The sequence below is a fragment of the Rana temporaria genome, chromosome 1 (assembly GCF_905171775.1).
Source record: "Rana temporaria chromosome 1, aRanTem1.1, whole genome shotgun sequence".
Classification (NCBI taxonomy): Eukaryota; Metazoa; Chordata; class Amphibia; order Anura; family Ranidae; genus Rana; species Rana temporaria.
In genome coordinates, this window is record NC_053489.1 from 283,672,963 (window position 1) to 283,724,818 (window position 51,856).

Here is a 51,856-nt window from a genome sequence, read left to right on the forward strand (position 1 = left end):
GTCTCTGATCATCTCCTGTAGCATGTCCGCAGTCTCTGATCATCTCCTGTAGCATGTCCGCAGTCTCTGATCATCTCCTGTACTATGTCTGCAGTCTCTGATCATCTCCTGTACTATGTCTGCAGTCTCTGATCATCTCCTTTAGTATTATGGGGGAGAGCCTGGAGCTCCTTTTAAGTTGTCTGCTGTGTTTAGACTTTGCTACATGCAGGAAGTGTTTTTTTTTTTTATTTTTTTTTTTTTAAAGAATAGATAGAATAAAAAAATGGAGTACTTTAATTTTTTTGCTAAAAGCCATGCACACTTGCGCTGTAATCGTGATGCATCGCGGATTAGAATCGAATCGTTGACATAATCGTGAACAAATCGTGAGGCCAGTGAAGATGCGCACCCCTAGTATATACGGTATATATATATATATATATATATATATATATATATATATATATATACACACACACATATATATATATATATATATATATATAACATTTTGGGAGTTACCCTTTAAGTCCCAGTTACAGTTTTAAAATGGTGTTGGTATTAATGAATACTAACCCAGCTCCAGGCCTGCAGCTGCAGCAAATGCAGTAAGGAATTGGGGGGGGGGGGGGGGGGGTGTATTCCTAGATAGCAAGGATAACTTCACACAAATTTGTGGCAGTGTTGAATTGTAAGTCTGTTTACTTGCTGCACATTTTCACTGGCAAGTTTGTACACTTGCAGAGCACTTGAAGCCCAAGTTCTAGTTAACAATGTTCCAATTTGTAGCAAATTTGTGTGGCAAGAGCAAAGTGGCAGTGATGAGTCTACAGCAAGAGCTCTGCAAGTCACAGTGACCCCTGTGGTGGGATGACTATTTCACAACATAACTGAACCAGAACTTGCAGTAGACTTGCAGAATGTTTGTAAAGAAAGTTGATCTGGAGTCATGCAATGTGGACTTGCTGCAATTGTGCAGAAAAATTGTGAAGCCCGGTAGGTCTAGCAATAGCTTAGCTAGTCATTTTCAAACTTGCAGCTCAATTGATTGCTATCTGGGCTACTTTCAGCTTGCTGCGTACATGATTATTCCAAAAACTGAATTAATCTGCTACAGACCTTCTGATCCTGCTACAGATCACTATCTAGGAGCGTTTTAGAACTTTGTAACAACTTGGGAAAATCCTGAAGCCATCGTCTCTATTGTTTTCTGAGCTATAGAGCAATATTATGTGAAAAACATATGTGGATAAATATCTAAATAAAATAAGAGATAATACAATACAATAAATAAAAATTCTCCCTCATTAACCAACAAAAAGACTGAAGTATGCTTGTATGAGCATTGTAAGGAGAGGTGGATCTTTTCTTCTTTGTTCAGTATCCTACTTTACACGTTCAAACAGCACTCGGAACCTTCCCCAGAACTTGATTTAATATGTGAAATGAACTGATTTACTGATTACATTTCTTCTTTAAGACATTGCTCACTTTCTGAGTAATCCCTCCAATTCCCCCTCCTCTACAGACCAGTTGGACAGCAGCCACATCCTGCCTCCTCACCCTTTGCACCAGAGCCCTCTGGAAAATAGTTGCTCATATGTGTAACTTCAGTGTGACTCACTGGATGGGAGTTATTCACATCCTGATGTTGAAACTATAACGTTTTCAAGTAACCACACTTTTGTTAGCTGATATTTACTTTACAAAGACAAGTATCTTCGGCGTTTGGCTGCCTTGAAAAAATAAAGACGAATAGTTTTCATTGTGACAGTTTAAACAGGTTTTACTATCCAGAAAAACAACTAAGGCCTGTCTGAACAACATTCCTTTAGACACACCCAAAACACGTATTAAGGATTCATAACAACCTAACTGCTACCACCCAGTGGTAGAAAATTACACATGCAGGCAGCCTTCTGTTCTTAGCAGAATACAAGTTTCAGGAGGCTAGATAGAAAATATTATCGGCAAAACACACAATTTAGGATTTAACCACTTGCCGACCACGCTATAATCGAATGACGGCTATAATCAGGGCCTTTATCAGTATTTTAGAGTGGTGTACTTCTGCATATGGCTGTATGTATTTCAGTTCTATCACAGCATATAGTATATTGTTATATATGCGTATGTGTGTGTATATATATATATATATTTATATATATATATACAGTGATGAAAATAAGTATTTGAACACCCTGCTATTTTGCAAGTTCTCCCACTTGGAAATAATGAAGGGGTTTGAAATTGTTATCGTAGGTGCATGTCCACTGTGAGAGACATAATCAAAAAAAAAATCCAGAAATCACAATGTATGATTTTTTTAAACTATTTATTTGTATGATACAGCTGCAAATAAGTATTTGAACACCTGAGAAAAACAATGTTAATATTTGGTACAGTAGCCTTTGTTTGCAATTACAGAGGTCAAACGTTTCTTGTAGTTTTTCACCAGGTTTGCACACACTGGAGGAGGGATTTTGGCCCACTCCTCCACACAGATCTTCTCTAGATCAGTCAGGTTTCTGGGCTGTCGCTGAGAAACACGGAGTTTGAGCTCCCTCCAAAGATTCTCTATTGGGTTTAGGTCTGGAGACTGGCTAGGCCACGCCAGAACCTTGATATGCTTCTTACAGAGCCACTCCTTGGTTATCCTGGCTGTGTGCTTCGGGTCATTGTCATGTTGGAAGACCCAGCCTCGACCCATCTTCAAAGCTCTAACTGAGGGAAGGAGGTTGTTGCCCAAAATCTCGCAATACATGGCCCCGGTCATCCTCTCCTTAATACAGTGCAGTCGCCCTGTCCCATGTGCAGAAAAACACCCCCAAAGCATGATGCTACCACCCCCATGCTTCACAGTAGGTGTGGTGTTCTTGGGATGGTACTCATCATTATTCTTCCTCCAAACACGGTTAGTGGAATTATGACCTAAAAGTTCTATTTTGGTCTCATCTGACCACATGACTTTCTCCCATGACTCCTCTGGATCATCCAAATGGGCATTGGCAAACTTAAGACGGGCCTTGACATGTGCTGGTTTAAGCAGGGGAACCTTCCGTGCCATGCATGATTTCAAACCATGACGTCTTAGTGTATTACCAACAGTAACCTTGGAAACGGTGGTCCCAGCTCTTTTTAGGTCATTGACCAGCTCCTCCCGTGTAGTCCTGGGCTGATTTCTCACCTTTCTTAGGATCATTGAGACTAGGGATGAGCTCCGCGTTCGATTCGAACGTATGTTCGAATCGAACATCGGTCGTTCGATCGTTCGTCGAAAATCGAACAAAACGGGTCGTTCGCGCCAAATTCGAATGACACAAAACGTCCCATAATTCACTGGGGCGTTGAGCGCTGATGATTGGCCAAGCATGCTGTATGTCCCGCATGCTTGGCCAATCACAGCGCTCAAAAAACGAAGAGCCATAATTGGCCAAAGCCAGGGTGGCTTTGGCCAATTATGGCTCAGGGGGATTAGTACACGCCCCCCACTATAAAAGGCAGCCTGCACGGCTGCCTAGTGTAGTGTGTTGGCGGTTCTAGAGAAGATCAGTCAGTCAGACAGAGAGAGATAGAGAGATAGAGACACAGTGTCTTAACCAGATAGATAGATAGATAGATAGATAGATAGATATATAGATAGATAGATAGATAGATAGATAGATAGATAGATAGATAGATAGATAGATAGATAGATAGATAGATAGATAGATAGATAGATAGATAGATAGATAGAGTAGTTAAAAGTACAGTTTGTAGAGAATATATTCACATCCTTAGGCGTTGTCAATATATTTATAAACTGTACAGCTCAGCTAGTTTATCTATTAGTATCTGTCAGGCAGGAGATTGTTCTACATGCAGCGCTCTAACGTGTTGTATTGCCTGCATTAGGGATTTACTTTAAATATAATTATTCTGTGTTATTTAACGTGTGCTAGTTAATTGCACACACAGACGCATTACCTGTTACTGCACGTGTGCAATTTATTTGCACAGAAGCGCAGTCGCTGTTAATGCAACTGGGCTATTGAATTGCACAGAAACGCAGTCACTATTACTGCGTGCGTGCTGTTTAATAGCAACTAAAGGCAGTTGGTGTCACTGCGTGCGTGCTGTTAAATCGCATTTGACCGCAGTCGCTATTACTGCGTGCGTGCAGTTTAATAGCAACTAAAGGCAGTTGGTGTCACTGCGTGCGTGCTGTTAAATCGCATTTGACCGCAGTCGCTATTACTGCGTGCGTGCTGTTTAATAGCAACTAAAGGCAGTTGGTGTCACTGCGTGCGTGCTGTTAAATCGCATTTGGCCGCAGTCGCTATTACTGCGTGCGTGCTGTTTAATAGCAACTAAAGGCAGTTGGTGTCACTGCGTGCGTGCTGTTAAATCGCATTTGACCGCAGTCGCTATTACTGCGTGCGTGCTGCTTAATAGCAACTAAAGGCAGTTGGTGTCACTGCGTGCGTGCTGTTAAATCGCATTTGACCGCAGTCGCTATTACTGCGTGCGTGCTGTTTAATAGCAACTAAAGGCAGTTGGTGTCACTGCGTGCGTGCTGTTAAATCGCATTTGACCGCAGTCGCTATTACTGCGTGCGTGCTGTTTAATAGCAACTAAAGGCAGTTGGTGTCACTGCGTGCGTGCTGTTAAATCGCATTTGACCGCAGTCGCTATTACTGCGTGCGTGCTGTTTAATAGCAACTAAAGGCAGTTGGTGTCACTGCGTGCGTGCTGTTAAATCGCATTTGACCGCAGTCGCTATTACTGCGTGCGTGCTGCTTAATAGCAACTAAAGGCAGTTGGTGTCACTGCGTGCGTGCTGTTAAATCGCATTTGACCGCAGTCGCTATTACTGCGTGCGTGCTGTTTAATAGCAACTAAAGGCAGTTGGTGTCACTGCGTGCGTGCTGTTAAATCGCATTTGACCGCAGTCGCTATTACTGCGTGCGTGCTGCTTAATAGCAACTAAAGGCAGTTGGTGTGACTGCGACTATTTTGTTACTTTACACTTGAGCCAAGTCGCTCTTACTGTGTGGTTGCTGTTTAATACCATCTGAACGCAGTTGGTGTGACAGCGACTATTTTGTTACTTTACACTTGAGCCAAGTCGCTCTTACTGTGTGGTTGCTGTTTAATACCATCTGAACGCAGTTGGTGTGACAGCGACTATTTTGTTACTTTACACTTGAGCCAAGTCGCTCTTACTGTGTGGTTGCTGTTTAATACCATCTGAACGCAGTTGGTGTGACAGCGACTATTTTGTTACTTTACACTTGAGCCAAGTCGCTCTTACTGTGTGGTTGCTGTTTAATACCATCTGAACGCAGTTGGTGTGACTGCGACTATTTTGTTACTTTACACTTGAGCCAAGTCGCTCTTACTGTGTGGTTGCTGTTTAATACCATCTGAACGCAGTTGGTGTGACTGCGACTATTTTGTTACTTTACACTTGAGCCAAGTCGCTCTTACTGTGTGGTTGCTGTTTAATACCATCTGAACGCAGTTGGTGTGACAGCGACTATTTTCTTACTTTACACTTGAGCCAAGTCGCTCTTACTGTGTGGTTGCTGTTTAATACCATCTGAACGCAGTTGGTGTGACATCGACTATTTTCTTACTTTACACTTGAGCCAAGTCGCTCTTACTGTGTGGTTGCTGTTTAATACCATCTGAACGCAGTTGGTGTGACATCGACTATTTTGTTACTTTACACTTGAGCCAAGTCGCTCTTACTGTGTGGTTGCTGTTTAATACCATCTGAAAGCAGTTGGTGTGACAGCGACTATTTTGTTACATAACACTTTAGCCAAGTCGCTCTTACTGTGTGGTTGCTGTTTAATACCATCTGAACGCAGTTGGTGTGACTGCGACTATTTTGTTACTTTACACTTGAGCCAAGTCGCTCTTACTGTGTGGTTGCTGTTTAATACCATCTGAGCGCAGTTGGTGTGACAGCGACTATTTTGTTACATAACACCTGAACGCATAACTATGGCTGGAAGGACAAAGAGAGGCAGAGAGTCACGAGGGCAAGCAGGCTCTGCATCTAGAGGTAACGCTGGTGATGGATGTGGTGCATCCTCTTCAGCACGTGGCCGTGGCCGCTCGTCCTTCTTTTCGGGAGCTGGCCGTGTTGAGCCTCAACATGCTGAGAAATTAGTTGAGTGGATGACCAAGCCGTCCTCATCCTCCTCATCCTCTCTCACACAGACTGATTATAGTTTGTCTGGCAAAGCAGCTGCCAAGGCGTCCTCTACCCTCTGCACAATGGGATCACACAATCCTTCCCTAGTCCCACCGTGTCCTCCTGAGGAGTCCCCCGAACTGTTTCAACACAGTGTTGGGTACATGCTAGCTGAAGATGCACAGGGTTTTGAAGACTCCGATGACGGAACACTGATAGAGGAAGGCATTGATGTGAGCCCAGGGAGAGGGGGTGGCCGAGAGGGACAACAATCTGGGAGTGATGTTCCCCCAGCTGGAGCATACTGCCAGGTTGTCGCCAGTGATGATGAGGAGGGAGGGGATGATGAGGTCATTGACTCTACCTGGGTGCCTGGTAGGAGAGAGGAGGAGGAGGAAGAGGACGAGGCACAGGCACATCTTCAAAGAGGCAGGAAGCCCTCCAGGGGTCAGTTTAAGGGCAGTACACCAACTGCATTACGTGGTGCTGCTGTGTCTCAACGGTACAGCAAAAGTTCTTTGGTGTGGGCCTTTTTTGAAACCTGTCCATCAGATGCTACCTTTGCTGTTTGCAACATATGTCTCAAGCGTATCTCGCGTGGCCAAAACATCACCCGCTTCGGCACCACATGCTTGTCCAGACATATGTCGACCTGCCATGCAGCTCGTTTGCAGGCATACCAGAAAGACCCACACCAAAGACCAAAGCGGTCCTCCCCTTGCCCTTCTGTGACCTCAAACCCCACTAGACCCCTAGTCCTCTCTGCAGCCTGCACCGAAGGTGTAGAAATAGGTGTGTCACAACGTAGTAGTGGTAGTACATCCGGCCAATCTACTGATATTACCAGACAAATTTCCCTGCCCCAGCTGCTGCAGCGCCAAAAGAAGTACGCTCCCAGCCATCCTCATGCCCAGCGGTTGAATGCTAGCTTAGCAAAATTGCTAGCACGTCAACTGCTACCTTTTCAGTTGGTAGATTCTGCCCCCTTCCGTGAGTTTGTGGAATGTGCAGTACCTCAGTGGCAAGTACCCAAACGCCACTTTTTTTCACGGAAGGCGATTCCGGCTCTCTACCGGCATGTGGAAGGCAATGTCCATACCTCGCTGGACAGGGCGGTCAGTGGTAAGGTGCATCTTACCGCTGACTCATGGTCCAGCAGGCATGGACAGGGACGTTACCTGTCTTTTACGGCCCATTGGGTGACTCTGCTGGCAGCTGGGAAGGACGCAGGTCAAGGCACAGTAGTTTTGGAGGTTGTTCCACCACCACGCCTCCAAAACACTACAACTGCTTGTGACACACCTCTCTCCTCCACCCCCTCCTCTTCTTCTTCCTCTGTGGCCTCTTCCTGTGGTGATGTTGGCTCAGAACCAGCCGTGCTCCGTAGGCGTACGACGGGCTACGCAGGAATGCAGGCCAAGAGATGCCATGCGGTCCTAGAGCTGGTGTGCTTGGGAGACAGGAGCCACACTGGGGAAGAGGTTCTTTCAGCTCTGCAGGGGTAGGCTCAGAGGTGGTTGACGCCACGCCAGCTGAAGCCTGGAATGGTGGTCAGCGATAATGGCACCAACCTCCTCTCTGCCCTGCGACGTGGAAAACTCACCCATGTGCCCTGTTTTGCGCATGTTCTCAATTTGGTGGTGCAGCGGTTCTTGGGCAGGTACCCTGGCTTACAGGATGTCCTGAGGCAGGCCAGGAAAGTCTGTGTGCATTTCCGGAGGTCATATAATGCCACTGCTCGGCTGACAGACCTCCAGAGGGAATACAACCTGCCCAAGAACCGCCTAATCTGTGACATGCCCACCAGATGGAACTCTACGTTGGCCATGCTGCAGCGGCTGCACACGCAGCAGAGGGCCATCAATGAGTACCTGTGCCAATATGGCAGCAGAACTGGCTCAGGGGAGCTTGTTTTTTTTTCACCACGCCAGTGGGCCTTGATCAGGGATGCATGCACTGTCCTGTCACCATTTGAGGAGGCCACGAGGATGGTGAGCAGTGACAGTGCATGCATCAGTGAGACTGTCCCGCTTATTCACATGTTGGAGCACACCCTACGTGGAATAATGGACAGGGCCCTTGAGGCAGAACAGAGGGAGGAAGAGGAGGACTTCCTTACCTCTCAAGGCCCCCTTTATCCAGACACTGTTCCTGCTTGCCCACCTGGAACACAGGAAGAGGAGGAGGAGGATGAGGAAGAGGAGGAGGAGGAGGATTGTATCAGCAGCATGGAGGTGGAGCCTAGCACTCAGCATCAACAGCAGCAGTCTTCAAGGGATCATTTACAGTCCCAAGGAACACGTGGACTTTTACGTGGCTGGGATGAGGTGGCTGAGGATCCTGTCGTCCTCAGTGACCCAGAGGACTGTGCCCCGAATGCCTCTGCAAACCTACGCTGCATGGCCTCCCTGATTCTGCAAAGCCTGCGTAAGGATCCTCGTGTACGTGCTATCAAGGAGAGGGATCATTACTGGCTGGCAACTCTCCTTGATCCACGTTACAAGAGTAAGGTAACGGATCTTATGTTGCCATCGCAGAGGGAGCAGAAGATGAAACCACTGCGGGAGGCCTTGCAGAAGGGTCTGTGCAATGCGTTCCCAGAATCGGGGGGATTACCAAAACCTGGCCCTGGACAACGTCTTGCTGAGGCTTCGGTGAGTCAGAGAAGGAGCGGTGGAGAAGGTGGCCGTCTGACCGATGCGTTCAGACAATTTTTTAATCCGCAGCCCCAAAGTCTGACCGGTTCCAGCAACCATCGCCAGCGTCTGGTTTACATGGTTCGGGAATACCTAGCGGCAAGATCCGACTTGGACACCTTCCCCACGAAAAATCCTCTGGCTTACTGGGTCTTGAGGATGGATCACTAGCCAGAGCTTGCACAGTACGCAATTGAGCTACTGGCTTGCCCTGCATCCAGTGTTCTTTCAGAACGTACATTCAGTGCTGCTGGAGGCTTTGTGACCGATCACAGGGTACGCCTCTCCACCGACTCTGTTGATCGACTGACCTTCATCAAAATGAATCAGGCTTGGATCAACACCGGCTACCAAGCACCTGATGCTGATGTTACTGAATAAGAATTTTGTGTTGAAATATCAGATCCCTTTGAGACTGCTGATGCTGAGTGACTGTCCTGTTGTGCTGCTGATGGAATATCCTTCTCCTCCTCACTTTTCATGCTGTTAGCTAGTAAGAAATTTTGTTTTTCTGTGCTCCGCCACCAGTGCCTAAGGCCTAATTTTTCTGCCCCTGTTTAACAGGGGCGCCTAATAACAATTTTTGATGCAATACTTTGCACGTGGCTCCTTGTTGCGCTCCAATTACAGATATTGGGAGGGGTTGCAGTGTTATGTTGTGCCTACGGACACATTTTTATGCCCCTGTGTAACAGGGGCGCCTAATAACAATTTTTGATGCAATACTTTGCACGTGGCTCCTTGTTGCGCTCCAATTACAGATATTGGGAGGGGTTGCAGTGTTATGTTGCGGCCTACGGACACATTTTTATGCCCCTGTGTAACAGGGGCACCTAATAACAATTTTTGATGCAATACTTTGCACGTGGCTCCTTGTTGCGCTCCAATTACAGATATTGGGAGGGGTTGCAGTGTTATGTTGCGCCTACGGACACATTTTTATGCCCCTGTGTAACAGGGGCGCCTAATAACAATTTTTGATGCAATACTTTGCACGTGGCTCCTTGTTGCGCTCCAATTACAGATATTGGGAGGGGTTGCAGTGTTATGTTGCGCATACGGACACATTTTTATGCCCCTGTGTAACAAGGGCGCCTAATAACAATTTTTGATGCAATACTTTGCACGTGGCTCTTTGTTGCGCTACAATTACAGTATGTTTGAGGGGTGCCCTTTTTTCTACAATTTTGCTTTCCCAAAAAGATAATGCCACCCCCCCACCACCCCTAAAATAATCGAGATATTGTTCCCACACAGCACGTGCGCAACCAGTATTAAATTACTTTGTTCTTATAATAATTTAATGTTGTGCAGGGACATTTCTAAACATGTGCCACTACTAGAGACACACAGCAGGTGTGATATTTGAAGGAATTTTTCATTTTTTTTTTCACTTTAAACATCATTAAAATCGCTGCTCCGCAAAAACGTCCGTTTTTAAAATATTTTTTTCGATTGATACATGTTCCCTGGGGCAAGACCCGGGTTCTGAAAGACGTTTACCAACATTAAATTGAATATTGGTCTTTAAAATGATCGTTTTTGAATTCGAACGTTCGAGTCCCATAGACTTCAATGGGGTTCTAAATGTTCGCGCGAACCCGCGGTCTGTTCGAACGTTCTGATGCGAACCGAACCCGGGTATGTTCGGCTCATCCCTAATTGAGACCCCACGAGGTGAGATTTTGCATGGAGCCCCAGTCCGAGGGAGATTGACAGTCATGTTTAGCTTCTTCCATTTTCTAATGATTGCTCCAACAGTGGACCTTTTTTCACCAAGCTGCTTGGCAATTTCCCCGTAGCCCTTTCCAGCCTTGTGGAGGTGTACAATTTTGTCTCTAGTGTCTTTGGACAGCTCTTTGGTCTTGGCCATGTTAGTAGTTGGATTCTTACTGATTGTATGGGGTGGACAGGTGTCTTTATGCAGCTAATGACCTCAAACAGGTGCATCTAATTTAGGATAATAAATGGAGTGGAGGTGGACATTTTAAAGGCAGACTAACAGGTCTTTGAGGGTCAGAATTCTAGCTGATAGACAGGTGTTCAAATACTTATTTGCAGCTGTATCATACAAATAAATAGTTAAAAAATCATAAATTGTGATTTCTGGAAAAAAAAAATTTGATTATGTCTCTCACAGTGGACATGCACCTACGATGACAATTTCAGACCCCTCCATGATTTCCAAGTTGGAGAACTTGCAAAATAGCAGGGTGTTCAAATACTTATTTTCCTCACTGTATATATATATATATATATATATATATATATATATATATATATATATATATATATATATATATATATATATATATATATAAGACAATGTGATATGCACAAATATAACAATATCCTTTATGCTGTAATAGAACTGAATTACATACAGCCACATGCAGTAGTACACCACTCCAAAATACTCCCATGTGTTAGAGATCAGTTCAAAAGGGGACTGGTGGACCACAGATACAGGTATAGTGGTGTACTTCTGCATACAGCTGTATGTACAGTATTTTTTTTCTTTAGTAGCGGCTATCATCCTTCTAAATTATTAGGCATAGATTCCTGCGACACATGTTGAGAAATAACAAGTCATCTTTGAAATGGACATCATATCCCCTTAAGAGTTATTGCTCCTATATACTCTAAATCACAGGTGTCAAACACAAGGCCCGCGGGCCGAATCCAGCCCTCCAGGCCATTTCATGTGGCCCTCACACCTCTCCTGCAGCTGCAGGAGACCTCCAGCCCTCCTCTGGTCCTCCTCCAGACCCTTACTTTCTGCTTTCAAGCAATGCATCCAGCTTCTTCCCAGCAGCAGCATAAGGAAAGGGGGTGCACTGTGATGTAAGAGAGGGTGGGGGACTCAACTGCTGATGGTGGTGGGTGGCTCTTGACATCTAATGTAAAGGGGAGGGGATGCTCTGGACATCTAATCTTACAGATACAACCGGCCCTTTTGAGGACAATCATAATGCTGATGCGGCCTACGATAAAATTGAGTTTGACACCCTTGCTCTAAATTATGCAATGCTTGATTATAAGTAATGTGCCACATAGTGGGTTTTGTGACATTGCAAAGTTGTTGTTTTTTGTATTTTAGTTGGACTCATTCTCCCTATTCAATTTTAAACAATGTATTATTTTGTGTGTTGCTCTTTTTGGACATCCTAAAAGTCCATGTGATCTTTTATGTAATCTTTGACTACAGTCGGATGTGGTGCCTAAGTTTTTCATGGTCAAATCCGCCCAATAATTGTATATAGATGCATTAGTATGTAAAGCTCTAAGATAAGCACATGTCATCTAAATTGAAAAATCATGTGTTTTTCTACTAGAATCTTAGTGTGCCTTGTGTATTTCTTCCAGATCTGTGCAACAATCCAGTATAAGGCTGGATTCACACCTACAGTGTATGCATTTTTAGTGCTTTTTGCATTTTGCAGATTTGTACTGTACTACAGTCCATTTACCGTGGTTTCCTATGGAAGCACTAAAAATGCATAGGTGTGAATCCAGTCTTAGGCTCGGTTCACATACGAGCCGCATGCGGCTCACAGCAGGTGTGTGGTGCTTGCTGGTTCGCAGTTTCAGGTCCGATTTCAATCTGAATTTTGTGCTGAATTCGGACCTGAAACAGACCAAATGAGGAACAGTGTTTTTCTACAAATCTCAACCAGGTTGCGCACATATGTGAACCGACTCCATAGAGAGCCGGTCAAAATCTCAGCCAGTCGCGGTGCGCAGCGCGGCTCGTGCATTCGCAGTGTGTGCTGGGCACCCACAGTGAGAGGAGATGAGCAGGGCTTCGTACACCGCATTGCTGGAACCTGGGACAGGTGAGTGTCCCATTAATAAAAGTCAGCAGCTACAATTTTTGTAGCTGCTGACTTTTATATGGGTGGAATTCCGCTTTAACATTGGCTGCTTCATTTCTCACAATAACAGTCTCTTCCCGCAGCTCAGACACAATCTGTTTCCTGCCAGTGCTGCAGACTACATGTAGTTTTGTCACAGGAAGTGTCAGTTCTTAACAATCAATTACTTGTGCTGCTCTTGTCATTTATATTGCTTCATAGGTATACTTACTATTATTAACTTCCATTCTTTCCTAAAACAGAACCCTGGGGAAAAGCTGCAATACCCTCCACTTCACAAACATGCAGGGACTTGTACCGGAGTGTTAATGATCCCAATGAGCCACCAGTGTTGTTCCAGTCTGACTTACCTGGAAGTGTAACTGACTTGTTTGATGAAGCTCATCCATCCTGCATAGTTAAAAGCATTGCCATAGACAATGATTCAATACAAAGTAAGTGGCCTATATTGTTTCATCAGAAAAGCTCAATACAAATGTCCCACGTAACATTTTACTGTTAATTTCTACAGGTCAATATTTGTGGGAACGCACATATGCCAGATCCTAGTATTGTGTAAAGTTTTTAGTCAGGCACACATATGATAATACTTTTTAGAGGCTAATTTAGCATTTATTTACCTGTAAAGTTCATTCTATAAAGAACCACCTAAGCTGTTAGTTTGCTTTTAGTGAACATGTCTGTTCACAGGAGGCATACTAGCTAATTAAACTTGGGACTGAGTCCTCTAATACGGGTTTGCAATATTTTACTGAAAACTGTTGTTATCTCCTTGGGAGTAAACCCCCTTGGTTGATTTTTACCCATAGTGAAGCCTATAACAAGGCTTACCTATAGGTACAGTAAATATCTCCTAAACATTCATTGTTTAGGAGATATTTACTTATGAAGCCACCAGTGATGTCACCAACACATGCACTCTGAGAGAACAGCATACCTGTGCCATTTTTTTTTTTTTATAAAGCTGGCGGTTCACATTTTTCAAGTTTAATGGCATGTACAGTATGCACCAGCTAAAGCCCCTGCAGGAATCTGAGGGGGTGAGGAGAACTCAGGGAACCTTGCAGAAATAGGTGAGGAATGAAAACAGAAAAAAAAAGTATGGAACATATTTTCAAGCGGGTGTAGCGGTGCGCCCGTGGGGTCGCTGAATGTAGTAGTTCCACACATTACCCTGCTTGGCCAGACATTCACTTCAGACACACTTTGACAGTCAATGAACAGTCCTTTAGCTTGTTTTTGTTGTTTTTCATTGGGGGATTAAACTTGGATGGGGGAAAGGGACATGGGATGCCCAAATAATTAATCTTAGTGGTTTGAACAAAGATGGTTGAATCCATATTGACAGTCTCTAAAGCTCCACACTCCTCCAGCACACTACTTGAGATCACTTTGCTTTCTCTACTGCACAATCCTAGATTCGTGTCTTCGTTAGCACATGGTTAGGCCTCACTCTGGGATAAAAGTGTGGTATGAAAAAAAAAACATGGTGTCGCCTCTAAAAATGTGATCTGATATAGTTTTCAAGGAGATACCCAATGCTAAAAAATAAAACAAAATAAAATAGCATGGGGCTCCCTCAAAAACCCATACCAGATCCTGATCCAAGCATGCAGCCTGGCTGTCCAGAAGAGAGGGGGCAGTGCACCCCCCTCCCAACAATACCCTGTCACATGCTCTCAACACGCCCCTATCAGGCAGTTTTATTACATGATGTTTTGTTTTTTAGCATACACTGCCTACACTGTACATTCTTCCCTGACCCACCTTTCACCATGGGGGCACTCATGCAGGCCCGATCCCGAGCCATTCTCTGTGAGTCCCCTGATACACACAGCGCAGCTCGGCCCCACCACCCGCTCTTTTCCCACAGGCTGTGATTGACAGCAGCAGGAACCAATGGCTCTCAATGCTGCCTGGCCAGTGGGAAGAGCGAAATCAAAGCGAGCCACTGCTCTCAGGCACAGAGCTGGATCAAGATTGGGCTCAGGTTAGTATAAGAGGAGGCTGAGGGGGAATCTGAACCCATCCAGAAGTTTTTTTTACCTAGGCAGATAATGTATTAAAGCAGCAAAAAAAAAAATTAAATCAGCAGCTACAGATCCTGTAGCAGCTGACTTTTAATACTAAGACACTTACCAGTCCTGAAATCCAGTGATATCCGCACCCCAGCTGATGTTTCCATCGGCTCTCGGGTGCTATCGCTGCCATTGCCTGTAAGGTAAACCGGCAGTGAAGCCTTACTGCGCATGCGCAAAGTGTGATGCACTTTCTAAATGGACCAGCGGCAGGGGAAGGAGGTGGGGGCCAAATTTCCGAGTGATCTCGCTGTAGCGAGGTCTCCTGAAAGTGGGAATGGGTACAGTACCTGTCAAAAGGTGCTCAATGTGGGACTGGAGGTGGGGGGAGAAAGCAGATAAGTGGACCTTCCACTTTTGGATGGAACTCCACTTTAACAACCACTTTCAAGCAGATCTCCTTCTATCCTGTGCTGCCTGCAACCTCTATCGTTAGATACAGGATGGAATTACGAAATTAAAGAAATGGTCACTGAGCTTTGCAACAGTATTTTTTTTTCTGATTTCTGGGGAATGCTGTTGTACGACAGGCTGATTGGAAGCTTTTACCCCCAGATTTTACCAATCCAACGCCATTTCCTTGAAACAGTTGCACCTAATAATATTTAACATTTTAAAATGGTTCCTTTATATCATGAGATTTGTTTGCTTTGCAGGCCAAGAGAAACAGGGTGAGTCTTGGTTCGACAAAATTGGAATTTCCACACGCAAGTTGGCCTTTCTAAATTGTTGGAAAGGTGTGAAAGAAGATGCAACAGAGCTTGAAAGAGGTGCTGTCACAGATTTTTCGTACATTAGCATCATTTTGTCTTTTATATTACACTTAGGGCTCCTTCATACTCATGCACTGAGATACTGCAAAGCACAACAATGCACATGTAGTACCGTTTACTTTAAAAAACAACACACTAAGGCAACGCATCTGGGTTACAGTGCTCTGCAATGCACTGCAACCCACTACTGTGCATTCTGGTGTGCTGTGTCTGAAAATAAGGTGTTTAGTCCAAGAGCTGCCTTACTGAAAAACATTTTAATATGCTAAATATCGAACTTTAATGAGCATGTGATAGCACACAACAATGCATCGGCACAATCTAAATTGGTCTAAATGTTTGTTTTAGGTCACCACAAAGCAGAATATTTTTTCTATTCAATGCATAATATTATTCTATAATACTCATTACAAACCTTATTACCATAATTTAATGCTACCAACAAACCTTGGACCATGCCCCAGAGATAAAAAGTAGTAAGAGCTGCAGGCAAGAATTTGTATTGTACATATAGATAGTCCTTAGAGCATCTATGTGATTCTTCTATTTAAATGCCACCCAACTGATACTTTAAGGCCTGGTTTATTGTAAATTCTGTGTATTGTAAATTGTTAAATATGCACCTATGATGCAGGTTTTGGACAGGTGTGTTTGGCATTTGGGCTTTTATTTCATTGGCCAGAATTGAATTTTTTTCTGGCCATTCAAACGAATAAACATTCATGTGCTAAACTCACCTAGCACTTAGGCGTGTTTGGCATTTATGCCCAAAAGCTCCTTTCCTGAACATGATTCTTCTGCTTTGACTGCCTATAAATGCTGCTGCTCCTAAACTCCTCTAAAAGTCTATGTGGGCATGGGCACATAGGCTTTTATTGAGGGGAGTTCAGGGGCTTAGGCAAAAAATGCCTAAAGCCCCAAAATGTCACTTTAGGAGCAGCAGTGTGCATGAAACCTAATGCCCTGTACACACAATGGGAAATTCTGACAGCAAAAGTCAGATGTGAGCTTTTGAACCGAAATTCCGACCGTGTGTACAGTATATGCTCCATCGGACTTTTGCTGCCAACAAAAGATTGAGAGCTGGTTCTCAAATTTTCAGATGGAAAAAAATCCTATCAGAAAATCTGATCGTCTGTAGCAATTCCGACGTGCAAAATTCCAACGCATGCTCGGAAAACAATTTGACACATGCGCGGAAGCATTAAACTTAATTTTCTCGGCTTGTCGTAGTGTTGTACGTCACCGCGTTCTTGACGGACGAAAGTTAAGAGAACTTTTGTGTGACCGTGTGTATGCAAGCCAAGCTTGAGCGGAATTTCATCGAAAAAAAATATCCAAGGCAAATCCGATCATGTGTACTGGGCATTAGGATCAAAATAAAATTCTGTCTGTTCAATAAAGACACAGATGGGACTTATATATTTGTGCACTTTATGGCATGATTGATTTGAAGGAATACAAACTTTATGATATGCTTACTCATTAAGGTCCCTTTCACACAGGCGGACAAATAAAATGTCAGTTTTTTAGACGGACCCAATCGGGCCCTCCATTATTCTCTATGGAGTGTCTGTTTACACCCATCAACATCCAATCCAATCCGGTCTGCTAAATTCAGACGGATGGGGATCCGTTCTCCATCCGTCTAGCAGACCAGATCTGACGGCAGTCAGTTGTAAATGGACAGGCAGTCCAGTTACATTTGACAGCCCATAAAGGACATCGGGCTGTGTCTGTGTCTGCTCTGCATAAGGGGAGCAGCCGCGGACTATTCATCTGCCTGCTCAGCAGGGATCAGTAGACAGATTCCCCGCTAAGCAGGCTGACTCCTGGCGCAGTCCACCCCGTGTGAAAGGGGCCTAGGAGTAGATAACTTCAGTATTTTGTGAGAAAATCCTACAACTAATAGAAAAAATTAATTTCTATTGATGTCTAATAACTGATATCTAAATACTGATTTTGCAGACATTCATGAACTTCAAAATACTTGTTTAAATGAAAGTTGTGGTCCAAATGATCTAGCCGAATGTGAGGAGAATGATGGACAGCCTTATATACCATATCAGCTGGCAAAAATGTACATAACCAAGGTTTGTATAGAAGAAAGATATCACACTGTCTAACTACTAGTGGAAGATGAAGTATATTGTAAACAGGTCAAGCAATATAGGACTCATAAAATTAGATTCTCAAATGCTCATATATAGTAACCCAAGTACTTACCAGATTTTAGTGTTTACCAGTTTTAAATGGGAGTGGCTAATGTAAACTGATTTCTTAAAGGTATTGTACACTTTCAAATGTTTTCATTGTATGAGGTAATAATGTAGTTGTACTCCCTGCGTCATTTGTTTACCATACTTTGTAATGATGTAGCTGCAGTTTGTAGTGTCATGGCTAATCATTTCCCATATCTCCATGTATTCATTCACCTAGCTTGTTCCTCGGAACAGGCAACTTCTTTTTCTGGGTCACACAGCATCCAGTGCACACCTTGTCATTGTTGCATCACAAATGTGGGAGCACACCCCTCTCATTTTTGTAAATATTTTATTCTATCTTTTCATGTGACAAAACTGAAGAAACTACACTTTGCTACAATGTAAAGTAGTGAGTGTACAGTTTGTATAACAGTGTAAATTTGCTTTCCTCTCAAAATAACTCAACAAACAGCCCTTAATGTCTAAACCGTTGACAACAAAAGTGAGTACATTCCTCAGTGAAAATGTCCAAATTGGGCCCAAAGTGTCAATATTTTGTGTGGCCACCATTATTTTCCAGAACTGCCTTAACCCTCTTGGGCATGGAGCTCACCAGAGATTCATAGGTTGCCACTGGAGTCCTCTTCCACTCCTCCATGATGACATCACAGAGCTGGTGGATGTTAGAGACCTTGCACTCCTCCACATTCGTTTAAGAATTCCCCACAGATGCTCAATAGGGTTTAGGTGTGGAGACATCTATTTCCCAAAGACAACCTCTGAATATGACGTGGAGCATGTGCACTCAACCTCTTTGGTTGACCATGGCGAGACCTGTTCTGAGTGGAACCTGTCCTGTTAAACTAATGTATGGTCTTGGCCACCATGCTGCAGCTCAGTTTCAGGGTCTTGGCAATCTTCTTATAGCCTAGGCCATCTTTATGTAGAGCAACAATTCTTTTTTTCAGATCCTCAGAGAGTTCTTTGCCATGAGGTGCCATGTTAAACTTTCAGTGACCAGTATGAGAGAGTGAGAGCGATAACACCAAATTTAACACACCTGCTCCCCATTCACACGTGAGACCTTGTAACACTAGTAACTCACATGATGACATTTTTACTTAGCGGTGTATTCACTTTTGTTGCCAGCGTATTAGACATTAATGGCTGTGTGTTAAGTTATTTTGAGAGGACAACAAATTTAAACTGTTATACAAGCTGCACACTCACTACTTTACATTGTAGCAAAGTGTATTTTCTTCACTGTTGTCACATTAAAGATATAATAAAATATTTACAAAAATGTGAGGGGTGTACTCACTTTTGTGAGATACTGTATATGAAACACATCCAGCTTCCACATCCACTTTGAGCACAGTGATCTCTCTGTAAATGCTCTGTCTGTTTCAGATCCCGTTTTTGCACCTGCATCAGTGCTAGACCAAGAGACCTATGTAGTTTCTTCACAGGAAGTGTCAGTTTTTAGACTACAGACAGATGTCATGCATTACTTGTGAAATGTCGTGCCGCATGGCCTCATGCTTGAACATAAACAGAAACTTCTGATGGGGGTGTGTGAATATTTAATCTACTATAGGCTGTGTATACAAAGCAATAAATCACAACATGTAACTTCATGATCAATTTAGATATTTTGCAATGTGCTGGTAGGAAGTTTTATTATGCCGTTAATTATTTGGGTTACTATGCTGCCTGCTCCATTTGCTATCCACTGTTTAGTGCGGTCTATGAAAAGCTGGACAAACTTCTGTGCCAGTAAAGGCTTCCCACTGTTTTTTCCATTCATTATATGGTTTACTCCTTTTTTGTTACCTTTCAAAATGATTGGGAGGGACTCAAACTTCTACTTCAATCTTCTACTTTGCCTAAATGACAGGGTAATGACAGCTCGCTAAACCTGTCAGAGTGGACATCAGATACACACAAAGCTCTTGCTGGGACACAATAATAATTGGGTTATATACTGTGTTTTTTTTTTTGCATTAAAATTCAAAAAAGTGTATATTTACCCAAAACTTGTGTTTGAAAAACCGCTGCGCAAATACTGTGTGACATAAAAATATGCAATACCCACCAATTTTATTCTCCAGGGCCTCTGCTTTAAAATATATATATATAGGCCCGGATTCACAAAGCACTTACGTCGCCGTATCTCGAGATACGCCGTCGTAAGTACAAATGTGCGCCGTCGTGTCTATACGCTGAACCAGAAACCAAGATACGCCTGAAAATAGGCTGCATCCGACCGACGTAACTTTCCTACGCCGGCGTATCGTGAGTGCATATTTACGCTGGCGCTCCCATTGATTTTCGATTCAAATATGCAAATGAGTGAAATACAGCGATTCACGAACGTAGTTGCGCCTGGCGCATAATATACGCGGTTTGCGTAAGACTTACGTCCGGCGTAAATTTATTCCCCATATTGGAGGCACAACTCATGCAAAGGTATGGACCAGGGAACACAGCCGTCGTATTTTACGTCGTTTACGTAGTTCGTGAATATGGCTAGACGTAGGTTACGTTCACGTCGTAGGCAGTGATTCGACGTATCTTAGGCAGTTGTTTCGACGTGATTCTGAGCATGTGCACTGGGATGCGTCCACAGGACGGCGCATGCACCGTAGGTTATTTGTATCTTTATGACGCTCAATCCATCATTTACATGGGGTCACGCCTCATTTGCATGGCTCACGCCCACTTCCACTTACGACGAGTTACGACTAAGAAACCCAGCGTAGATTTGGAGGCAAGTGCTTTGTGAATCCAGTGCTTGCCTCTGTGCGCTGCGTCGGCGTAGCGTAAATTAGATACGCTACGCCCGCATAAATATGTGCCGATGTATGTGAATCCGGGCCATAATGTTTGGAGGTTCTAAGTAATTTTCTAGTAAAAAGACCTGCTCTTCAAGTGGTTAAACTGAAATATTATCCTTAAGGCCCCGTACAGACGACCAAACATGTCTGCTGAAACTGGTCTGCGGGCCAGTTTCAGCAGACATGTTCGGTTGTGTGTAGGCCCGAGCGTGCAGGATTCCAGCAAACATTTGCCCGCCGGGCCTTTTCCCAGCGGACAAATATTCCTGGACTTGTTTTAAAACAGTCCGCTGGAATCCTGCCCGCTCGGACATGTTCGGTCGTCTGTACAGACCTACCGTACATGTCCGAGCGCCCGCCATCCCTCGCATGAGTCGAATGACATTGACGCATCCATGGAAGCATTTAACTGGCAGGCCCGCCCACGTCGCCGCGTCATTGTCGCGGCGACACCGCGTCATCGTCGCGGCGACACCGCGGACACGCCCCGCGTATTGTTTACGCGCGGCTTTCTGTACGATGGTTAGTACAGCCATCGTACAGAAAGCCCCGGGCAGACATGTACGGTGAAAACGGTCCGGCGGACCGGTTTCATCGTACATGTTTGCCCGTGTGTACACGGCCTAAGTATTTGTAAACTAAAGACATCTAGTGGCAAATATAGGTATTGAATTATTGTTTAATCATTTATTATTTATTATATTATTATTGTTCTTATTTACAAGACAACACTGAACCTCAGTCCCTGCCTTGAAGGTCGCTATCATAGTTATTAAATAAAATACAATTTTGGGATAGAAACTAATGATGACATCAACATCTAACTTACTTTAACAGTTCAGCGTATTACACCTGTCCTTCAATATGCCAAATTCTTTGCCTTGCTCAATTTATATGATTTTTTTTTTTTTTTTTATTGTTTTTTTGTTATTTTTAATGTACATGCACTGTATTTCCTTTTATTTCAGGTAGCCAACGATATGCAAAAAATGAAAATAAAACACATGCAAATCATTAGTGAAATAGATGATAATTCAAAGAGGAATCGGGTAAGGTAAAAATTGTCAATTCACTCCTACATACTAACAAGTATCATATTTTTTTTCTTGATTATATAGCATATATAAATATAGATAGAAAGGTAAAGAGCTAACCGATTGATCACAGCAAAAATCAATGTGGAGCCGAAAAATAAATTAAGCGTCTAAATAAATAAACCTTGTCTAAATAGAACTTTCAGGAAACTAAATATACTAAAGCCCCATACACACTATAAGGTTTTCTGCAGATTTTTGTCTTCAGATTTACCAAAACCATGTAGTGCAAGGGCCTGTCTAATTGCATACAAATTGAAACTCTTAAGATTTGACCTCATATTATATGGTTTGGTAAATCTGAAGACAAAAATCAATTCAGAAAACACGTTTTTTTTTTTCTTATGTAAATTGGCTCACAAACCAAATGGCCCATGCCTCAAGATTATTGCTTCAATTTGAAAATTAAAATGGCATAAAATAATACCTACAAGGTTCCTGCATAAGCTTTTTTATTTGAAAATACATTTCCTTTGCTCCTCCAGAGCCCCCAGAACTCAGGCATGCTTTGTAAGCAAATTCCTTGATTGCTTTCTCCATAGGCTGCATAGATGAAAATGTTGTATTAAGGGATAAAGCAGAGGCACCAGAGAGATTGATATAGGCTCAAAGGGCCAGATCCACAAAAGGGATACGACGGCGTAACTGCTGTTACGCCGTCGTATCCCTGTTCCTAACTATGGAACTGATCCACAGAATCAGTTTTCCATAGTTAGGCAGAAGATCCGGCATGTGTAAGGGACTTACACTGCCGGATCTTAGGATGCAGTACCGCATCCGCCGCTGGGGGCATTTCGTGTCGAAATGCCGCCTCGGGTATGGAAATTAGCACTTACGGAGATCCACGAAGCTTTTCAGCTTCGTTTTTTCTCCGTAAGTTTTAGTTTGCAAACGCAAAATTAGGGCTGCTTTTACAAAGTGTAAACTGTTTACACCTTGTAAAAACAGACCTTTCTGTCCAGCGACGCAATTTTTTTTTAATTTTGATTTTTTTTTTCGTGCCGCATCTTTTTATTGACCCGTCGCAATCCACAAAGCTCGGCGTAACGTAATTTCGCGCTATGCACGTCGGGAAAATTACGTCACAAGCATGCGCAGTACAGCCGGCACGGGAGCGCGCCTCATTTAAATGGGAATCGCCCCCATGAAAATAGGAACGCCTTGCGCCGGCGGAATTTAAGTTACACAGCCCAAAATTTCTAGGTAAGTGCTTTGTGGATCGGGCACTTAGGTAGAAATTTTAAGGCAGTGTAACTTAAATGGAAAAAATTAAGTTACGCCGGATCTTTGTGGATTACCCCCAAAGTAATTATCTTTGTAAAATGCATGCCTAGGTTATCCACATTATTTGTCTAATGCAATTGTGGTCAACTTACTGATATAGAGGGGCCTCAAGTGCAGCCCCTGACATCACAGAGTATTCCATAAATGTAATGTTAAATAAAGCTGTCAGACTGTAGGAAATGAACAAGAGATACACACAAATCCACTCTTCTGTTCTCAAGTGTGCTAAAGTGGAGCTTCACCCAAAAGGGGGAGCCTTCTCCCCCATACCCTTAGGAAATGGCACTTTTTTTGGAGGGGGGAAGCAGGTAACTGGTTTTGACAGGTACCCACTCTCACTTCCACTCAGATCGCCTAGGTCTAGGAACTGAGTAGAAGTTCTCCTCCCCCTCCCTCCCTGCAGTCTTCTGGGACACTTAACAGATCCCAAAAGACTGTAGGATCATTCACAACGCATGATGGACAACCGGCTTTGAAACTGCAAGCTGTCACAGCCAGTTGCCCACAGTTGAGATTCCGTTGTCTGGGACAGAATGGAAAGAACGGTGGAATGATGGAAAGAATGGCTTGGGAGAGAGAGCATATCCATGGATCCTGGGTCAGATGAGTGTCTGTTTATTAAAAGTTAGCAACTCCAGTTTTTGTAGCTGCTGACTTTTAATAAACACAAATAAGAGTGGAGCTCCTGTGTAAGTGCATGTCAAGCCAGTCGCAACACAGGCCTTGCTGCCTTCTTTGGATTGTGTGTGTGTGTGGGGGGGGGGGGGGGGTTGTTCCTGGAACACAGGCCTCGCTGTCCTCTTTGGATATGGGACAAGAACAAATGAAAGGGTGCACCAACCTCAGGCATTATCTAAGCTAGCATTTGTTTGAATATATGAAAATTGGCAGATTCAGCACGAGTCGCCCCAAAATTTGAATGGTGTATAGCCAAATTGACAACTCTCTGTGAGCCCATCTATGCCTAATGCTCAGTAGAAACCAATGACACAAGCTGTCACAGGACGGGTAGAATTGTCTCAATGCTCTGCTGACTTGTATCTAAATAAATTGTTTTTATTTAGTAGTGGGTTCTGTAAACATTAGAAAAAAGAGTTGTTTTAATTATTGAATTTTATAGAAAATGAAAAAGAGGGAGGCACTCATAATGCCACATCCGTAAATTGGAGAGCAAACATAGAAAGTTACTTCTTACTATTGAATTTTATAAACAAAATCTATTTAATGGACTCTTAAAGGGTTAATCCATCTTTCCTGAACATTAACAACAACCCCCCCCCCCTCCCCATTTTTTTGACAGGGTATAAAAGAGAAGAGAGGCGCCTCCTAAGTGTAGCAATGAGTTGCTAAATGTTGTACCTTCATTAAATGTAACCATATTGCTACACTTAGAGGCTCCTCTCTTTTTTTATACTCAGTTGTGACATGACACTACTCTTATATCAAGACATCGCTTGTATATCAAGGCAAAATGTATTAAAACGCTCTCAAACCAAGTTACTCTCAAACCAAGGTTTTACTGTAGGTGTTTCGTTTCTATTATATATCTACAGGTCATGCTTGGCCTGTGTGCAAAAACTCCTAGATAGCTGATCCCCTTTGTCCTGCCTAAAAGTCAGTTAATGCTGGTGGTTAGAAATGTACCCCCACTGAGCGCTCTCACTTGTTCAAATTGCACAAATACACAGTGCAGTCTTTTTTCCTCTACCGAACAACACTGAGCTCGGCCACTGCTGCTGTTTGTACAAGTCAGAGCATCCTCGGGGGGTACACTTCTAACCTCCAGCCTGTCCAGGCTTTAGGCAGGACAGAGGGGGTTGGCTATCAGGGTTTTTCCAGACAGTTCACACACACCTACAGAAATGGAGTAAAAAAGAAGCAACTTATTTAAAAAAAAATGACCGGTGATTTGTAATATGTTGGGGATGCTGGAATGCATGTGGGGGGTTTGTGGGGAATGTGACGAAAGGGTGACCCAACCGTTTGATTTTTTTTTTAACTATAGCTTTAATCCTTTTAATGAACATTGTGATTTTTACATTCATGTTGTTGACAATTTACATTTTATTATGTCTAGGAGCAAGAGATTCTAATCCTGAAAAACCATTACCGGGATAAAATGAAGATCCTAAAGTCTAGGTTAGAGACCTACCATGACCTTTTGGAACAAAAAACAGAATGCTTGCAAGAAAAAATAAAGGTGAAATGCTTTAAATAATACAACCCTTTTTTCCCAGAGGCGATTAAGTTTGCATGTGCTGCGCTATATAAGTTTTCATTCATTCATTCCTATTTCACTTATATTTTCTGATATGATCATTTGCAGATTAATGTGTATCATTATGAAGTAAACATGGAGCGTCTATATAGGGTTGGTGCAGTGTTAACCGGGCCTACTGTGCAACTGGAGGAAGTAAATACTGCACTGTCTCTATACAAGCCAGCAATTGGAAGAGCTTTTTCTGCTTCAAAAAGTAGGAGAAATATGGATTGGAAGGGGGCAATATTTTGGCACATATAGTAGCCCCTGTAGCAGAAGCAGAGTGATGGGTGCATAGCTAGGTGAAAAAAGAAGAGTGGTAGTTGTTTTTTTGATTCTCCAACAGGCAAACATTCTTGTTAATTGTAATTGTATTTTTTTAATAACAAGCATGTCATACCTACCTGCTCTGTGCATTGGTTTTGCACAGAGTGGCCCTGAACCTCTGCTTCTGGGGGTTCCCCGCTGGCGCTCTGGGCTTCTCCTCTTCTGTGTGGGACACCAGAGGAAGCCGCTTCCTATGGTGGCACACATGCAGGCTTGATGCTGAGCTACCGAGCTGTATATGTCTATTGACATACACACCCGACCTTGGCCCCACCCCCTACACTCTCCTCACAGGCTTCTGCTGCTGCCTTCATGAGGAGAGAGCCGCTGCTTCTGGGCACAGCGTTGGACTGAAATCGGACTCAGGTTAGTGTTTGGGTGGGGTTGAGGAGGAGATGACCATGTTTTTTAATGCAGAGAATGCATTAAAAAAAAACGTAAGCATTTACAACCACTTTATCGGCTACCCAACCAATGCATCCTTGATGAGCTAGGGGCTGCAATCGTTTTTGCTGTAGTGTTCTGTCATCTGGGGTGCTGATCCACTCAATTCAATTTCACCACTAGATATCCCCCATTGTATTCATGTGGGGCAAAGTTCTGAAAGGTTTCCCATTATACACACCTTACTATATCAGATTCCTGTTCAACTGTGGAGAGCTTATGTATGAACCCAAAGACCTTTTTTATGAATAAGTGCAAAAAATAGTATTTTATGTGACTAAAGTATGCAGATGATGTATGACACTCCAACCATCAGGTGACTTCCTTACTGCATATGGAATTGGTTCTGTGAAGAGCGTTATATAATATGTAGTTTTTACCCATATATGCTGTATAAAGTTACACATTTTATATATGTTGCAAAAAATTTAGGCAAAAAGTAAACTTAGTTAATATATTTGCAGGTTTTGGAAGAGGAGAAAGATCAGTGGATACAGGAAAAATCATCCCTTCTCAATGAAATTAAAGAATTAAAAGAGAAACTGGGGCAGGAAAAGGTACTTAACCACTTGCTTGCTTGGCACGTATACCCCCTTCCTGCCCAGGCGAAATTTCAGCTTCCGGCACTGCGTCGCTTTAACTGACAATTGCACGTGCACGTGCGACGTGGCTCCCAAACAAAGTTGACGTCCTTTTTTCCCACAAATAGAGCTTTCTTTTGGTGGTATTTGATCACCTCTGCGGTTTTTATTTTTTGTGCTATAAACAAAAAAAGAGCGACACTTTTTTTTAAAAAAAAAAAACACAATTCTTTTTACTTTTTGCTATAATAAATAAATATCCCATTACAAAAAAAAAAAAAATTCTCAGTTTAGGCCGATACGTATTCTTCTACCTATTTTTTCGCTTAAAAAAAATCGCAATAAGCGTATAGTGACTGCTTTGCGCAAAAGTTATAGCGCCTACATAATAGGGGACATAATTATGATTTTTTTTATTATTATTTTTTTACTAGTAATGGCAGCTATCTGCGATTTTTATTGGGACTGCGACATTATGGCGGACGCATCGGACATTTTTGACACATTTTTGGGACCATTCACATTTATACAGCATACAGTGCTATAAATATGCGCTGATTACTGTATAAATGTGACTGGCAGTGAAGGGGTTAACACTAGGGGGGCGAGGAAGGGGTTAAATGTGTAACCTGGGAGTGATTATTACTGTGTGTGGAGAGGGACTGACTGGGGGAGGTGACCGATCTGTGTCCCTATGTACAAGGAACACAGCATCGGTCTCCTCTCCCTGACAGGACGTGGAGCTCTGTGTTTACACACAGGGCTCCACGTCCCTGCTCAGTTACTGGGCAATCGCGGGTGCCGGCGGCCATCGCGGCCGCCGGGCACGCGCATCGTGTTCCCAGTAACACGACGGGTGCGGGCACGAGCGCCCCCTAGCAGCTGTGAAAGACAAGGATGTCATATGACGTCCTGTCAGAACAATAGGACTATCGTGCCGCCGTCAATTGACGGCGGCCGGTAGTGTAGTGGTTAAAGGATATCTAATGTCAAAGCATACACTTTCATTTTATAACATCAGCACTCTAATATAGCAGACAATATTTATATTTAACAATCCAATATAAGCTTACTTTAAAAAAAATCTCCTTTCATGTTGTGAAATCTGTTTGTTTTCTGGTCATCTCTTTCCACATCTTCCTGAACTCCCTTCATGCCTTTCAGTTTCTCCTCTGTTGTTTTACTTTCAATTTCTAAGGACTACATATTCCATGGTACCCTGCTGCCTGCAAGTAGTGATGATACCTCCTCCTCAATCGCCTCCTTTTTAACACTTCTGTCATTCAAAAAGCAGTCTCTGTGAAATGTGTGACAGCAGTGTATAACGACATACTGGATACATGTCAAATTTAAAGAAGTAAATGCGTGGGATTCTTTAAAAAGTACTGTACAATGCATTGAAATTGTTCATATTAATAGGAGTGAGCTGGAAATAATTGAAATTCAATGTAGAGAAGAATATGTATGATTTTTAACTTTTGACAATAGATACAATTATTATAAATAAATAATATCCTCTAAATATTTCTCTTGCCCGTACATGTGACTTCTTCTCAAATCAAACATGATTTCCTAATGTTTATCTTATATTATTTTAATCACAATGGTTTATAGAAAGTATCTATAAAAAGTTAACATCATCTATGTCAGTAAATCAACCCAATAGACCTGCATTGTGAGAAATGATTATTAAAGCAACAGCGTTGCTGCCAAAGTATGTGTCTGGTTTTACGCAAAAAATTTACACATCTATTTAAATTTAAAATTATTTAAAAAGAGTGCACATTCATTTTAACACTAAAAAATAAATATATTGTGATTATGAAGAGATAAAAACAAAAATGTAAGGTTATAGCTGTCCCTTCAATGTTATTTTTTTTAGAAAATGATAATATGTATAACAGATGTCTGATGATAATAATTTTAGATTTTTGTGATCATCTCTTATGTTCTTATTTCAGATTTAACACTGTATGGCTTGAGCTGCATTTTCAAGGGAAATGGTTTCAGTTGCTCAGCTCCTTCATTGAAAGATGTCACTATAGTTTGGATGTCAGAAACATAAAAAAGTGATGCCAAGATATATGCAAGATATAGCACCCAGCCTATCAAGTTGGTATCAGAATTTCTATCTGCATCAAAGAACATCTAAGGAATAACATGGTTAGCATCTCTCCAAGCAGTTGTAAAAAGGAAATACCGTATATACTCGAGTATAAGCCGACCCAAGTATAAGCCGAGGACCTAATTTTACCACAAAAAAGCTGGGAAAACGTATTGACTCGAGTATAAGCAGAGGGTGAGAATGCAGCAGCTACTGTAAGGCCGTGTACACACGGGCAAACATGTACGATAAAACCGGTCCGCCGGACCGTTTTCACCATACATGTCTGCCCGGGGATTTCTGTACGATGGCTGTACTAACCATCGTACAGAAATCCGCGCGTAAACAATACGCGGGGCGTGTCCGTGGCGTCGCCGCAACGATGACGCGGCGACGTGGGCGGGCCTGCCAGTTAAATGCTTCCACGCATGCGTCGAAGTCATTCGACGCATGCGAGGGATGGCGGGCGCTCGGACATGTGCGGTAGGTCTGTACAGACGACCGAACATGTCCGAGCGGGCAGGATTCCAGCGGACTGTTTTAAAACAAGTCCAGGAATATTTGTCCGCTGGGAAAAGGCCCGGCGGGCAAATGTTTGCTGGAATTCTGTCCGCTCAGTCCTACACATGACCGAACATGTCTGCTGAAACTGGCCCGCGGACCAGTTTCAGCAGACATGTTTGGTCGTGTGTACGAGGCCTCAGTGGAAATAAGGGTCAACAATGCCCATTTGCAGCCTGACCTCACTGTGCCCATTTGCAGCCTGACCTCACTGTGCCCATTTGCAGCCTGACCTCACTGTGCCCATTTGCAGCCTGACCTCACTGTGCCCATTTGCAGCCTGACCTCACTGTGCCCATTTGCAGCCTGACCTCACTGTGCCCATTTGCAGCCTGACCTCACTGTGCCCATTGCAGCCTGACCTCACTGTGCCCATTGCAGCCTGACCTCACCATGCCCATTTCAGAATCCGATCTGTGTACCCGAGTCTGTGACATAGACGGCAGCCATGCAGTTTTAAAAAATTGCGCTGCTTCTTGTGCTGTTCCGTGATAGGCGGAACACTTGGTTTCACAGAAAACACTGTATTCAGTGTTCCGCCTATCAAGATCGCCCTCTCGTTCGTGATAGATGAGAGGACGAGAGGGCGATCTTGATAGGCGGAATACTGAACACAGTGTTTTCTGGGAAACCGAGTGTTCCACCTATCACGGAACAGCACAAGGAGGAGTGCGATTTTTTTAAACTGCACGGCTGCCGTCTATGTCACAGACTCGGGTACACAGATCGGATTCTGCAATGGGCAAGGTACTGACTCGAGTATAAGCCGAGGGGTCATTTTCAGCCCCAAAAAAAGGGCTGAAAAACTTGGCTTATACTCGAGTATATACGGTAAACATATTTGCATAGAATAAAATGGTACCTTATATAGTGAATCATTATTTGAGTATATTTTGCAGTTAGGTAGAAAGATTAATATGAGTGCTATCAGTGTTACACTTTTTTTCTTGTAAATGAAATAAAATTGATTGAAGATAAAAGATAAACATAAATGAGGTAATGAAATCCAATGAATCTGAACTATGCAGATATGGTTATTTTCACTCTAGTAAATTAGGAGAGGTATAGACTTTTTGCCACTGGGAGCAAAGAGAAATACGTAGTATATGCATGAAGGAAGCTCTAGTACTTGAATGTGGTATTCATCAAAAATACAACAAATAAATGAGGTTGGATGCGTATCTGTTGGGTATGTGAGCATTTTAACTACGGCTCAGAATTGACTATACTGATAAAATACAATAAGTTCCCTACATAAGAATGTTCAACTTGCGAACTTTCAAAGATGTGAACATGTGTTTGCATGACCAACCATGTAAAGCTTGGCACACACACACTTATATTTTTCTGTTCAACCCTCAGCGGGTGGAATAAAAAAAAATGACAGATCACCATACCAACACAAGAAATGTTGGAGCAGAAATCTCTCCTGATGTGCTATTGTGTTCTGACAAGGGGACTCCGCTCACCAGAACACACTGATTAGTGCTCGGAGCCATTGTCTGCAGGCGCTGATCTTTGTTGGACTTACGAACAAGTTGGATTGACGAACTAACTCCCGAAACAGAACTCGTTCGTAAGTTGGGTACTTTATTGTATATCACAATACTTTAAGCAGACTCATTCCACTGGCAAATCATGACCTCTAGGACTTGAAATGTTTAAAAGATTTTGTAATCTTCAGAAATCACCAACAAAGACAATAGACAGGTCAGCATTCAGGAAATAACCCTTGTTTTCAGGTACAAATGCTGTTAATGGAAAAGTGGAAATCTGTTCAGCTAAATGAGACAAATTTGTGTAAATATAACACTAATGAAAACTGTACATATCTGCTGCAGTAGAAAGTCTTTCAGCTATAATTGCATAATTAAGAAGATATCAGAAACTATTGTCAGTTTAATTCCAGGAAAATTAACAGGTTTGCGCCAGCTTTTCCCACCATTTCACTGGTGCCATAATCACATTGTTTTAGCATAGTAACCATTCATTAGAAGGAAGCTAGTATAACAATATTGTTTAAATCATAAATAGAACATGTATCTAAGATTTTTTAAAGTATGTGGTCTCATACTTTTATATGGGTACCTAATTCTTTAGAGATCTCAAGTACAGTGTTTCCCTATTTTATATTAGGTAAATCATATGTAGCACCTCCCTGGGTCTTCTAAAGGCAGAGTGTAACCTCCAGATGCAGGGGGTGAGCTAGAATTTACCCCAGGACTGAGTCCATGGCTATATTTGGGAGTTTTAAACACAAATTGGGCACCAGTCACTTTTGATCTTTTCAAAGCTTTAGGCTGGTTTTCTCCCCATCCAATTTGCAAAGCAGGGGAATGTGACTGGCTCTCTATGGAGCCGGTTCACATATCTCCGCAGCAGGTCCGGTGCACTTTGCAGGAAAAGGTGTGCCCTTTTTGGTCCGTTACAGGTCCGAATTTAGCCCAAAATTCAGGCTGAAATCGGACCTGAAACAGCGAACCAGGACAACCCAGCCTGAATGTATAACTTGGAAAAGGTAATAGAAGATAGGGTTAGCGGTCTCAGATACCAGCAGCGGATAACTTTATGAAATAAAATAAATTCACTGAAATGTTTTTTTTTTTTTTTTATAATTTTGCATCAGATTCAGGCTGTCTGGAAAACACATCTAGTTACAACAGAGCAATCCAATTTAAAGCAAATCGGGAACTTGAAATACATCAGAGAACATCAGAAGCTAATTAACAAAGTAAATACCGTACATGTCAACATCTGTATAAAAGATACAGAGACTGAGAAGCAATCTATATTCTCAGGGACATATAACAAAATACATAAGACATTCAAAAAGAACAAAACATATAATAAGGATATGAGAAAATATACTGTATATAAAATTGAACGGCAGAGATATAAAGTACAGGGTGGGAAACACTGAAATGCCAGTCCCACATGCTCCTCAATATCCCACACCTCCACCATCCAGCCACATAAAATAAAAACAAAGTATGTATATATATATATATATATATATATATATATATATATATATATATTGTGTACTGGTGTAATATACAAGAAGAGTTCATATACAGTACATCCACAAATCAAATACAATAAAGTACCGAATTAATCTAATAAGACAAATTTAAAGGAGTACAGCCAAAGTTTGTATGGCTGTACTTCTCCTTTGTCTCTGAGGAGTGCAGCTTGTTCTGCATTCCTGTGACCTGTTTTCAGCAGCAGACAGCGGGCTGAAGCCTCACAGAGCTGGTTCAGGCAAGATCGCGACAATGAAGATGTGATCAGCCCACATGTCTGGACCGACACCCAGCTCAGCCTCTTAGCGAGCCTGAGCCCCTATACAGCACTGTACTCCAGTGAGGGGGGGGGGGGGGGGTTGCAGAGCAGACAACAGTGACTGACAGTCACCAGCTTCTCTACTCAGGGAGCTCTAAGAGCCAAGTGATCAGCAGTGTTTGATCACTCAGTTCTCAGTCTTAGAGCCAGCAGAGGACAGAGGCAACATCGGACTGATGCTGCATCCACCTTGGTAAGTATGATTCTGTGAGAAAAAATAACATACTTTTTTTTATAGAAATAAGTGCAGATCAAAGTCAGAGTTTAGACCCAGGGGGAGCAGGGTGTCCCAAGTAATCCATGCACTTCACTCTTTTCTTAAGAAGCGGTTAATGATTCCTTCCTCTCCTGTTAAAAGGAATTTGGGGCCAGATTCACAAAAGAGATACGACGGTGTATCTCCTGATACGCCGTTGTATCTCTGTGTTAGGGCTGTCCTAACTATGCGACTGATTCATAGAATCAGTTACGCATAGCTAGCCCTAAGATCCGACAGGTGTAATTGAATTACACTGTCGGATCTTAAGGATGCAATTCTAGGCCGGCCGCTAGGTGGCGAGGCCATTGCGGTCGGCGTAGAATATGCAAATGACTAGTTACGGCGATCCCCAAACGTCCGCGCTGCCCGTCGATCTAACTTTACGTTGTTTCCGTCGAGTTACGCCACGTAAAATTAGGGCTGAGCCCTAGGTGTCCTAAGCCATGTTAAGTATGGCCGTCGTTCCCGCGTCGAAATTAAAAAAACAACGTCGTTTGCGTAAGTCGTCCGTGAATGGCGCTGGACGCCATTTACGTTAACGTCAAAACAAATGACGTCCGTGCGACGTCATTTAGCGCAATGCAATGCAAATGACGGAGCATGCGCAGTACGTTCGGCGCATTTACGATACACCGCCGCAAGTTTACAGGTAAGAGTTCTGAGAATCAGGCACTTAGGGCCAGATTCACAAAAGGAATACGACGGCGTTTCTCCTGATACGCCGTCGTATCCCTGTTTCTATCTATGCGACTGATTCATAGAATCAGTTACGCATAGACATCCCTAAGATCCGACAGGTGTAATAGTTTTACACTGTCGGATCTTAGGATGCAGTACCGCGGCCACCGCTGGGGGGAGTTTGCGTCGTAAACCAGCGTCGGGTATGCAAATTAGGAGTTACAGCGATCCACAAAGCTTTTTCCCGTCGTTACGTCGCCGCGAGTGTTAGTTTGCCGTCGCAAAGATAGGGCACCTTTTACAAAGTGGAAAATTACTCCACCATGTAAAAGTATACCCGTCTTTCCCACGTCGCTTTTGATTTTTTTTTAAAAAAATTCTTTTTCCGACGCATGCGAGGGACGGCGGGCGCTCGGACATGTACGGTAGGTCTGTACTGACGACCGTACATGTCCGAGCGGGCAGGATTCCAGCGGACGGTTTTAAAACACGTCCAGGAATATTTGCCCGCTGGGAAAAGGCCCGGCGGGCAAATGTTTGCTGGAATTCGGCCCGCTCGCGCCTACACACGACCGAACATGTATGCTGAAACTGGCCCGCGGACCAGTTTCAGCATACATGTTTGGTCGTGTGTACGGGGCCTTAGTTGCAAAATTCCTTATATTTTCTGTAGGATTTCTGCATTGAGCCTTGGTGCCGGTTCACACAGGGGCAACTTGTCAGGCGACTTAGCCGCCTGACAAGTCGCGCTCCGTTCTGTACTATGGAACCGTTCTAATAGGAGCGACTCAAGTCGCTCCGACTTAGAAAAAGGCTCCTGGAGGGGCGTGGCCGAGCCGAGCTGGAAGATGGCTGCCTGATCACAGAGCTCCTGCCACCTCAGAGCCCTTATCAGTTATAGCGGCACATTTCACCCACTTTTCCTCACCAGAAACATGGGCACAGCATCGAGGCAATCCTCCGCCTCCCGATCCCGATCCCCCCGGGAACACAACGATGCTCCTGAGCACAATATCCCGGAGATGTTCCGGACCGGCCGTGGGAACATGGCGGCTTCCCGCCAGGGAGCGCGAGGAAGCCGTTTACAGGCCTCATCGCAGGGACTGGAGATCGTCCTCTCAGCAACTCCACACGCTCCCCTCCCGGGAGCTCTTGGAGGACCGGACCCCGCTCCGACCCCGGCACTGGCGTCACAGCCGATCACCATCATGGATCTGAGGGCGGTGGCGACGGACATCAAAGAGGCGCTCGCGGCGGCCATCGCCGACCTGCGCCTGGAATTTAAAGCGCTGGACGGGAGAGTGCAAGCAGTGGAGACCACCCTGGAGGACCACGACCTGGTCCACCAGCGCTCAACGAGGAAAATAGATGACCACACACTGCAGCTGCGTGAGGTCAACCGCCATTTGGAGGACCTCGAGAACAGGGGAAGACGCCACAATCTGCGTGTGCGGGGCCTCCCGGAGACTGTGGAGAGCGACCGGATCCGGCCCGAAGTGACAAGCATCTTCAACTCAATCCTCCAGAGACCACTGGACACACAGATCACCATGGAGAGGATCCATAGGGCACTGCGCCCTAGAGGCAGAGACACGGACCCCCCCAGGGACATTATATGCTGCCTCACCGACTACGGCTTGAAGGAGGAGATCCTGAGGCGGGCCAGGGGACAGCGTCTTCAGCACGGAGGAGCCCCGATCCAATTGTTCCAGGACCTCTCGGGGATCACCTTGAAACACCGCAGGGACCTCAGGCCCCTGCTTGAGGTTCTGCGATCGGAAAACATACCATACAAATGGAAGTTCCCCTTCTGCCTCTCGGCCTCCCACCAGGGCCGCACCGTTCAGCTGAAGGTTCCTGAGGACCTCCCGCACTTCTTTGAAGCCCTAGGCATACAGCCCGTCGCGGTTCCTGAATGGTATGCCATATACCGCCGTTCAGTGGGCCGATGGAACGGACCTCAGGCTGACAGCATGGAAACGCAACCGACGGGACACCGTAGGAGAAGATCTCACTCCGGCTCCCGCAACTCGACGGCAGCTCCGGGGCCCAGGGGGGACCGAGGGCCACTATCCTCGCCGGGATCACGAAGAGCCCGAAGAGACCGTTGACCGCCCAGATACCTACATGCAGAAACTGTTACCCACTATATTGTTGGCGTGTTAAGTGGCCACGTTGGGTGCTTATTAACTGTTAAACTTTGTTTGTGGTGACTGTGCCTAAACTCCCTGTACCTCACAGAGGCTGATAGACTGCGCGGTTTCCCGCTCTGACTGTTGCCACGCCCAGCAATCTACACCAACGGCCTCCACGCCTCCGGAGTGTGACATCACAGGCTAGCCTTCCCCCTGCAGCTCTGTGGACACCTTGTGACGTGGCCGGACCCCGCACTACATCCCCCATGATGCCCTGCGCCCGCCTCCGCCACCGGTCCTCTGGGTATGTGCACCGTCCTCTTCCGGCGCACCCTGACTGCGTCACCTTCGGGGAGACATAGCTTTCGATGGACCCGAGGCCTCGACACCGGAGCCCCAACCCTGGATGCCCGTTCCGGATCGCCTCTCGTCGCCTGGACCGATGATGACGACTGTGCTGCTCTTCCTCTACTCCCGCTCCTAGTGTGAGGCCTACGGATACACTGCGCAGGACCCGCGGCGAGTCGGAACATTGTCCCCGCCCGGGGAAACTCCCCCTACATGGCAGACAGTGCCACTTTCGTGGGGCCGCGGACAGGCAAACATCTCGAGACCCGAGCGCTTCACCATCCGGACTTCTTAGCACCGACAGGCCCCCGCTCCGCCTCGCAAGCAGACTACCACCAAAGACCGTCTCACCTCTACAACACCAGATGTTGGAGCGGACATAGCTGAGCGCAATCCGGACTTTGGTTAAGTATGCCCTCGCTGACCAGTGCTCCCGCTACCCAGTCCCTCACCTAGACTAAAAGTGAGCGGCCTGCTGCCCGGTGAATGGGCATACATATGTACTAGTGGACGATTTACCGTGCTCTTGGGATCGGGAGGTTTCGCTGGTGACAGGATGGGGGTGCGGGTGTCTCTCTCTCGCCGTCCCCCCGCGGGCGGCTCGGCTCCGACACTTCGGTGGCGGCTCGGCCGCGGGGGGGGGGGGGCGGGGGACGACACGCTCTATGGCGGGCCATGATGCTGGGACCCGAGACCGTACGGTATTACCAATAGCAGACCCCCTATGGCAACGGAATAGGCCCATGCTTCAACCGTACCACCACGCCCACCTTCAGCTAGGTGCCCTGGAGACCTCACCCCTTGTGACAACGCAAGGTTGACCGCTCTGGGGTGGCAACACAGGCTCAGGTTCTCCCTAGGAGTCACTTGTTATTTTTGTTCACCCTAGGCGGACGTTTTCTGGCTGAGACTCGGCCGACCCCCCGGACGGTACCGCGCGGTGGTGCCTGGACCTACCCCTAGGTGTGGGTGCCCCGTGCGGCCGCAACCTACCGATTGTGTGTTTCACTCTAGGTAGGTGGTGGGACATAGATCCCCCCATCTAATCGGTTTTCTCACCCCCTCTCGTTGGAGGAGGGCTTTTTGGTATCCACTCCGGACCCCTCCCCTTCCCCACGAACACCCCCCCCCTCTCGTGAGGACCCTCCCTCCCCCCCCCATCCCATTTCAAGATCCAGTCGGGTGACTGCCCTGACAGTGGCTCAGCCCTCCCTCCCATCTACTTTCTGACCCTAAGGCCGCCTCCGGGAGACCCCCCGCCCGAGGCTTACCCTCACTCCGCCACAGCTCAGAAGTTCCCCACCATCCCCCGTGCTACTGCACGCCTGTAGGAACGACCACAATGACGGACTTGACGACAGAGACCGCTAGTCCCACACTGAAAGTGATCTCGGTAAACGCGCAGGGACTGAACCTCCCTGAGAAACGTGCCCAACTCCTCCTGGCAATGCACCGAGCCCGGGCAGACGTGGTGTTTGTGCAGGAAACGCACTTTAAATCAGGGGCCACACCCAAACTGCACAATTTCCACTTTCCGCTTGTCCACCACGCCACAAACTCCCATGCCAAGACGAAGGGGGTCTCCATACTGGTAGCTAGAAAATGCCCTTTTACAGTGTCAGAGTCGCTGGCTGACCCGGAGGGTAGATACCTGTTTTTGAAGGGTTCATATCTGAACCGAACCGTCACACTCGCCAACATATATGCACCAAATACGCGCCAGGTCCCCTTCTTTCGATCCGTATCAGAGGTACTGACGCCCTTTCAGTCAGGAATGCTGATACTGGGGGGCGACTTCAATGTGCCCCTCAACCCAGCACTGGACACGTCCACAGGCACATCATCAACTCCGTACGCAGCCCTGAGGAGGATTAAAACGATCCTCCAGGACCATCTCCTTCACGATACATGGAGAGCTTTAAACCCCACAGGTAGGGACTACACATTCTACTCGGCTCCACACAACCGCTACTCCCGACTCGACTACCTACTGGTTAGCCAGGAAGACCTACACAAGCTGACTGCTGCGGTTATAGAGCCCATGTTCCTATCGGACCACCATCCGATTTCAGCGACACTGACCCTTCCCCCCTGCCACCCTCGAACGAGGGTGTGGAGGCTAGATCCGTCCCTACTCACGGACCCGACAGTAGCTAAGGAGCTGACGGAAGCTCTCACAGCGTACTTCAGGGAAAATAAGCCAGACGATACGTCCCCAATCGTAAACTGGGAGGCACACAAATGTGTAGTTCGGGGCCTTCTGATAGCCGCAGCCGCCAAACGCAATAGGGAACGACGCAAACACTACAACAGTTTACTAGAGAGGATTGCGCGCTTGGAGTCCGCCCACAAACACTCGCTAGCTCTCGCGACATTGAAGGAACTGAGCCTGGCCAGGGCCGAACTCCTGGAGGCTATTGGTAGGAAGATTAAGCGTAGCTACGCCCTGGCTAAGAAATCCTTCTACGAACACGGCGACAAAGCCGGCAAAATGCTGGCGAAAGCCCTGCAATCCAAAAAAGCCAAAGCGACGGTCCACTCCCTGACTGACGACCAAGGCCGAAAAGTGCAGTCCTCTCCAGACATTGCTAAGCTATTTGTAAAGTACTACTCCAGCTTGTATAATCTACCCTCCCCGACAGCGCAGAACATTCGCAACACACGACAAGACCTAATTGCCGACTTCCTGCGCCAATACGGCCCTACCAAGTTGACGGAGGAAGCTAGGTCGGAACTAGACAGGCCCTTAAACGGTGATGAGGTGGGCCTGGCCCTCAAACAACTAAAAGCGGGCAAAAGCCCGGGCCCAGATGGGCTGACCGCAGGGTATTATAAGGCCTACGCCGAGATCCTCACACCTTTTTTCGTTTCAGCTTTCGCCTCCTTCGCCAACACCCACACCCCTCCCCGAGACTTATTGTCCGCCCACATAGTAGTCATTCCCAAGCCAGACAAGGACGTGACCGTAGTGACCAACTACAGACCCATTTCGCTCCTCAACGTGGACCTTAAGTGGTTCGCTAAAACGATTGCGAACAGACTCCTCCCTTATCTGCCCAAACTCATAGACCTGGACCAGGCTGGCTTTGTCCCCGGCCGGGAGGCACGGGACAATACCGTCACGGCTCTAAATATACACCACTGGCTCACCTCCACCGGATCCCCGGGGTTTTTCCTCTCACTCGACGCGGAGAAGGCGTTCGACAGAGTGGCATGGGATTACATGCGTGCGACCCTCGAAGCCACCAATCTCCCGCCGCTCATGCTGAACTGTATAAATATGCTCTACGCGGGCCCCACGGCGAGGGTTAGCGTGAACGGCCACCTGTCGGACGCCTTCTCCATTTCGAACGGGACCCGTCAGGGATGCCCCCTTTCTCCCCTGATTTTCGTTCTCACTCTAGAACCCTTCCTACGACGACTCAGGACGAACCCGACGATCAAAGGGATTGACATTAAAGATCGGACCTACAAACTCGCCGCGTTTGCGGATGACATCCTCCTATTTTTAAGAGACCCCCTTACGACTATCCCCAACCTCCTGAAGGATCTCAAGGAATTTAAACTCCTCTCGAACCTGCAAATCAACATCTCCAAATCATGCGCGCTGAACGTCTCCCTGCCTCAAGCCCTGTGTGACCTGTGCCAGGTAAACTTCCCCTTTAAATGGAGCGCCAGAGCCATCACATATTTGGGGATACAGCTCCCCGCCTCCCTCTCGAACCTATACGCCCTCAACCATCTTTCGCTGCTCCAAACGGTAGTGAAGGACCTGAGGGGATGGTCCTCGAAACACCTGTCGTGGTTCGGTAGGGTGGCGGTGATCAAGATGAATATCCTCCCCCGGATATTGTACGCCATGCAGGCGATCCCCATCAAGCTCCCCCCGGCGTTCTTCTCATCCTTTAGGTCGGCTTGCACGTCCTTTGTGTGGCAAGGCACCCACCCCCGCCTGAGTTATGCCCGGCTCACGGTCCCCAAACTACTAGGTGGCCTAGGCCTCCCAGACCTCCACAAATACCACCTAGCCTGCAACCTCACGAGAATAGTGGACTGGGCCACCAATGGGGCACACAAACAGTGGGTGGGACTGGAACAATCATTCTCTCCCCTCCCACTGACCCACCTGCCATGGGTCTCACGGGGGCAACACCCCCCCGGCCTGCAGAGACCATCCCCTCATACTTCCATCGCTGCGGGCCTTCCGGGAAGCTTGCACCAAATTCAAACTGTCGGACCAAAGCGGTCCACTGACCCCCCTCAGACTGAACCCTGACTTCCCCCCAGGTATGCATCCTGCCTTTCTGGCAGACGGCTGGCCTCATGCGTCGGTGTGGGCGGGCCAATTCTTTACCTCAGGTAGACTCATGCTCCAAGCAGAACTGGCAGCTAAGACCGACAAAGACGAGTTCCCCTTCTGGATATACCTACAAATCAGACACTTCCTGGACAGAACGGCCCCAAGCCCCCAATGGTCTAGACCCTGCTCCCCCTTCGAGAACCTTTGTGCTAGTAAGGGTCCACAAAGACACCTTATCTCTACAATCTACGACTTATTGTTTTCCACGCACTCGTCCAAAATACACTGGGCCAACCAACAGTGGGAGAGGGATATCGACCTTGATCTCACGGAGGCGGAATGGGAAGCGGTATACAGACGGGCCCACAAGGGCTCGGCTAACGTCCAAACTCAGGAGAACGCGTATAAGCTCCTCTCCCGGTGGTATAAGACTCCGCTCAAACTACACAGAATTGATCCCACGCTCCCGAAAATCTGCTGGAGATGCCACCGGGAGACGGGCTCTTTCCTCCACATATGGTGGACATGCCCAACACTCACCTCATACTGGACAGAGGTCCACAACCACATTGCACGCATAACAACAGATACACTAGAGTTTACACCTGCGCAATACCTCCTCCACCACGCCCAGAAGCTCCCGAGGGGATACAACCGATCACTGGCTATGCACATGGTGAACGCGGCGAGGATGTGCATCCCAACCAGGTGGCTATCCCCGCAACCACCCTCGATAGTCGACTGGTTCCAACGAATCCAAAGAACAATGGAGATGGAAGATCTTATCCATCAAGCCACTGACAACCCTACGAGGTTCAACGAGACATGGGCTTGTTGGAAACACTTCACCATGACAGCAGACTACAGGACGGCCTGACCCTGACGACTCTGACCTTGAAACCTACCCTCCTCCTCCCCCGCTGAGCTGTACTTCACCTCTAGTCCACACCCCCCCACCGTCTGCTCCCTCCCCCACCGACCCAATCCCCTCCCTCCTTATCCGGTTATCTTTTTATCTTTCTGGTTAAATATACTTACGCCCTCTCCGGTTCACGGGGACGTCTCTACGCGGTAAGACCCTGCCACCAGAACTGAGAGAAGGTTAAGGCGATATGCCTAGACACGCACCATACATGCAGGTGTTCGCTTGTGGTTGGCTCTCCACTACTGCCATCGATAAGCCCTAGGGCTAGTTATAGGGATTATTATACGTTCTTTCCCTGGAAGCCCTGTCCAAGGCTTAGGTTACCCTACATGGTTTCCACATGCGGCGCATCACCGCCGCCAGCTGTAGCACACACTCACAAGCATATGGAACTGATGGTTGAGGCTCCACGTGATGGTTGCCATATCCGACTAATGGACTGCCGCTATGTGATGTGTACCTATGTTCCATAAGTGTAAGGCCGGGTACACACGGACAAACATGTATGGTGAAAGCGGTCCGTCGGACCGTTTTCACCATACATGTCTGCCAGAGGGCTTCTGTACGATGGTTGTACACACCATCGTACAGAAGTCCGCGCGTAAACAATACGCGGGGCGTGTCCGCGGTGTCGCCGCGTCGATGACGCGGTGTCGCCGCGACAATGACGCGGCGACGTGGGCGGCCCGCCTTTAAAATGCTTCCACGCATGCGTCGAAGTCATTCGACGCATGCGAGGGACGGCGGGCGCCTGGACATGTACGGTAGGTCTGTACTGACGACCGTACATGTCCGAGCGGGCTGAATTCCAGCGGGCTGTTTTAAAACAAGTCCAGGAATATTTGTCTGCTGGGAAAAGGCCCGGCGGGCAAATGTTTGCTGGAATTCGGCCCGCTCGCGCCCACACACGACCAAACATGTCTGCTGAAACTGGCCTGCGGGCCAGTTTCAGCAGACATGTTTGGTCGTGAGTATGGGGCCTAAGGGTTAGCGGCTGCGCCCGCAGGTACCCACCCTACGCATTTATGAATACTACTGTGCCTTCTGTCTTGTAAATTGTTACTGCTGAAGACTTAATAAACACATTTTGGGAAAAAAAAAAGAAAAAGGCTCCTGTACGACTTTGGGACGACTTCAGGGCGACTTGCATTGACTTCAATACAGAAGTAATTTTGCAAGTCGCCTCTGAAGTTGTGTGCAGATCGCCTTGCCGAGTCGCGCAGCAAGTCGTGCTGCCCCAGTGTGAACCGGCACTGCAGCTTGTTCTGCTGCTCTGGTACTGTAAAAGTGCTACAAACTTGACTGCAAAATTTCTGAATATTTCCGTTGACTGCAGGGAAAATCTTGTATAGTGTCTCGGAGTCTGTGGCCTATTCTGGTGCTGCAACATCGTAAAGGTACCACGCAATATTTTCACAGCTCAGTCTCCGCTGCCAAACTTCTAATGTTTCCTGCAGAGTAAAACTTGTGCTGCATCACAGAGTTTGCTGCCTTCTCCCATGCTCCAACACTGTAAAGATACCACAATTCAGCAGCACTGAGGAGCAAAGAGGATGAAAAATAATATATATAAAAAAGCATTTTCCTATTACGCTCACCCCCCCCCCCCCTTCCTTTTGTTCCTTATGTACTGAAATTGTTGAACGGTTTGCCGCTTAATTTTGTACTGTTTGCAGAAAAAAAAAATCATTAAAGACTATTGAAACACAAAAAAGTATTTTATGGTAAAAAAAATAAGGCCATTGTGTATGGTACCCAGTGTGTTAATCAAATAAAGAATGCCAACTTTATTGAAATTGAGAAACACTGCTGTATGGTAAAACATACTGTATATTATGGAGTACCTCAAAATGACCACTAGATGGATCATTTCTCCACACACTATGTTATACTGGAAAACCTTTGCTGTGATGCCAAGTACCACACTAGATGTACGCATCAGCATATTTTTTTTTCTTTTGTTTTACTTTATTCAAAGAAAGCAGAAATATTAAAACTCAAACAAAGAGTCCACAATAGCCCTGCAGCAGTGCTGCAAACAAACTTGCGTTTGTAAAAAGTTCATGTAAATGACAGTCAGTAAAAATGACAGTAGTGTGGTATGAATTACTGCGCTGCCAAAACATATAAGTATCAAGCTGCTGGACATGGCAACTGAAAAGTGAGAAGCAAACAAACAATGTGGACAAAGGAGTGCAGCGCTCTGATACAATCAAAATAAATGTGACAATGAAGTCAGAAAAATTGTTTTTGCATAGACAAAATAAATGAAAAATGCACACGAAAAGGAAAAAATACGTCAAACATTATACATATAAAGTCCAAATGGTGCCACGTGATGAGTGAATATCATATAGTCCAAAGACCAATCAACTCAAACCGGAATTGAGTGATTTAAAACAATAACTTTCAGTGATGAAGCGAATGTGAATAGAGTTAGAATTCCAAATAAAGAAAGAAATCCCACCACCGGTATAGATGCAGGCTTACCAGAACGAATCAGAGTCGATCGGGCTTGATAAGTGTTTGAACACTAGGTATGAAGTCTCTGCAGGATGGGAATATGGGTGGATGGATGTGAAGCAAAATTCCTGGAACATGGAACCAGACTGGAGAACCTCTCACTCAGGAATTGCCATTTCATATTTCACACCTGTACATCGTCTATGGACTAGAGCCTTTTTTACGTTACTGCTATGGGCTTGTTTATTTGGCAATCATTTTCATTACCTGTACTGCATGGGAAAATCTAGGGAAACTGCGACCTATAAACCAGATGGCTCTTGTGCATAGTCTTCTCATCTAGATCTACGGAGCGGAAACCCAGCGACCCAACTTGAGGAGGTGACAAAGCGCTTGGTTGGATCTCTGATCTACTGGAAAAGAAATCCCTTTTGCTTCATCACTGAAAGTTATTGTTTTAAATCACTCAATTCCGGTTTGAGTTGATTGGTCTTTGGACTATATGATATTCACTCATCACGTGGCACCATTTGGACTTTATATGTATAATGTTTGACGTATTTTTTCCTTTTCATGTGCATTTTTCATTTATTTTGTCTATGCAAAAACAATTTTTCTGACTTCATTGTCACATTTATTTTGATTGTATCAGAGCGCTGCACTCCTTTGTCCACACAGTAAAAATGACAGTGATGGCTGTGATTGGTCAATGGTCTTATCATAAGTGCTCCTTTCACCAAGGGATGTTCACCACGTGGGGGGATTGGTCCCCTTAAGGGGATGCACTCACCAGATATAAGATCTCAAAAAGCATTCCTTACACATCCGTTTCCACCGTCTATGGTTACCACCTTAAACAAACTTGATGTTCGATTCCGTGATAATGTGTGAAAAATAAAAATCCATATAGGGCAGTACTGTTTTGAAGTTTTAATGACCCCAAAAAGAAATACGACCTTGTACATAAATGTGTAACAAACAAAGATTGAATACAGGCAAAATAGACTTAGCATTAGCTCAAACTAACTTGACCCTGAAGACTGCTGTTACTCAGTTCCTCCAGCGTCTTCCTGGTTAGCCTCCGTGGAGCGCACACGTCACTTCCGGTTTGGTTGATGGGGAGTCCCGCCCTGAGGCGTTTCCTCACTTCCTGACTTCGTCTGAGGGTGTGACTTCCCATCTCACCAACCAGATTTAAGTATAAACGAGGTCCGCCCCTTTTGGACGATGGATGCGCACCTACACGTCATCACACCTACACGGCCGAGGATGCTAGCCGTGCCAGAGTAAGGGCAGAAGTACCTCTGTCCTGTTGCACTGCGTTGTATGTGCCCTATTCGATCCCAATATGCAAATCTGCTGTAGGGGAGCGAATGAACGGCCAACATCACAGGGTGCAGGTGTATGGCAACATATGTCATAAAATTAGTATCCTAAGACATATAAAAATGGACCATTAAAATACATTGTTGCAATCGTTAAAATGTACGAGCAATAGGATCCATATATGATAAATACACTAAGTAAAACACACATTGCAGATAGAACCAATCAGTTATTAAATTAATAAATTAATAAAATACTGAATCAATAAAATTGCACTGACTTCACTCAAGCAGGGATCACTGTGTGGAGAGTGGTAGAAAGGGAAGGCATATATTGTCACCCATCGTGCCTATCGCCCTCTGGGTGCATACAGAGATGGCGCAAGAGATAGTGACATACATTCCCCATCTTGAACCTACATATAGGCTGTAGTGAATATGATCTTAATCTGCTTTGGCTTGTTGAACCCAAGATCTAAAGATACATACACTCTGGAAATCACCCCTCCCCCTTCTTCATTTAAAATTAAAGTAAAATGAATGTGTGGGGTTTGTTGGGTAAGTCAATGACTTTTTTCACCACCCGGTCACCATGGTTTGGGGCCTTTCTGTACATAAACTGTGGTTTTGACGGTAATACAGTGCCTAGTTTTTGTCCAATAAAAGGATGTGCCAGTGTTGATTACAAATAGCCTCTACTGGGCGTGGCCGGCTGCAGACTGGGATGGCAGTGTGAGAGCTGAGCTCCTCTACCCACAGACACAAAGCGGTTCATAACAGCTTTCCAGACCAGATTTTCAACCAGAAAACAGGGTGTTCTACACCCCGCAGCACCAGGGAGGATGACCAGAAAGCAGAAGGACGATAGGAGACCCCAGAAACTGACAGACTTTGTCTCCTGGCAGACACATGGAGGTAGGCAAGATGGCTCTGGCTGCACATCCACACCAGCCCATAGCATGCACTCAAAATCAGCCACATCTACCTCTGCCAAAACAAATAGTGGGTCTCCTGGTAGTCAGCATTCCTATCCTAATACTCCTTAGTCTGCAAGCCCAGCTAAAGCCAAATTCCGGATGGATGGCTCTGGATGCAGTCCCACGGCCAGCCCCAGTACTGAGCCAGGGGAAGATACTAGAGAGCTGCCAGACAGCATTGAGGTATTTCCTACTACAAATCAGCCTGTTATGGACACTGTATTAAAGGACATGTTGCTATCCCTAAGGTGCTCAATCCAAAATGACATGATGTCCTGCATGCAAAGGTTTAATAGGGAAATACAGGAAGTAGAGTCCAAAATGGGGCATGTTGAAAACAAGATGGGGGAGTTTGCAGTTACAATCAATGATCTTATAGATGCCCATGATGAAAAAGGAGGAGGCAATTGAAGAGCTCAGATCTAAAATAGCTGAAGTGGAAGACAGAAGCAGGAGGAACAACTTAAAAATAAGAGGGATCCCAGAGTCTGTTCAGCAAGTTGACCTGCGTGACTACACTACTACCCTGTTTAAAGACATCCTCCCTGAGCTTACAGATCTTGATGTGACCATAGACAGGATACACCGCCTGCCCAAACCTGCTTTCCTACCTGACCAGGTCCCGAGGGATGTGATCCTAAAGTTGCATTTTTACCATATAAAAGAACAATTAATGTCTGCGATGCGATCGTTCTACAGCATCAGAATCTGCAATTCTTTGCAGACTTGTCACAGTACACCTTCCAAAAAAGAAGGAGCCTCAACACAATTACAAAAGCCCTCAGAAACCACAAGATCAACTACAGATGGGGCTTTCCCACAAAAATTACAATTACCAAAAAAGGACATGCCTTCACTATAGACTTACTGGATAAAGGCCTGTCCCTGCTAAAGGAATGGCAGATACTTCCAGAGCCTGATAGCAGATCCCATTCTCCCAGGAATATCCCTCATACTGAACCTGAATGGCAACAGGTTACAGCAAAGAATGCTAAAAAACATTGAGTATTTGGAAAGTGAATAAGTGTTAACTTCATTTCTGTGTAGGGAATAGCCTCTCTCGGCTCACAAGCATTACCAGTCTGATACCAGTCTTCACCAGCATTACAAGGGTGCCTACAACCTTGAAGTATTGCCTGCACTTCATACTGTGAGTACAATTCCTTTCCAATATGCACTAGCACTTGAGACTACATCCTATTCCAGTTCTGGCCACAAGAGGGAGCTATTTACTAACAAACAGCCACATATGTACTCAAATTGCCGAATGACTGAATTTCTAATGCCCAAATGGGGGTAACATTCTTTTCCATCAACACCAAAGGACTCAACCATCCTGTTAAGCGCAAATCATTATGGAAAGAAGCACAAAAATTCGAATGTGATATCCTTTGCGCTCAGGAAACACACTTCAGCAGCCTATCCCCGCCAAAATGCACAAACAAGCAATTTCTCATATTTTTACTGAAAATACGGACGCTAAAAAAAGAGGAGTTCTTATTGCAATACGGGACACTGTCTCATTTCAACTCCACGAAGCGCTAGCAGATCCCCAAGGGCGATACTTAATCTTAATCTGTGATATCATTGATTCACAGTATACCAGTATGCCTCCTCCTCCTTCCCTTCAGAAATGTTGAAAGCGCTTATTATTACCCTCCCCAAACCAGGGAAGGAACCTTCTCTACCTCAGAATTTCCATCCGATCTCATTGTTAACCTATAGGCTCCAAACTCCAAACAACTACGCTTTGTTAACAAGCTTTTCCGGAAAATCAGAGCCCACCAAAAAGGAGCACTGGTGGTTTGTGGAGACTTTAATATAATTCTGGACAAACAACTAGATTATACCTCCACTACCACCAGAGCACACCCAATGCTCCAAGGCACCATACACCAGCAGAAACTGTTTGACCCCTGGAGATGCCTCAATGCAGGGGAGAGGGACTTCACCTTCTTTTCATCACTGCACTGAACATATTCCAGAATAGATCTCTTTCTAGTAGATCAATGGACTCTTTCCAGAACAAAATTAGCGTCTATTAATGATATTACGTGGTCGGGCCACGCATCAATAACTTTGATTATCCATGATGCCTTTTCCTCAAACCCTGTTCCAATTTGCAGAGCGAACCCACTTTTACTACAGAAAACTGATACCGAAAAAAAATTTGGAACAAAATCTGGTACAATACTTTACAGATAATGAAAAATCAGTAGACGATAAGTTTACACTTTGGAATGCCCATAAATCATTCATGAGGGGTATCTTTATTAAGCTAGGAGGAGGAGGCGGCACCAACAGCAACTACTTGATCTTACAACTAAAATTCACGAGGTAGAAAACATAAACAAACAAAATCCCACACCTTCTATTTCTACATAACTAGCCCAAATTCGCTATGACCTCTGTTTACTTCTGGGGAAATTTGAAAAATCCATCAGAAGGCTAAACATGAATTATTATGTTAATGGTAACAGAGCGGGTAAGTTCCTAGCACAACGCCTTCAGGGATGCAGGTACAAATCTAAAATACCATACATATTACACCTGCTTTCTAAAGAAAAACACTATCATCCACAAGACATTGCTGACGCATTCAGTCATTATTACGAATCTCTGTATAATTTAGCAGACGATCCTCAAACCACCCAACCAAATCCAGAAACCATACAGGAATTTCTGAAGAATGTATCTCTTCCTCAACTGACTCCAACACAACTTCTACACCTCAATTCCCCCTTCACATCTGAAGAAGTGTCCCGAGCCATTGACACAATGCCTTTAAACAAGTCCCCGGATCCTGATGGATACATAGGAGAGTATTACAAAACTTTTAAGAACATTCTCTCACCCCACCTTACCGATATATTTAATGCTGCAGCTGCCTTCTCCTCCTTCCCTTCAGAAATGTTTAAAGCGCTTATTATTACCCTCCCCAAACCAGGGAAGGAACCTTCTCTACCTCAGAATTTCCATCCGATCTCATTGTTAAATAATGATTTGAAATTGTATGCAAAATTGATTGCTGATAGATATATTGCCACAGATAATTCATAATGACCAATCCGGGTTTACAAAGGGTCGTCAAACGACTGATGCCACTAGATGTTTAATCAATATAGTTCATCAAGCAAATTTGAAGGGAACGCCTTCTCTGCTCCTAGCCCTGGATGCAGAGAAGGCGTTTGATCGGATACATTAGGGGTATCTTGCAAGGGTGTTGGAAAAGTTTGGATTCAATGGCACTATATTTTCAGCAATTATGGCTCTATATACTAACCCATCTGCTCAGGTTTATACTTCAGGGGTGCTCTCCACTCCATTTAATATTACAAATGGAACTCACCAGGGGTGTCCGCTTTCACCGCTAATCTTTAATATGCTTATGGAACCTCTGGCGAGTTACAGACGCAATCACCCTCGAATTACAGGATTTAGGGGGAAAAGGAAGCAAGAAAGAAACGGGTTCTCCCAAGAGATGATGGAGGAGGTCTCAATTGCACAGCAAATATAAAAAGTAGCAAAGGCCATCAAGTACATTTGGAATTGAAGCATATAACAACAAAACGTTGTATTAGTGGTCATATGAACAGGTAATAAGGCTCAAAGGCAAAACATAACACAACTGAGCAGAAGGGTCCTTGGTAGAGATGGCCTGGCGGTTCGCGGCAAACTTTGCTCGTTCGCGGTCCGCCAAACAGGCGGACATCTGGCGATTTTTGTGGCGGTCCACCATTTTACATTGAGAAGAACTTTGACCCATGCCACATCCATCAGATGGTGCAGGACAGCCAATTGAGACATTTCAGCACATGGACATACCCCCTACCTTATAAATAGACCTGATCTGGCGGCCATCTTACATTTTGCTTTTTGTCAGTGTAGAGATAGGGTGCTGTTTGGAGCAGGGGCAGGCTGTATTGAATCAAATAGTTATCTAAAAGGTCCACAAAAGTCCTTTAAATTACTGGTATAGGTGTACTACTTGCTGTGCAGTATATAGGTGTAATACATTCATATACTTTTTGTCAGTGTAGGGACAGGTTGCTGTTTGGAGCAGGGACAGGCTGTATTGAATCAAATAGCTATCTAAAAGGTCCACAAACGTCCTTTAAATTGCTGGTATGGGTGTACTACTTGCTGTGCAGTATATAGGTGTCTAATACATTCATATACTTTTTGTCAGTGTAGGGACAGGTTGCTGTGTGCAGAGCAGGGACAGACTGTAGTGACACAAATCGTTACCTAACAGGTCCACAAAAGTCCTTTCAAGGACTGGTATAGGTGCACTACTTGCTGAGCAGTATATAGGTGTAATACATTCATATACTTTTTGTCAGTGTAGAGACAGGTTGCTGTGTGCAGAGCAGGGAGAGACTGTAGTGACACAAATCGTTACCTAACAGGTCCACAAAAGTCCTTTCAATGACTGGTATAGGTGTACTATTTAAGTGGACATTGACAAAAAATGCATAAAACACAGGGCGACTAGTTACTGCGAATGCAACTGTTAGAGTGTACCAACGTCCCGATAATATGAAAATGGGAATTAATCTGGACTAATAGAATGGACTTTTAGCGGTACAAGTAATTAATGTAAAAAATCTATAAATATTTATTCATAAAAAGGATATACAAAGAAACTTGTATACATAACTTTGTGAAAAACAGTACAATATCAGCATATTATCTCAGTACATATAATAAAGAATATTACAAAAAAGCTTATACTTATGCAGATATACTCATGACATGAGAACATATAGCACCAGAGGGTATATATAAACTTTTAATCCTTGAAACTGAGTTTGGTATGCGGAATGGTAGATCTTGCTTTTACTCTCGACATGTTTCGCGTACAGGACGCTTCATCAGGAGCATAGAGGTAGGTTAAACAGGTCTCCGCAAAGGTATGTGGATCAGACCATTAATTATAAAGAAGTATGGTATATACAACGTTGTTACCTAACCAGCCTTTTGGGCATGTGGTAGGTACTTTAAAACACGTGGGAGTGCGACACGGACACACTATCCCGTCCATGTTCCCCACTGGTCCCTGCTCGATTACTACTCCCTGGATACTAAGATAATACCGCACCCTTCAAAGGATTATCCCCCTTTTTTTGTGCTGGGGTGGTAAATTCTCTACCTGTTTCCCCCCCCCCCCCTTGCTGTTCAGCTTACAAGTTATCTAAAATTTGGAGTTACACCATACTCTGGAACACGTTTAAGGACATTGGATGGGGTACCTGCTGCCTACCCTCTATTACCGTTTTTCAACAAACCGTGCGATAGCCCAAGTCTTTTACCTCTATATACAACAGTGTTTTAAAGTACCTACCACATGCCCAAAAGGCTGGTTAGGTAACAACGTTGTATATACCATACTTCTTTATTATTAATGGTCTGATCCACATACCTGTTTAACTTACCTCTATGCTCCTGATGAAGCGTCCTGTACGCGAAACATGTCGAGAGTAAAAGCAAGATCTACCATTCTGCATACCAAACTCAGTTTCAAGGATTAAAAGTTTATATATACCCTTTGGTGCTATATGTTCTCATGTCATGAGTATATCTGCATAAGTATACGTTTTTTTTTGTAATATTCTTTATTATATGTACTGAGATAATATGCTGATATTGTACTGTTTTTCACAAAGTTATGTATACAATTTTCTTTGTATATCCTTTTTATGAATAAATATTTATAGATTTTTTACATTAATTACTTGTACCGCCAAAAGTCCATTCTATTAGTCCAGATTAATTCCCATTTTCATAGGTGTACTATTGTTTGGTGTGCAGTATGTAGGG

The 51,856-nt window shown here is 44.9% G+C and overlaps 2 long non-coding RNA genes across 2 annotated transcripts; both read left to right on the forward strand.

Annotated features, from left to right (window-relative positions):
- The first annotated feature begins 12,938 nt into the window (after nt 1-12,938).
- On the forward strand, nt 12,939-21,684 carry LOC120924924. The gene is made up of 4 exons (XR_005746470.1): nt 12,939-13,171; nt 15,472-15,585; nt 17,557-17,681; nt 21,598-21,684. It is a non-coding gene; the product is annotated as an uncharacterized LOC120924924 (long non-coding RNA).
- A 3,405-nt stretch (nt 21,685-25,089) lies between these two features.
- On the forward strand, nt 25,090-28,882 carry LOC120924925. The gene is made up of 3 exons (XR_005746471.1): nt 25,090-25,207; nt 26,503-26,595; nt 28,581-28,882. It is a non-coding gene; the product is annotated as an uncharacterized LOC120924925 (long non-coding RNA).
- The last annotated feature ends 22,974 nt before the right edge of the window (nt 28,883-51,856 follow it).